The sequence below is a fragment of the Schistocerca gregaria genome, chromosome 4 (genome assembly GCF_023897955.1).
Source record: "Schistocerca gregaria isolate iqSchGreg1 chromosome 4, iqSchGreg1.2, whole genome shotgun sequence".
Classification (NCBI taxonomy): domain Eukaryota; kingdom Metazoa; phylum Arthropoda; class Insecta; order Orthoptera; family Acrididae; genus Schistocerca; species Schistocerca gregaria.
The window spans coordinates 15,037,409-15,109,497 of NC_064923.1; positions in this window are offsets into that span (position 1 = coordinate 15,037,409).

Consider the following 72,089-nt stretch of genomic DNA (forward strand, 5'->3'; position numbering starts at 1 on the left):
AGTAGTTGCCGAAGCACATCTGGAGTCTTCCTGTAATCTGTGGACCTTCAGAGTGTTGATGAAACACAGAAATTGCATCGGGATTGAATACAACAGGCACCATGCGGACTTTTCTCCTTGGGAGGAATGTCTCAAACTGTCTACGCTTTGATCGTTCCCTGGGACACCAGTAGTAGTTTAAGAAGCACATCTGGAGTCTTTCTGTAATCTGTGGACATTGAGTGTTGATGAAACACAGAAATTGCATCGGGATTGAATACAACAGGCCAAATGCCCATTTTTCTCTATGGGAGTAATATCTCAAACTGTCTACGATTTGATCGATCCCTGGGAGACCAGTAGTAGTTTCCGAAGCACATGTGGAGGCATTCTATAATCTGTGGACCTTTATAGTGTTAATGAAACACAGAAATTGCATCGGGATTGAAATCAACAGGCACCATGCGGAATTTCTCCATGGGAGTAAGGTCTCAAACTGTCTACGCATTGATCGTTCCCTGGGAGACCAGTAGTAGTTTCCGAAGCGCATCTGAAGGCTTCCTGCAATCTGTGGACGTTCAGAGTCTTGATGAAAGATAGAAATTATATCGGGATTGAATACAACATGCATAGTTCGGACTTTTCTACATGGGAGTAATGTCTCATACTGTCTACGCTTCGATCGATTCCCGTGAGACCAGTAGTAGTTTCCGAAGCACATTTGGAGGCTTCCTGTAATCTATGGACGTTCAGAGTGTTGATGAAACACAGAAATTGAATCAAGATTGAATACAACACGCACCATGCAGACTTTGCTCAATGGGAGTAGTGTTTCAAACTGCCTACGCTTTAATCGATTCCTGGGAGACCAGTAGTAGTTTCCGAAGAATATCTGGAGGCTTCCTGTAATCTGTGGACGTTCAGAGTCTTGAAATAAAACAGAAATTGCATTGGCATTGAATACAACAGGCACCATGAGGACTTTTCTCCATGGGTGTAATGTCTCAAACTGTATACGCTTTAATCGTGCCCTGGGAGACCAGTAGTAGTTTAAGAAGCACATCTGGAGTCTTTCCGTAATCTGTGGACGTTCAGAGTGTTGATGAAACACAGAAAATGCGTCGAGATTGAATACAACAGGCACCATGCGAACTTTTCTACATGGGAGTAATGTCTCAAACTGTCTACGTTTCGATCGATTCCTATAACAGCAGTAGTAGTTTCCGAAGCACATCTGGAAAATTCCTGTAATCTTTGGACGTTCAGAGTGTTAATGAAACTAAGAAATTGCATCGGGATTGAATACAGCAGACACCATGCGGACTTGGTTCAATGGGAGTAATGTCTAAAACTGTCTACGCTTTAATCGTGCCCTGGGAGACCAGTAGTAGTTTCCGAAGCACATTTGGGGGCTTCCTGTAATCTGAGGACGTTAAGCGTGTTGATGAAACACTGAAGTTGCATTTGGATTGAATACAACATGCACAGTTCGGACTTTTCTCCAAGGGAGTAATGTCTCATACTGTCTACGCTTTGATCGTTCCCTGGGACCCCAGTAGTAGTATCCGAAGCACGTCTGCAGGCTTCCTGTAATCTGTGGACGTTCAGAGTGTTGATGAAACATAGAAATTGCATCGGGACTTAATACAATAGGCACCATGCGGAATTTTCTCCATGGGAGTTATGTCTCAATTTGTCTACGCTTTGATCGATTCCTTTGAGACCAGTAGTAGTTTCCGAAGCACGTCTGCAGGCTTCCTGTAATCTGTGGACGATCAGAGTGTTGATGAAACACAGAAATTGCATCGAGATTGAATACAACAGTCACCATGCGGACTTTGCTCAATTGGAGTAATGTGTAAATCAGTCTTCGCTTTGATCGTTCCCTGGGAGACCAGTTGTAGTTTCCGAAGCACATGTGGAGGCATTCTGTAATTTGTGGACGTTCAGAGTGTTGATGAAACACAGATATTGCATCGGGATTGAATACAACATCACCATGCGAACGTTTCTCCATGGGAGTAATGTCTCGCACTCCCTACGCTTCTATTGTTCCCTAACAGACCAGTAGTAGTTTCCGAAGCACATCTGGAGATTTCCTACAATATGTCGACGTTCAGAGAGTTGATGAAACACATGAATTGCATCGGGATTGAATACAACATGCACAGTTCGGACTTTTCTCCATTGGAGTATTGTCTCATACTGTCTACGCTTTGATCGTTGCCAGGGACACCGGTAGTAGTTTCCGAAGCACATCTGGAGGCTTCCTGTATTCTGTGGACATTCAGAGTGTTGATGAAACACAGAGATTGCATCGGGATTAAGTACAACAGGCACCATGCATACTTTTCTCCATATGAGTAATGTCTCAAACCGTCTACGGTTTGATCGATTCCTGTGAGACCAGTAGTAGTTTCCGACGCCCATCTGGAGGCATTCTGGAATCAGAGGACCTTCAGAGTGTTGATGAAACACAGAAATTGAATCGTTATTGAATAGAACTGGCACCATGCTGACTTTACTACATGGGAGTAATGTCTCAAAGAGTCAACGCTTTGATCGATCCTGGGAGACCAGTACTAGTTTCCGAAGCACATCCGGAGGCATTCTATAAACTGTGGACCTTCAGAGTGTTGTTGAAACACAGATATTGCAACAGGATTGGATACAACAGGCACCATGCAGACTTTTCTCCATGTGAGTAATGTCTCAAACTGTCTTCGCTTTTATAGATTCCTTTGAGACCTGTAGTAGTTTCCGAAGCATATCTGGAGGCATTCTGTAATCAGAGGACCTTCAGAGTGTTGATGAAACAAAGAGATTGCATCGGGATTGAATACAACAGGCACCATGCGGACTTTACTCAATGGGAGTATTGTCTCAAAGAGTCTACGCTTTGATCGAACCTGGGAGACCAGTAGTGTTTTCCGAAGCACATTTGGAGGCATTCTGTATTCCGTGGACCTTCAGAGTGTTGATAAAACACAGAAATTGCATCAGTAATTAATACAAGAGGCACCATGCAAACTTTTCTCCATGGGAGTAATGTCTCAATCTGTCTACGCTTTGATCGATTCCTTGGAGACCAGTAGTAGTTTCTGATGCACATCTGCAAGCTTCCTGTAATCTGTGGACGTTCAGAGTGTTGATGAAACACAGAAATTATAGCGAGATTGAATACAACAGTCACCATGCGGACTTTGCTCAATGGGAGTAATGTCTCAAACTGTCTAGGCTTTGATCGATTCCTTGGAGACCAGTAGTAGTTTCCGAAGCACATCTGAAATCATTATGTAAACTGTGGACGTTCAAAGTGTTGATGAAACACTGATATTGCATCGGTATTGAATATAACAGGCACAATGCGGCCTTTTTTCCATGGGAGTAATGTCTCAAACAGTCTACGTTTAAATCGATTCCTGAGAGACCAATAGTAGTTTCCGTAGCACATCTGGAGGCATTCTGTAATATGTGGACAAGCTGACTGTTGATGAAACACAGAAATTGCATCGATATTGAGTACAACAGGCACCATGTGGACTTTTCTCCATGGGAGTAATGTCTCAAACTGTCTATGCATTGATCGATTCCTGGGAGAGCAGTAGTAGGTTCCGAAGCACATCTGTAAGCTTCCTGTAATCTTTGGACATTCAGAGTGTTAATGAAACACAGAAATTGCATCGAGATTGAATACAACAGGCACCATGCATCCTTTTTTCCATGGGAGTCATGTCTCAAACAGTCTACGTTTTAATCGATTCCTAGACCAGTAGTAGTTTCCGAAGCACATCTGGAGGCTTCCTGTAATCTGTGGACGTTCAGAATGTTGATGAAACACAGAAATTGCATCGGGACTGAATACAACAGGCACCATGCGGAATTTTCTCCATGGGAGTATGGTCCCAATCTGTCTACGCTTTGATCGATTCCTAGGAGACCAGTAGTAGTTTCGGAAGCACGTCTGCAAGCTTCCTGTAATCTGTGGACGATCAGAGTGCTGATGAAACCCAGATATTGCATAGAGATTGAATACAACAGGCACCATGCGGACTTTACTCAATGGGAGTAATGTCTCAAAGAGTCTACGCTTTGATCGATCCTGGGAGACCAGTAGCATTTTCCGAAGCACATTTGGAGGCATTCTGTAATCTGTGGACCTTTAGAGTGTTGATGAAATACAGAGATTGCATCGGGATTAAGTACAACAGGCATCATGCATACTTTTCTCCATGGGAGTAATGTCTCAAACAGTCTACGGTTTGATCGATTCCTGTGAGACCAGTAGTAATTTCCGATGCCCATCCAGAGGCTCCGTGTAATCTGTGAACGTTCAGAGTGTTGATGAAACACAGAAATTGCATCGACATTGAATAAACAGGCACCATGCGGACTTTTCTCTATGGGAGTAATGTCTCAAACCGTCTAGGCCTTAAACGTTTCCTGGGAGACCAGTAGTAGTTTCTGAAGCACATCTGGAATCATTCAATAATCTGTGGACCTTCTGAGTGTTGATGAAACACAGAAATTGCATTGATATTTAGTACAACAGGCACCATGTGGACTTTTCTCCATGGGAGTAATGTCTCAAACTGTCTGCGCATTGATCGATTCCTGGGAGAGCAGTAGTAGTTCCGAAGCACATCTATATGCTTCCTGTAATCTTTGGACATTCAGAGTGTTAATGAGACACAGAAATTGCATCGGGATTTAATACAACAGGCACCATGCATCCTTTTTTCCTTGGCAGTAATGTCTCAAACAGTCTACGTTTTAATCGATTCCTGGGAGACCAGTAGTAGTTTCCGAAGCACATCTGGAGGCTTCCTGTAATCTGTGGACGTTCAGAATGTTGATGAAACACAGAAATTGCATCGGGACTGAATACAAAAGGCACCATGCGGAATTTTCTCCATGGGAGTATTGTCCCAATCTGTCAACGCTTTGATCGATTCCTAGGAGACCAGTAGTAGTTTCCGAAGCACGCCTGCAAGCTTCCTGTAATCTGTGGACGATCAGAGTGTTGATGAAACACAGAAATTGCATGGGTATTGAATACAACAGGCACCATGCGGACATTGCTCAATGGGAGTAATGTGTAAAACAGTCTACGATTTTATTCGTTCCTTGGGAGACCAGTTGTAGTTTCCGAAGCACAGTTAGAGGCGTTCTGTAATCTGTGAATGTTCAGAGTGTTGATGAAACACCGAAATTGCATCGGGATGGAATAGAACAGGCACGATGCAGTCATTTGTCATTGGGTGTAATGTCCCAATCTGTCTACGCTATGATCGATTCCTGGGAGACCAGTAGTAGTTTCCGAAGCACATTTGGAAGCTTCGTGTAATCTGTGGACGTTCAGAGTCTTGATGAAACACAGAAATTGCATCGTGATTGAATACAACAAGCACCATGCGGACTATGCTGAATGGGATTAAGGTATAAAACTGTCTAATTTTGATCTATACCTGCGAGACCAGTAGTAGATTCCGAAGCACATCTGAAAGCATTAGTAACCTGTGGACGTTCAGAGTGTTGATGAAACTCAAAAATTCTATCACGATTGAATACAACAGGTACCATGAGGACTTTTCTCCATGGGAGTAATGTCTCATACTGTCTACGCTTTGATCGTTCCCTGGGACCCCAGTAGTAGTTTCCGAAGCACGACTGGAGGCTTCCTGTAATCTGTGGACGTTCAGAGTGTTGATGAAACATAGAAATTGCACTGGGACTTAATACAACATGCACCATGCGGAATTTTCTCCATGGGAGTTATGTCTCAAATTGTCTACGCTTTGATCGATTCCTTTGAGCCCAGTAGTAGTTTCCGAAGCACGTCTGAAGGCTTCCTGTAATCTGTGGACGACCAGTGTGTTGATAAAACACAGAAATTGCATCGAGATTGAATACAACAGTCACCATGCGGACTTTGCTCAATGGGAGTAATGTCTTAAACTGTCTACGCTTTAATCGATTCCTGGGAGACCAGTAGTAGTTTCCGAAGACCATCTGGAGGCTTCCTGTAATCTGTGGACGTTCAGAGTCTTGATATAACACAGAAATTGCATCGGCGTTGAATACAACAGGCACCATGAGGACTTTTGTCCATGGGTGTAATGTCTCAAACTGTATACGCATTAATCGTTCCCTGGGAGACCAGTAGTAGTTTAAGAAGCACATCTGGAGTCTTTCCGTAATCTGTGGACGTTCAGAGTGTTGATGAAACACAGAAAATGCGTCGAGATTGAATACAACAGGCACCATGCGGACTTTTCTACATGGGAGTAACGTCTCAAACTGTCTACGTTTCGATCGATTCCTATAACAGCAGTAGTAGTTTCCGAAGCACATCTGGAAAATTCCTGTAATCTTTGGTCGTTCAGAGTGTTAATGAATCAAAGAAATTGCATCGGGATTGAATACAGCAGGCACCATGCGGACTTGGTTCAATGGGAGTAATGTCTCAAACTGTCTACCCTTTCATCGTTCCCTGAAAGACCAGTAGTAGTTTCCGAAGCACATGTGGAGGCATTCTGTAATTTGTGGACGTTCAGAGTGTTGATGAAACACAGATATTGCATCGGGATTGAAAACAACATCACCATGCGAACGTTTCTCCATGGGAGTAATGTCTCGCACTCCCTACGCTTTGATTGTTCCCTAACAGACCAGTAGTAGTTTCCGAAGCACATCTGGAGATTTCCTACAATATGTCGACGTTCAGAGAGTTGATGAAACACATGAATTGCATCGGGATTGAATACAACATGCACAGTTCGGACTTTTCTCCATTGGAGTATTGTCTCATACTGTCTACGCTTTGATCGTTCCCAGGGACACCGTTAGTAGTTTCCGAAGCACATCTGGAGGCTTCCTGTATTCTGTGGACATTCAGAGTGTTGATGAAACACAGAGATTGCATCGGGATTAAGTACAACAGGCACCATGCATACTTTTCTCCATATGAGTAATGTCTCAAAACGTCTCCGGTTTGATCGATTCCTGTGAGACCAGTAGTAGTTTCCGACGCCCATCTGGAGGCATTCTGGAATCAGAGGACCTTCAGAGTGTTCATGAAACACAGAAATTGAATCGTTATTGAATAGAACTGGCACCATGCTGACTTTACTACATGGGAGTAATGTCGCAAAGAGTCAACGCCTTGATCGATCCTGGGAGACCAGTACTAGTTTCCGAAGCACATCCGGAGGCATTCTATAAACTGTGGACCTTCAGAGTGTTGTTGAAACACAGAAATTGCAACCAGATTGGATACAACAGACACCATGCAGACTTTTCTCCATGTGAGTAATGTCTCAAACTGTCTTCGCTTTTATAGATTCCTTTGAGACCTGTAGTAGTTTCCGAAGCATATCTGGAGGCATTCTGTAATCAGAGGACCTTCAGAGTGTTGATGAAACAAAGAGATTGCATCGGGATTGAATACAACAGGCACCATGCGGACTTTACTCAATGGGAGTATTGTCTCAAAGAGTCTACGCTTTGATCGATCCTGGGAGACCAGTAGTGTTTTCCGAAGCACATTTGGAGGCATTCTGTATTCCGTGGACCTTCAGAGTGTTGATAAAACACAGAAATTGCATCAGTATTTAATACAAGAGGCACCATGCAAACTTTTCTCCATGGGAGTAATGTCTCAATCTGTCTACGCTTTGATCGATTCCTTGGAGACCAGTAGTAGTTTCTGATGCACATCTGCATGCTTCCTGTAATCTGTGGACGTTCAGAGTGTTGATGAAACACAGAAATTATAGCGAGATTGAATACAACAGTCACCATGCGGACTTTGCTCAATGGGAGTAATGTCTCAAACTGTCTAGGCTTTGATCGATTCCTTGGAGACCAGTAGTAGTTTCCGAAGCACATCTGAAATCATTATGTAAACTGTGGACGTTCAAAGTGTTGATGAAACACTGATATTGCATCGGTATTGAATATAACAGGCACCATGCGGCCTTTTTTCCATGGGAGTAATGTCTCAAACAGTCTACGTTTAAATCGATTCCTGAGAGACCAATAGTAGTTTCCGTAGCACATCTGGAGGCATTCTGTAATATGTGGACAAGCTGACTGTTGATGAAACACAGAAATTGCATCGATATTGAGTACAACAGGCACCATGTGGACTTTTCTCCATGGGAGTAATGTCTCAAACTGTCTATGCATTGATCGATTCCTGGGAGAGCAGTAGTAGGTTCCGAAGCACATCTGTAAGCTTCCTGTAATCTTTGGACATTCAGAGTGTTAATGAAACACAGAAATTGCATCGGGATTGAATACAACAGGCACCATGCATCCTTTTTTCCATGGGAGTCATGTCTCAAACAGTCTACGTTTTAATCGATTCCTAGACCAGTAGTAGTTTCCGAAGCACATCTGGAGGCTTCCTGTAATCTGTGGACGTTCAGAATGTTGATGAAACACAGAAATTGCATCGGGACTGAATACAACAGGCACCATGCGGAATTTTCTCCATGGGAGTATTGTCCCAATCTGTCTACGCTTTGATCGATTCCTAGGAGACCTGTAGTAGTTTCGGAAGCACGTCTGCAAGCTTCCTGTAATCTGTGGACGATCAGAGTGTTGATGAAACCCAGATATTGCATAGAGATTGAATACAACAGGCACCATGCGGACTTTACTCAATGGGAGTAATGTCTCAAAGAGTCTACGCTTTGATCGATCCTGGGAGACCAGTAGTATTTTCCGAAGCACATTTGGAGGCATTCTGTAATCTGTGGACCTTCAGAGTGTTGATGAAATACAGAGATTGCATCGGGATTAAGTACAACAGGCATCATGCATACTTTGCTCCATGGGAGTAATGTCTCAAACAGTCTACGGTTTGATCGATTCCTGTGAGACCAGTAGTAGTTTCCGATGCCCATCCAGAGGCTCCGTGTAATCTGTGGACGTTCAGAGTGTTGATGAAACACAGAAATTGCATCGACATTGAATAAACAGGCACCATGCGGACTTTTCTCTATGGGAGTAATGTCTCAAACCGTCTAGGCCTTAAACGTTTCCTGGGAGACCAGTAGTAGTTTCTGAAGCACATCTGGAATCATTCTATAATCTGTGGAAGTTCAGAGTAATGATGAAACACAAAAATTCTATCGGGATTGAATACCACAGGCACCATGAGGACTTTTCTCCATGGGAGTAATGTCTCAAACTGTCTACGCAGTGATCGTTCCCTGGGAGACCAGTAGTAGTTTCCGAAGCGCATCTGAATGCTTCCTGCAATCTGTGGACGTTCAGAGTGTTGATAAAAAATAGAAATTGTATCGGGATTGAATACAACATGCACAGTTCGGACTTTTCTCCATTGGAGTAATGTCTCATACTGTCTACGCTTTCATCGTTCCCTGGAAGACAAATTGTAGTTTCCGAGGCACATCACGAAGCTTCCTGTAATCCGTGGACGTTAATAATGTTGATGAAACACAGAAATTGCATCATCATTGAATACAACACGCTCCATGCGGACTTTTCTCCATGGGAGTAATGTCTCAAACTGTCTAAGATTTGATCGATTCCTGGGAGACCAGTAGTAGTTTCCGAAGCACATCTGGAGGAATTCTATAATCTGTGGACGTTCGGAGTGTTTATAAAACACAGAAATTCCATCAGTATTTAATACAAGAAGCACCATGCGGACTTTTCTCCATGGGAGTAATGTCTTAATCTGTCTACGCTTTGATCGATTCCTTGGAAACCAGTAGTAGTTTCCGAAGCACATCTGAAATCATTATGTAATCTGTGGACGTTCAAAGTGTTGATGAAACACTGATATTGCATCGATATTGAGTACAACAGGCTCCATGTGGACTTTTCTCCATGGGAGTAATGTCTCAAACTGTCTACGCATTGATCGATTCCTGGGAGAGCAGTAGTAGTTTCCGAAGCACATCTGAAAGCTTCCTGTAATCTTTGGACATTCAGAGTGTTAATGCAACACAGAAATTGCATCGGGATTAAATACAAAAGGCACCATGCTGACTTTGTTCAAAGGAAATAATGTATTAAACTGTCTACCCTTTAATCGTACCCTGGGAGACCAGTAGTACTTTCCGAAGCGTATCTGTAGTCTTCCTGTAATCTGTGGACGTTTAGAGTGTAGATGAAACACTGAAATTGCTTAGGGATTGAATACAACATGCACAGTTCGGACTTTTCGCCATGGCAGTAGTGTCTTATACTGTCTACGCTCTGATCGTTCCCTGGGACTTCAGTAGTAGTTTCCGAAGCACATCTGGAGGCTTCCTGTAATCTGTGGACGTTCAGAAAGTTGATGAAACACAGAAAATGCATCAGGACTGAATACAACAGGCACCATGCGTAATTTTCTCCATGGGGTATTGTCTCAATCTGTCTACGCTTTGATCGATTCCTGCGATACCAGTAATAGTTTCCGATGCACGTCTGCAAGCTTCCTGTAATCTGTGGACGATCACAGTTTTGATGAATCACAGAAATTGCATCGGCATTGAATACAACAGGCACCATGCTGACTTTTCTAAATGGGAGTAATGTCTCAAATTGTAAACGCTTTGGTCGTTCCCTGGGAGACAGTAGTAGCTTCAGAAGCACATCAGGAGGCTTCCTGTAATCTATGGACGTTCAGAGTCTTGATGAAACACAGAAATTGCATCGGGATTTAATACAACATGCACATTGTGGACTTTTTTCATAGGGGGTAATGTCACAAACTGTCAACGCTTTGAACTATTCCTGGGAGATTAGTAATAGTTTCCGAAGCACATCTGGAGGCATTCTGTAATCTGTGGACCTTCCGAGTGTTGATGAATCACAGAAAGTGCATCGGGATTGAATACAACACGCACTATGCATACTTTTCTCCATGGGAGTAATGTCTCAAACAGTCTACGTTTTGATCGTTCCCTGGGAGACCAGTAGTAGTTTCCGAAGCACATCTGGAGTCTTCCTGTAATCTGTGGACCTTCAGAGTGTTGATGAAACACAGAAATTGCATCGGGATTGAATACAACATCCACCATGCGGACTTTTCTCCGTGGGAGTAATGCCTCGAACAGTCTACGCTTTGATCGTTCCCTGGGAGTCAAGTTGTAGATTCTGAAGCACATCTCTAGGCTACCTGCAATCTGTGGACGTTCAGAGTGTTGATGAAACATAGAAACTGCATCGAGATTGAATACAATAGGCACCACGCGCACTTTTCTCCATGGGAGTAATGTCTCAAACTGTCTACGCTTTGATCTATTAGTGAGAGACCAGTAGTAGTTTCCGAAGCACACTTGGAGGCATTCTGTAATCTGTTTAAGTTCAGAGTGTTGATGAATCACAGAAATTGCATCGAGATTGAATACAACAGGCACCGTGCGGAGGTTTCTCCATGGGGTAATGTGTAAAACTGTCTACGGTTTGATCGTTCCCTATGAGACAATTAGTAGTTTCTGAAGCGCATCTGGAGGCTTCCTGTAATCTGTGGACAATCAGAGTGTTGATGAAACATAGAAACTGCATCGGGATTGAATACAACAGGCACCATGCGGACTTTTCTCCATGGGAGTAATGTCTCAATTTGCCAACGCTTTGATCGTTCCCTGGGAGACCAGTAGTAGTTTCCGAAGCACATCTGGAGGCATTCTCTAATCTGTGGACCTTCAAAATGTTGATGAAACACAGAAATTGCTTCGGGATTGAATACAACAGACACCATGCGTACATTTCTCCATGGGAGGCTTCCTGAAATCTCTGGACATTCAGAGTGTTGATGAAACACAGAAATTGCATCGGGATTGAATACAACGCGCACCATACGGACTTTTCCCCATGGGATAGACGTCTCAAACTGTCTACGTTGTGAGCGTTCCCTGGGAGACCAGTAGTAGTTTCCGAAGCACATGTGGAGGCATTCTATAATCAGTGGACCTTCAGAGTGTTAATGAAACACAGAAATTGCATCGGGGTTGAATACAACAGGCACCATGTGGAAATTTCTGCATGGGAGTAATGTCACAAACTGTCTACGCTTTGATCGATTCCTGGGAGACCAGTAGTAGTTTCTGATGCTCTCCTGGAGGCTTGCTGTAATCTGTGGACGTTCAGAGTGTTGATGAAACACAGAAATTTCATCGGGATTGAATACAACAGGGCAAATACGGACTTTTCTCCACGGGAGTAATGTCTCAAACTGTCTACGCTTTGATCGTTCCCTGTGAGGCCAGTAGTAGTTTCCGAAGCACATCTGGAGGCATTCTCCAATCTGTAGACCTTCAAAATGTTGATGAAACACAGAAATTGCATCCGGATTGAATACAACAGGCACCATGCGTACATTTCTCCATGGGAGTAATGTCTCAAACAGTCTACGCTTTGATCGATATCTGTGAGACCAGTAGTAGTTTCCGAAGCACATCTGAAGGCTTCCTGTAATCTGTGGACGTTCAGAGTGTTCATGAAACACAGAAATTGCATCGGGATTGAATACAACAGGCACCATGCGGACTTTTCTCCACGGAAATAACGTCTCAAACTGTCTACGCTTTGAAACTTCCTGGCAGATTAAAACTGTGTGCCCGACCGAGACTCGAAATCGGGACCTTTGCCTTTCGCGGGCAAGTGCTCTAGCAACTGAGCTACCGAAGCACGATTCACGCCTGGTACCCACATCTTTACTTCTGCCAGTATCTCGTCTCCTACCTTTCAAACTTTACATAAGCTTTAATGCGAAACTTGCAGATCTAATACTCCTGAAAGAAAGGATATAGCGGAGACATGGCTTAGCCACAGCCTGAGGGATGTTTCAAGAATTATAATTTCTGTAAAGTTTCTAAGGTAGGAGAAGAGATACTGGCAAAAGGAAAGCTGTGAGTACCGGCCGTGAGTCGTGCTTCGGTAACTGTGATGGAAGAGCACTTGCTCACGAAAGGCAAAGGTCCCGAGTTCAAGTCTCGGTCGCGAACACAGTTTTAATCTGCCAAGAAGTTTCATATCAGCGCACACTCGGCTGCCGAGTAAAAATCTCATTCTGTCTACGCTTTGATCATTCCCTGGGAAACCAGTAGTGGTTTCAGAAGCTCATCTGAAGGCTTCCTGTAATCTGTGGACGTTCAGAGTGTTGATCAAACACAGAAATTGCATCGGCATTTAATACAACAGGCACCATGCAGACTTTTCTCCATGGGAGTATTATATCAAACTATCTACGTTTTATCGATTCCTGGGAGACCTGTAGAAGTTTCCGAAGCAAATCTGGAGACATCCTGCAATCTGTGGACTTGTGGAGTGTTAATGAAACACAGAAATTGCATCGGGATTGAATACAACATCCACCATGCGGACTTTTCTCCGTGGGAGTAATGCCTCGAACAGTCTACGCTTTGATCGTTCCCTGGGAGTCAAGTTGTAGATTCTGAAGCACATCTCTAGGCTACCTGCAATCTGTGGACGTTCAGAGTGTTGATGAAACATAGAAACTGCATCGAGATTGAATACAATAGGCACCACGCGCACTTTTCTCCATGGGAGTAATGTCTCAAACTGTCTACGCTTTGATCTATTAGTGAGAGACCAGTAGTAGTTTCCGAAGCACACTTGGAGGCATTCTGTAATCTGTTTAAGTTCAGAGTGTTGATGAATCACAGAAATTGCATCGAGATTGAATACAACAGGCACCGTGCGGAGGTTTCTCCATGGGGTAATGTGTAAAACTGTCTACGGTTTGATCGTTCCCTATGAGACAATTAGTAGTTTCTGAAGCGCATCTGGAGGCTTCCTGTAATCTGTGGACAATCAGAGTGTTGATGAAACATAGAAACTGCATCGGGATTGAATACAACAGGCACCATGCGGACTTTTCTCCATGGGAGTAATGTCTCAATTTGCCAACGCTTTGATCGTTCCCTGGGAGACCAGTAGTAGTTTCCGAAGCACATCTGGAGGCATTCTCTAATCTGTGGACCTTCAAAATGTTGATGAAACACAGAAATTGCTTCGGGATTGAATACAACAGACACCATGCGTACATTTCTCCATGGGAGGCTTCCTGAAATCTCTGGACATTCAGAGTGTTGATGAAACACAGAAATTGCATCGGGATTGAATACAACGCGCACCATACGGACTTTTCCCCATGGGATAGACGTCTCAAACTGTCTACGTTGTGAGCGTTCCCTGGGAGACCAGTAGTAGTTTCCGAAGCACATGTGGAGGCATTCTATAATCAGTGGACCTTCAGAGTGTTAATGAAACACAGAAATTGCATCGGGGTTGAATACAACAGGCACCATGTGGAAATTTCTGCATGGGAGTAATGTCACAAACTGTCTACGCTTTGATCGATTCCTGGGAGACCAGTAGTAGTTTCTGATGCTCTCCTGGAGGCTTGCTGTAATCTGTGGACGTTCAGAGTGTTGATGAAACACAGAAATTTCATCGGGATTGAATACAACAGGGCAAATACGGACTTTTCTCCACGGGAGTAATGTCTCAAACTGTCTACGCTTTGATCGTTCCCTGTGAGGCCAGTAGTAGTTTCCGAAGCACATCTGGAGGCATTCTCCAATCTGTAGACCTTCAAAATGTTGATGAAACACAGAAATTGCATCCGGATTGAATACAACAGGCACCATGCGTACATTTCTCCATGGGAGTAATGTCTCAAACAGTCTACGCTTTGATCGATATCTGTGAGACCAGTAGTAGTTTCCGAAGCACATCTGAAGGCTTCCTGTAATCTGTGGACGTTCAGAGTGTTCATGAAACACAGAAATTGCATCGGGATTGAATACAACAGGCACCATGCGGACTTTTCTCCACGGAAATAACGTCTCAAACTGTCTACGCTTTGAAACTTCCTGGCAGATTAAAACTGTGTGCCCGACCGAGACTCGAAATCGGGACCTTTGCCTTTCGCGGGCAAGTGCTCTAGCAACTGAGCTACCGAAGCACGATTCACGCCTGGTACCCACATCTTTACTTCTGCCAGTATCTCGTCTCCTACCTTTCAAACTTTACATAAGCTTTAATGCGAAACTTGCAGATCTAATACTCCTGAAAGAAAGGATATAGCGGAGACATGGCTTAGCCACAGCCTGAGGGATGTTTCAAGAATTATAATTTCTGTAAAGTTTCTAAGGTAGGAGAAGAGATACTGGCAAAAGGAAAGCTGTGAGTACCGGCCGTGAGTCGTGCTTCGGTAACTGTGATGGAAGAGCACTTGCTCACGAAAGGCAAAGGTCCCGAGTTCAAGTCTCGGTCGCGAACACAGTTTTAATCTGCCAAGAAGTTTCATATCAGCGCACACTCGGCTGCCGAGTAAAAATCTCATTCTGTCTACGCTTTGATCATTCCCTGGGAAACCAGTAGTGGTTTCAGAAGCTCATCTGAAGGCTTCCTGTAATCTGTGGACGTTCAGAGTGTTGATCAAACACAGAAATTGCATCGGCATTTAATACAACAGGCACCATGCAGACTTTTCTCCATGGGAGTATTATATCAAACTATCTACGTTTTATCGATTCCTGGGAGACCTGTAGAAGTTTCCGAAGCAAATCTGGAGACATCCTGCAATCTGTGGACTTGTGGAGTGTTAATGAAACACAGAAATTGCATCGGGATTGATACAACACGCACCATGCATACTTTTCTCAATGGAGTAATGTATCAAACTGTCTACGCTTTGACCGTTCCCTGGGAGACAAGTTGTAGGTTATGAAACGCATCTTGAGGCTTCCTGTAATCTGATTACGTTCAGAGTGTTGATGAAACATAGAAACTGCATCGAGATTGAATACAACAGGCCCCATGCGCACTTTTCTCCATGGGAGTAAGGTCTCAATCTGTCTACGCTTTGATTGTTCCCAGGGAGACCAGTAGTAGTTTACGAAGCACATCTGGAGAATTCCTGTAATCTGTGGACCTTCAGAGTGTTGATGAAACACAGAAATTGCATCGGGATTGAATACAACAAGCACCATGAGGACTTTTCTCCATGGGAGTAATGTCTCAAACAGTCTACGATTTGATCGATCTCTGGGAGACCAGTAGTAGTTTCCGAAGCACATATGGAGGCTTCCTTTAATCTGTGGACGTTCAGAGTGTTGATGAAACGCAGGAATTGCATCGCGATATAATAAAACACGAACCATACGGACTTTTCTCTATGGGATTGACGTCTCAAACTGTCTACGTTTTGATCGTTCCCTGGGAGACCAGTAGTAGTTTCCGAAGTACATCTGGAGTCTTCCTGTAATCTGTGGACCTTCAGAGTGTTGATGAAACACAGAAATTGCTTCGGGATTGAATACAACAGGCACCATGCGGACTTGTCTCCGTGGGAGTAATGTCTCGAACAGCCTATGCATTGATCGTTCCGTGGGAGTCAAGTTGTAGTTTCTGAAGCACATCTGGAGGCTTCCTGTAATCTATGGACCTTAAGAGTGTTGACGAAACACAGAAATTAAATCGGCATTTAATACAACAGGCACCATGCGGAGTTATCTCTATGGGAGTGATGTCACATTCCGTCTAATCTTTGATCGTTCCCCTGGAGACCAGTAGTAGTTTCCGAAGCACATCTGGAGGCATTCTCCAATCTGTGGACCTTCAAAATGTTGATGAAACACAGAAATTGCTTCGGGATTGATTACAACAGGCACAATGCGGACTTTTCTCTATGGAAGTAATGTCTCAAATTGTCTACGCTTTGATCGTTCCCTGGGAGACAAGTTGTAGTTTCAGAAGCACATCTGTAGGCTACCTATAATCTGTGGACGTTCAGAGTGTTCTTGAAACACAGAAATGCATCGGCATTGAATACAACATACACCGTGAGTACTTTTCTCCATGGGTGTAATGTCTCAAACTGTCTACGCTTTGATCGTTCACTGGGAGTCAAGTTGTAGTTTCTGAAGCACATCTGGAGGCTACCTGCAATCTGTGGACGTTCAGAGTGTTGATGAAACACAGAAATTGCATCGGCATTGAATACAACAGGCACCATGTGGAGTTTTCTCCATGGGGTAATGTGTAAAACTGTCTACGGTTTGATCGTTCCCTGGGATACCATTAGTAGTTTCCGAAGCGCATCTGGAGGCTTCCTGTAATCTGTGGACGATCAGAGTGTTGATGAAACATAGAAACTGCATCGGGATTGAATACAACAGGCACCATGCGGACTTTTCTCCATGGGAGTAATGTCTCAATTTGCCAACGCTTTGATCGTTCCTTCGGAGGCCAGTAGTAGTTTACGAAGCACATCTGGAGGTTTCCAGCAATCTGTGGACAGTCAGAGTGTTGATGAAACACAGAAATTGCATCGGGATTGAATACAACAGGCACCATACGGATTTTTGTCCGTGGGCTTGTCGTCTCAAAGTGTCAACGATTTGATCGTTTCCTGGGAGACAAGTTGTAGTTTCTAAAGCACATCTGGAGGCTACCTGTAATCTGATGACATTCAGACTGTTGATGAAACACTGAAATTGCATCGGCATTGAATACAACAGGCACCATGCGGACTTTTCTCCATGGGAGTAATGTCACAAACAGCCTACTGTTTGATCGTTCCCTGGATACCAGTAGTAGTTTCCGAAGCACATCTGGAGGCATTCTCTAATCTGTGGACCTTCAAAATGTTTTGTTGAAACACAGAAATTGCTTCGGGATTGAATACAACAGGCACCATGCGTACATTTTTCCATGGGAGGCTTCCTGTAATCTGTGGACATACAGAGTGTTGATGAAACACAGAAATTGCATCGGGATTGAGTACAACAGGCACCATACGGGTTTTTGTGCATGGCCTTGTCGTCTCAAAGTGTCTACGATTTGATCGTTCCCTGCGATACAAGTTGTAGTTTCTAAAGCACATCTGGAGGCTACTTGTAATCTGATGACGTTCAGACTGTTGATGAAACACAGAAATTGCATCGGGATTGAATACAACAGGCACCATACGGACTTTTCTCCATGGGCATGACCTCTTGCAGTGTCTACGTTTTGATCGTTCCCTGGGAGACCTGTGGTAGCTTCCGATGGACATGTGGAGGCTTCCTGTAATCTGTGGACACTCAGAGTGTTGATGAAACACAGAAATTGCATCGGGATTGAATACAACGCGCACCATACGGACTTTTCCCCATGGGATTGACGTCTCAAACAGTCTACGTTGTGATCGATCCCTGGGAGACCAGTAGTAGTTTCCAAAGCACATTTGTACGCTTCCTGTAAACTGTGGACGTTCAGAGTGTTGATGAAACACAGAAATTATATTGCCATTGTATACAACAGTTATCATGCTGACTTTTCTCCATGGGAGTAATGTCTCAAACTGTCTACGCTTTGATCTATTCCTGGTAGACCAGTAGTAGTTTCCGAAGCACATTTGGAGGCATTTTGTAAACTGCGGAAGTTCAGAGTGTTGATGAATCACAGAAATTGCATCGGGATAGAATACAACAGGCACTATGCGGAGTTTTCTCCATGGGGTAATGTGTAAAACTGTCTACGCTTTGATCATTCCCTGGGAGACCAGTTGTAGTTTCCGAAGCACATCTGGAGGCATTCTCTAATCTGTGGACCTTCAGAGTGTTGATGAAACACAGATATTGCATCGGGATTGAATACAACAGTCACCATGCACACTTTTCTCCATGGGAGTAATGTCTCAAACTGATTACGCTTCGATCGTTATCTGAGAGTAAAGTAGTAGTTTCCAAACCACATCTGGAGTCTTCCTGTAATCTGTGGACGTTCAGAGTGTTAATGAAACACAGAAATTGCATCGGGTTTGAAATCAACCGGCACCATGCGGACTTTTCTCGATGGGAGGAATGTCTCAAACTGTCTACGGTTTGATCGTTCCCTGGGACACGAGTAGTAGTTTAAGAAGCACATCTGGAGTCTTTCCGTAATCTGTGGACATTGAGTGTTGATGAAACACAGAAGTTGCATCGGGATTGAATGCAACAGCCACCATTAGGACTTTTCTCCATAGGAGTAATGTCTCAATCTGTCTACGTTTTGATCCATTCCTGGGAGACCTGTAGTAGTATCTGAAGCACATCTGGAAGCTTCCTGTAATCTGTGGACCCTCAGAGTGCTAATGATGCACAGAAATTGCATCGGGATTGAATGCAACAGGCCAAATGCGGACTTTTCTTCATGGGAGTAATGTCTTAATGTGTCTACGACTTGATCGTTCCATGGGAGACAATAGTAGTTTCTGAAGCACATCTGGAGGCTTACTGTATTCTGTGGACGTTCAGAGTGTTGATCAAACACAGATATTGCATCGGGATTGAATGCAACAGGCACCATGTGGACTTTTCTCCATTGTAGTAATGTCTCAAACTGCCTCCGCTTTGATCGATTCCTGGGAGAAAAGTAGTAGTTTCCGAAACACATCTGCAAGCATTCTGTAATCTGCGGACGTTCAGAGTGTTGATGAAACACAGAAATTGCATCGGGGTTGAATACAACAGGCACCATGCGGTCTTTTCCCCATGGGAGGAATGTCTCAAACTGTCTACGCTTTGATCGTTCCCTGGGACACCAGTAGAAGTTTAAGAAGCACATCTGGAGTCTTTCTATAATCTGTGGACATTGAGTGTTGATGAAACACAGAAATTGCATCGGGATTGAATACAACAGGCCAAATGCCCATTTTTCTCTATGGGAGTAATATCTCAAACTGTCTACGATTTGATCGATCACTGGGAGACCAGTAGTAGTTTCCGAAGCACATCCGGAGGCATCCTGTAATCTGTCGACGTTCAGAGCGTTGATGAAACCAAAAATTGCATCGGGATTGTATATAACAGGCACCATGCGGACTTTTCTTCATCTGAGTAAAATCTCAAACTGTCTACGCTTTGATTGTTCCCTGAGAGACCAGTAGTAGTTTCCGAAGCACATCTGGCGGCATCCTGTAATCTGTCGACGTTCAGAGTGTTGATGAAACACAAAAATTGCATCGGGATTGAATAGAACAGGCACCATGCGGAATTTTCTCCATGGGAGTAATGTCTCAAACTGTCTACGCTTTGATCGATTCCTGGGAGACCAGTAGTAGTTTCCGAAGCACATGTGGAGGCTTCCTGTAATCTGTGGACGTTCAGAGTGTTGATGAAACACAGAAATTTCATCGGGATTGAATACAACAGCACCTTGCGGACTTTTCTCCATTTGAGTAAAGTATCAAACTGTCTACGCTTTGATTGATTCCTGGGAGACCAGTAGTAGTTCCCGAAGCACATCCGGAGGCTTCCTGTAATCTGTGGACGTTCAGAGTGTTGATGAAACACAGATACTGCTTTGGGATTGAATGCAACAGGCACCATGCGGACTTTTCTCCATGGGAGTAATGTCTCAAACTGTCTACGCTTTGATCGATACCTGGGAGACAAGAAGTACTTTCCGAAGCACATCTGGACTCTTCCTGTAATCTGTGGACGTTCAGAGTGTTGATGAAACACAGAAATTACATCGGGATTGAATACAACAGGCACCATGCGGAATTTTCTCCATGGGAGTAATGTCTCAAACTGACTACTCTTTGATTGTTCCCAGGGAGACCAGTAGTAGATTCCGAAGCACATCCAGAGGCTTCCGGTAATTTGTGGACGTTTATATTATTGATGAAACACAGAAATTGCATCGGGATTGAATACAACCTTCACCATGTGGACTTTTCTCTATGGGAGTAATGTCTCAAAGTGTCTATGAGTTGATCGATTCCTGGGAGACCAGTAGTAGTTTCCGAAGCACATCCGGAGGCTTCCTGTAATCTGTGGACGTTCAGAGTGTTGATGAAACACAGATACTGCGTTGGGATTGAATGCAACAGGCACCATGCGGACTTTTCTCCATGGGAGTAATGTCTCTAACTGTCTACGCTTTGATCGATACCTGGGAGACAAGAAGTACTTTCCGAAGCACATCTGGACTCTTCCTGTAATCTGTGGACGTTCAGAGTGTTGATGAAACGCAGAAATTACATCGGGATTGAACACAACTGGAACCATACGGACTTTTATGTACGGGAGTAATGTCTCAAACAGTCTATGCTTTGATCGAATCCTGGGAGACCAGTAGTAGTTTCCGAAGCACATTTGGAAGCTTCATGTAATCTGTGGACGATCCGAGTGTTGATGAAACACAGAAATTGCATCGGGATTGAATACACAATGCACCATGCGGACTTTTCTCCATGGGAGTAATGTCTCAAACTGTCTACGCTTTGATTGTTCAATGAGTGACCAGTAGTAGTTTCAGAAGCACATGTGGAGGTATCCTGTAATCTGTCGACGTTCAGAGCGTTGATGAAACACAAAAATTTTATCTAGATTGTATATAACAGGCACAATGCGGACTTTTCTTCATGGGAGTAATATCTCAAACTGTCTACGCTTTGATTGTTCCCTGAGAGACCAGTAGTAGTTTCTGAAGCACATCTGGAGGCATCCTGTAATCTGTCGACGTTCACAGTGTTGATGAAACACAGAAATTGCATCGGGATTAAATACAACAGGCACCATGCGGAATTTTCACCTTGGGAGTAATGTCTCAAACTGTCTACGCTTTGATCGATTCCTGGGAGACCAGTAGTAGTTTAGGAAGCACATCCGGAGGTTTCCTGTAATCTGTGGACGTTCAAAGTGTTGATGAAACACAGATACTGCTTTGGGATTGAATGCAACAGGCACCATGTGGACTTTTCCCCATGGGAGTAATGTCTCAAACTGTCTACGCTTTGATCCATACCTGGGAGGCAAGAAGTAGTTTCCGATGCACATCTGGAGGCTTCCTGTAATCTGTGGACGTTTAGAGTGTTGACGAAACATTGAAATTACATCGGGATTGAATACAACAGGCGCCATGCTGACTTTTATCTATGGGAGTAATGTCTCAAACAGTCTACGCTTTAATCAAATCCTGGGAGACCAGTAGTAGTTTCCGAAACACATCTGGAAGCTTCATGTAATCTGTGGACGTTCCGAGTGTTGATGAAACACAGAAATTGCATCGGGATTAAATCAAAATGCACCATGCGGACTTTTCTCCATGGGAGTAATGTCTCAAACTGTCTACGCTTTGATTGTTCCCTGGGAGACCGGTAGTAGTTTCCGAAGCACATCTGGTGGCATCCTGTAATCTGTCGACGTTCAGAGCGTTGATGAAACCAAAAATTGCATCGGGATTGTATATAACAGGCACCATGCGGACTTTTCTTAATCTGAGTAAAATCTCAAACTGTCTACGCTTTGATTTTTCCCTGAGAGACCAGTAGTAGTCTCCGAAGCACATCTGGCGGCATCCTGTAGTCTGTCGACCTTCAGAGTGTTGATGAAACACAAACATTGCATCGGGATGGAATACAACAGGCACCATGCGGAATTTTCTCCATGGGAGTAATGTCTCAAACTGTCTACGCTTTGATCGATTCCTGGGAGACCAGTAGTATTTTCCGAAGCACATCTGGAGGCTTCCTGTAATCTGTGGACGTTCAGAGTGTTGATGAAACACAGATATTGCTTTGGGATTGAATGCAACAGGCACCATGCGGACTTTTCTCCATTGGAGTTATGTCTCAAACTGTCTACGCTTTCATCGATACGTGGGAGACCAGAAGTAGTTTCTGAAGCACATCTGGAGTCTTCCTGTAATCTGTGGACGTTCAGAGTGTTGATGAGACACAGAAATTACATCGGGATTGAATCCAACAGGCACAATGCGGACTTTTCTCAATGAGAGTTATGTCTCAAACTGTCTACAGTTTGGTCGATTCCTGTTAGTCCAGTAGTAGGTTCCGAAGCACAACTGGACTCATTCTGTAATCTGTGGACATTCAGAGTGTTGATGAAACACTGTAATTGCATCTATACTCTATACAACACGCCAAATGCGGACTTTTCTCCATGGGAGTAATGTCTCAAACTGTCACGATTTGATTGTTCCCTGGGAGACCACTAGTAGTTTCCGAAGAACATCTGGAGGCATTCTGTATTCTATGGACGCTCAGTGTGTTGATGAAATACAGAAAATGCATCGGGATTGAATACAAAAGGCACCATGCGGTCTTTTCTCAATGGGATTTATGTCTCAAACATTCTACACTTTGGTCGATTCCTGGGACACCATTAGTAGGTTCCGAAGCAGATCTGGAGGCTATCTGTAATCTGTGGACATTCAGAGTGTTGATGAAACACAGAAATTGCATCGGCATTGATTACAACAGGCACCATGCGGACTTTTCTCCATTGGAGTAATGTCTCAAACTATCTACGATTTGATCGTTCCCTGGGAGACCAGTAGTGGAATCTGAAGCACATCTGGAGGCTTTCTGTAATCTGTGGACGTGCAGAGTGTTAAAGAAACACTGAAATTGCATAGGCATTGAATACAACAGGCACCATGAAAACTTTTGTCATAGAGAATAATGTCTCAAACTCTCTACACTTTGATCGATTCCTGGGTGACCAGTAGTAGTTTCTACAGCACATCTGGAGGCATTCTGTAGTCTGTGGCCGTTCAGAGTGTTGATGAAACACAGATATTGCTTTGGGATTGCATGCAAAAGGCACCATGCGGACTTTTCTCCATGGGAGTAATGTCTCAAATTGTCTACGCTTTGATCGATACCTGAGAGACCAGAAGTAATGTTCGAAGCACATCTGGAGTCTTCCTGTAATCTGTGGACGTTCAGAGTGTTGATGAAACACAAAAATTGCATCGGGATTGAATAAAACAGGCACCATGCGGAATTTTCTCCATGGGAGTAATGTCTCTAACTGTCTACGTTTTGATTGTTCAGTGGGAGACCAGTAGTAGTTTCCGAAGCACATCTGGAGGCATCCTGTAATCTGTCGACGTTCAGAGCGTTGATGAAACACAAAAATTGCATCGGGATTGAATATAACAGGCACCATGCGGACTTTTATCCATTGGAGAAATGTCTCAAACTGCCTACGCTTTGATTGTTCCCTGAGAGACCAGTAGTAGTTTCCGAAGCACATCTGAAGGCTTACTGTAATTTGTGGACGTTTAGAATATTGATGAAACACAGAAATTGCATCGTGATTGAAAACAAAGGGCCAAATGCTGAATTTTCTCCATGGGAGTAATGTTTGAAAAACTGTCTACGCTTTGACGATTCCTAGGAGACCAGTAGTAGTTTCCGAAGCACATCCGGAGGCATCCTGTAATCTGTCTACGTTCAGAGTGTTGATGAAACACAAAAACTGCATCGGGATTGAATGAAACAGGCACCATGCGGAATTTTCTCCATGGGTGTTACGTCTCAAACTGTCTACGCATTGATCGATTCCTGGAAGACCAGTAGTCGTTTGCGAAGCACATCTGGAGGCTTCATGTAATCTGTGAACGTTCAGAGTGTTGATGAAACACAGAAATTGCATCGGGATTGAATACAACAGGCACCATGCGGAAATTTCTGCATGGGAATAATGTCCCAAACTGTATACGCTTTGATAGGTTCCTGGGAGACCAGTAGTAGTTTCCGAAGCACATCTGGAGGCTTCATGTAATCTATGGACGTTCAGAGTGTTAATGAAACACAGGAATTGCATCGGGATTGAACACAACAGGCACCATGAAAATTTTTGTCATAGAGAATAATGTCTCAAACTCTCTACACTTTGATCGATTCCTGGGAGACCAGTAGTGGTTTCTACAGCACATCTGGAGTCATTCTGTTATCTGTGGACGTTCAGAGTGTTGATGAAACACAGAAATTGCATCGGGATTGAATACAACAGGCACCAAGCGGACTTTTCTCTATGGGTGTAATGTCTCAAACTGTCTACGATTTGATCGTTCCCTGGGAGACCAGTAATAGTTCCGAAGCACATCTGAAGGGTTTCTGTAATCTGTGGACGTTCAGAGTGTTGATGAAACACAGAAATTGCATCAGGATTGAATATAACAGACACCATGCGGCCTTTTCTCCATGTGAGTAATGTCTCTAAGTTTCCACGCTTTGATCGTCCCTGGGAGACCAGTAGTAGTTTCCGAAGCACATCTGAAGGCTTCCTGTGATCTGTGGACGTTTAGAATATTGATGAAACACAGAAATTGCATCGGGATTGAAAACAACAGGCAGCATGCGGAATTTTCTCCATGGGAGTATTGTTTGAAAAACAGTCTACCCTTTGATCGATTCCTTGGAGACCAGTAGTCGTTTCCGAAGCACATCCGGAGGCATCCTGTAGTCTGTGGACGTTCAGAGTGTTGATGAAACACAGATATTGCTTTGGGATTGAATGCAAAAGGCACCATGCGGACTTTTCTCCATGGGAGTAATGTCTCAAATTGTCTACGCTTTGATCGATACCTGGGAGACCAGAAGTAGTGTTCGAAGCACATATGGAGTCTTCCTGTAATCTGTGGACGTTCAGGGTGTTGATGAAACGCAGTACTTACATCGGGATTGAATACAACCGGCAGCATGCGGACTTTTCTCTATGGGAATAATGTCTCAAACTGTCTATGCTTTGATCGAATCCTGGGACACCAGTAGTAGTTTCCGAAGCACATCTGGAGGCATCCTGTAATCAGTCGACGTTCAGAGCGTTGATGAAACACAAAAATTGCATCGGGATTGAATATAACAGGCACCATGCGGACTTTTCTCCATGGGAGAAATGTCTCAAACTGACTACGCTTTGATTGTTCCCTGGGAGACCAGTAGTAGTTTCCGAAGCACATTTGGAGGCATCCTGTAATCTGTCGACGTTCAGAGTGTTGATGAATCACAAAAATTGCATCGGGATTGAATAAAACAGGCACCATGCGGAATTTTCTCCATGGGTGTTACGTCTCAAACTGTCTACGCTTTGATAGATTCCTGGGAGACCAGTAGTATTTTCCGAAGCACATCTGGAGGCTTCATGTAATCTATGGACTTTCAGAGTGTTAATGAAACACAGAAATTGCATCGGGATTGAATACAACAGGCACCATACGGACTTCTCTACATGGGAGTAATGTCTCTAACTGTCTACGATTTGATCGATTCCTGGGAGACGGGTAGTAGTTTCCGCAGCACATCTGGAAGCTTCCTGTTACCCGTGGACGTTCTGAGTGTTGATGAAACTCAGAAATTTAATGGAGATTAATTACAACAGACACCAAGAAGACTTTTGTCATAGAGAGTAATGTCTCAAACTCTCTACCCTTTAATCGATTCCTGGGAGACCAGTAGTAGTTTCCGATGCACATCTGGAGGCATTCTGTAATCTATGGACGTTCCGTGTATTGATGAAACACAGAAATTGCATCGGGATTGAATACAACAGGCACCATGCGGACTTTTTTCAATGGGAGTTATGTCTCAAACTGTCTACACTTTGGTCGATTCTTGTTAGTCCAGTAGTAGGTTCCGAAGCACAACTGGAATTATTCTGTAATCTGTGGACATTTAGAGTGTTGATGAAACACTGAAATTACATCTGGATTCAATACAACAAGCCAAATGCGGACTTTTCTTCATGGGAGTAATGTCTTAAACTGTCTACGCTTTGATCGTTTACTGGGAGACCAGTAGTAGTTTCCGAAGCACTTCTGGACGCATTCTGTAATCTGTGAACCTTCAGGGTGTTGATGAAACACAGAAATTGCATTGGGTTTTAATACAACAGCATCATGCGGAGTTTGCTCAATTCGAGTAAGGTCTCAAACTGTCTACACTTTGATCGAATACTGGGAGACCAGTAGTAGTTTCCGAAGCACATCTTGGGGCATTCTGTAATCTGTATACGTTTAGAGTGTTGATGAAACACAGATATTGCATCGGGATTGAATACAACAGTCACCATGTGGACTTTTCTCTATGGGAGTAATGTCTCAAAGTGTCTATGAGTTGATCAATTCCTGGGAGACCAGTAGTAGTTTCCGAAGCACATCCGGAGGCTTCCTGTAATCTGTGGACGTTCAGAGTGTTGATGAAACACAGATACTGCTTTGGGATTGAATGTAACAAGGCACCATGCGGACTTTTCTCCATGGGAGTAATGTCTCAAACTGTCTACGCTTTGATCGATACCTGGGAGACAAGAAGTACTTTCCGAAGCACATCTGGACTCTTCCTGTAATCTGTGGACGTTCAGAGTGTTGATGAACACAGAAATTACATCGGGATTGAACACAACAGGAACCATGCGGACTTTTATGTATGGGAGTAATGTCTCAAACAGTCTATGCTTTGATCGAATCCTGGGAGACCAGTAGTAGTTTCCGAAGCACATTTGGAGGCTTCATGTAATCTGTGGACGTTCCGAGTGTTGATGAAACACAGAAATTGCATCGGGATTGAATACACAATGCACCATGCGGACTTTTCTCCATGGGAGTAATGTCTCAAACTTTCTACGCTTTGATTGTTCAATGGGAGACCAGTAGTAGTTTCCGAAGCACATGTGGAGGTATCCTGTAATCTGTCGACGTTCAGAGCGTTGATGAAACACAAAAATTTTATCGGGATTGTATATAACAGGCACCATGCGGACTTTTCTTCATGGGAGTAATATCTCAAACTGTCTACGCTTTGATTGTTCCCTGAGAGACTAGTAGTAGTTTCTGAAGCACATCTGGAGGCATCCTGTAATCTGTCGACGTTCACAGTGTTGAAGAAACACAGAAATTGCATCGGGACTGAATACAACAGGCACCATGCGGAATTTTCTCCTTGGGAGTAATGTCTCAAACTGTCTACGCTTTGATCGATTCCTGGCAGACCAGTAGCAGTTCCCGAAGCACATCTGGAGGCTTCCTGTAATCTGTGGACTTTCAGAGTGTTGATGAAACACAGAAATTTCGTCGGGATTGAATACACCAGCACCTTGCGGAATTTTCTCCATGCGAGTAATGTCTCAAACTGTCTACGCTTTGATCGATTCCTGGGAGTCCAGTAGTAGTTTAGGAAGCACATCCGGAGGCTTCCTGTAATCTGTGGACGTTCAGAGCGTTGATGAAACACAGATATTTCATCGGGATTGAATACAACAGGCACTATGCGGACTTCTCTCCATGGGAGTAACGTATCAAACAGTCTACGCTATAATCGATTCCTGGGGGACCAGTAGTAGTTTCCGAAGCACTCCTGGAGGCTTCCTGTAATCTGTGGACGTTCAGAGTGTTTATGAAACACTGATATTGCATCGGTATTGAATGCATTAGGTACCATGGGGACTTTTCTCCATGGGAGTAATGTCTCAAACTGTCTATGCTTGGATCGTTCCCCGGGAGACCAGTAGTAGTTTCCGAAGGACTTCTGGAGGCTTCATGTGATCTGTGGACGTTTAGAATATTGATGAAACACAGATATTGCTTTGGGATTGAATTCAACAGGCACCATGCGGACTTTTCTCCATTGGAGTAATGTCTCAAACTGTCCACGCTTTGATTGTTCCCTGGGAGGCCAGTAGTAGTTTCCGAAGCAAATCTGGAGGCATGCTGTAATCTGTCGACGTTCAGAGCGTTGATGAAACACACAAATTGCATCGGGATTGGCTATAATATTCACCATGCGGAATTTTCTCCATGGGAGTTATATCTCAAACTGTCTACGCATTGATTGAATCCTGGGAGACCAGTAGTAGTTTCCGAAGCACATCTGGAGGCTTCCTGAAATCTGTGGACGTTCAGAGCGTTGATGAAACACAGAAATTTCATCGGGATTGAATACAACAGGCACCTTGCGGACTTTTCTCCATGGGAGTAATCTATCAAACTGTCTACGCTTTGATCGATTCCTCGGAGACCAGTAGTAGTTTCCGAAGTATATCTGGAGGCTTCATGTAATCTGAGGACGTTCCGAGTGTTGATGAAACACAGAAATTGCATTGGGATTGAATACAACAGGCACCATGCGGAATTTTCTCCATGGGAGTAATGTCTCAAACTGTCTACGCTTTGATCGATTCCTAGGGGACCAGTAGTAGTTTCCGAAGCACATCCGGAGTCTTCCTGTAATCTGTTGACGTTTAGAATGTTGATGAAACACAGAAATTGCATCGGGATTGAAAACAAAGGGCCAAATGCTGAGTTTTCTCCATGTTAGTAATGTCTGAAAAACAGTCTACGCTTTGATTGATTCCTGGGAGACCAGTAGTAGTTTCCGAAGCACATCCGGAGGCTTTCTGTGATCTGTGGACGTTCAGAGTGTTGATGAAACACGCAAGGTACACCCCAGGTGTTACATGCTTCACCCACTGTCCCTGCTGTCGAGACATCCTCGCGGGTACCGGGCGCGGTGGGTCCACCCTCTCCCCAAGGGGAGTGGCGGGTTCAGCGGCGTTCGCGGCGCACGAGGCGGAGGGTCTATGTGGAGGCTGGCCGTGTGGCAACGCCCGCTCTGCCTGTGAGTGGACATGTGGCCGCTCCTTCAGCAAGGTCCGAGCAGGCACACGGGGGGAGGGGTTTATTAGTTATTGGGAGCTCCAACGTTAGGCGGTTGATGGAGCGCCTCAGGGAAATAGCGGAAAGGTCGGGGAAGAAGGCCAGTGTTCACTCTGTCTGCTTGCCGGGGGGTCTCATTCGAGATGTGGAAGAGGCCCTACCGGCGGCGATAGAGAGCACTTGGTGCACCCGACTGCAAATTGTTGCTCATGTCGGCACCAATGACTCCTGCCGTCTGGCTTCAGAGGTCATCCTCAGTTCGTACAGGCGGTTGGCGGAGTTGATGAAGGCGGAAAGCCTCGCTCGCGTGGTGGTATCAGAGCTAACTATTTGTAGTATCGTTCCCAGAACCGATCGCGGTCCTCTGGTTTGGAGCCGAGTGGAAGGCTTAAACCAGATGCTCAGACGATTCTGCGGAGAGCTGGGGTGCAAATTTCTCGACCTCCGCTATCGGGTGGAGAAATGTAGGGTCCCCCTGAGTAGGTCAGGCGTGCACTACACGCCGGAAGCGGCTACGAGGGTAGACGAGTACGTGTAGAGTGCACATGGGGTTTTTTTAGGTTAGAGAATTCCCTCCCTAGGCCCGGCAAGACTCCTCCTGAGAAGCGGCAAGGCAGGAGTAGGCAAAATGCAACAAGGAATAACAATATTAATGTGCTTATAGTAAACTGCAGGAGCGTCTATAGAAAGGTCCCAGAACTGCTCTCATTAATAAACGGTCACAACGCCCACATAGTACTAGGAACAGAAAGTTGGCTGAAACCAGACGTAAACAGTAATGAAATCCTAAACTCGGATTGGAATGTATACCGCAGAGATAGGCTGGACAGTGAAGGGGGAGGCGTGTTTATAGCGATAAGAAGAGCAATAGTATCGAAGGAAATTGACGGAGATTGGAATTGTGAAATGATTTGGGTGAAGGTCACGGTTAAAGCAGGCTCAGACATGGTAATTGGATGTCTCTATAGGCCCCCAGGCTCAGCAGCTGTTGTGGCTCAGCACCTGAAGAATAATTTGGAAAATATTTCGAGTAGATTTCCCCACCATGTTATAGTTCTGGGTGGAGATTTTAATTTGCCGGTTATAGACTGGGAGACTCAAACGTTCATAACGGGTGGCAGGGACAAAGAATCCAGTGAAATAGTTTTAAGTGCTTTATCTGAAAACTACCTTGAGCAGTTAAACAGAAAATCGACTCGTGGCGATAACATATTAGACCTTCTGGTGACAAACAGACCCGAACTATTTGAGTCAGTTAAGGCAGAACAGGGAATCAGCGATCATAAAGCGGTTACTGCATCAATGATTTCAGCCGTTAATAGAAATATTAAAAAAGGTAGGAAGATTTTTCTGTTTAGCAAAAGTGACAAAAATCAGATTTCGGAGTACTTGGTGGCTCAACACAAAAGTTTTGTCTCAAGTACAGACAGTGTTGAGGATCAGTGGACAAAGTTCAAAACCATGGTACAATATGCGTTAGATGAGTATGTGCCAAGCAAGATCGTAAGAGATGGGAAAGAGCCACCGTGGTACAACAACCGAGTTAGAAAACTGCTGCGGAAGCAAAGGGAACTTCACAGCAAACATAAACATAGCCAAAGCCTTGCAGACAAACAAAAATTACTTGAAGCGAAATGCAGTGTGAGGAGGGCTATGCGAGAGGCTTTCAATGAATTCGAAAGTAAAGTTCTATGTACTGACTTGGCAGAAAATCCTAAGAAATTTTCGTCCTATGTCAAAGCGGTAGGTGGATCAAAACAAAATGTCCAGACATTCTGTGACCAAAATGGTACAGAAACAGAGGATGACAGACTAAAGGCCGAATTACTAAATGTGTTCTTCCAAAGCTGTTTCACAGAGGAAGACTGCACTGTGCTTCCTTCTCTAGATTGTCGCACGGTTGACAAAATGGTAGATATCGAAGTAGACGACAGAGGGATAGAGAAACAATTAAAATCGCTCAAAAGAGGAAAGGCCGCTGGTCCTGATGGAATACCAGTTCGATTTTACACAGAGTACGCGAAGGAACTTGCCCCCCTTCTTGCAGCGGTGTACCGTAGGTCTCTAGAAGAGCGAAGCGTTCCAAAGGATTGGAAAAGGGCACAGGTCATCCCCGTTTTCAAGAAGGGACGTCGAACAGACGTGCAGAACTATAGACCTATATCTCTAACGTCGATCAGTTGTAGAATTTTGGAACACGTATTATGTTCGAATATAATGTCTTTTCTGGAGACTAGAAATCTACTCTGTAGGAAGCAGCATGGGTTTCGAAAAAGACGGTCGTGTGAAACCCAGCTCGCGCTATTCGTCCACGAGACTCAGAGGGCCTTAGACACGGGTTCACAGGTAGATGCCGTGTTTCTTGACTTCCGCAAGGCGTTTGACACAGTTCCCCACAGTCGTTTAATGAACAAAGTAAGAGCATACGGACTATCAGATCAATTGTGTGATTGGATTGAGGAGTTCCTAGATAACAGAACGCAGCATCTCATTCTCAATGGAGAGAAGTCTTCCGAAGTAAGAGTGATTTCAGGTGTACCGCAGGGGAGTGTCATAGGACCGTTGCTATTCACAATATACATAAATGACCTGGTGGATGACATCGGAAGTTCACTGAGGCTTTTTGAAGATGATGCTGTGGTGTATCGAGAGGTTGCAACAATGGAAAATTGTACTGAAATGCAGGAGGATCTGCAGCGAATTGACGCATGGTGCATGGAATGGCAATTGAATCTCAATGTAGACAAGTGTAATGTGATGCGAATACAGAGAAAGATAGGTCCCTTATCATTTAGCTACAAAATAGCAGGTCAGCAACTGGAAGAAATAATTCCATAAATTCTCTGGGAGTACTCATTAAGAGTGATTTAAAATGGAATGATCATATAAAGTTGATCGTCGGTAAAGCAGATGCCAGACTGAGATTCATTGGAAGAATCCTAAGGAAATGCAATCCGACAACAAAGGAAGTAGGTTACAGTACGCTTGTTCGCCCAATGCTTGAATACTGCTCAGCAGTGTGGGATCTGCACCAGGTAGGGTTGATAGAAGAGATAGAGAAGATCCAACGGAGAGCAGCGCGCTTCGCTACAGGATCATTTAGTAATTGCGAAAGCGTTACGGAGATGATAGATAAACTCCAGTGGAAGACTCTGCAGGAGAGACGCTCAGTAGCTCGGTACGGGCTTTTGTTAAGGTTTCGAGAACATACCTTCACCGAAGAGTCAAGCAGTATATTGCTCCCTCCTACGTATATCTCGCGAAGAGACCATGAGGAAAAAATCAGAGAGATTAGAGCCCACACAGAAGCATACCGACAATCCTTCTTTCCACGTACAATACGAGACTGGAATAGAAGGGAGAACCGATAGAGGTACTCAGGGTACCCTCCGCCACACACCGTCAGGTGGCTTGCGGAGTATGGATGTAGATGTAGATGTAGATGTAGAAATTGCATCGGGATTGAATACAAAAGGCACCATGCGGAAATTTCTGCACGGGAGTAATGTCCCAAACTGTCTACGCTTTGATAGATTCCTTGGAGACCTGTAGTAGTTTCCGAAGCACATCTGGAGGCTTCATGTAACCTATGGACGTTCAGAGTGTTAATGAAACACAGAAATTGCATCGGGATTGATTACAACAGGCACCATAAGGAATTCTCCACATGGGAGTATTGTCTTAAACTGTCTACGCTTTGATCGATTCCTGGGAGACCAGTAGTAGTTTCCGAAGCACATCTGAAGGCTTCCAGTAATCTGTGGACGTTCAGAGTGATGATGAAACACAGAAATTGCATCGGGATTGAATACAACAGGCACCATGCGTACTTTTCTCCATGGGAGTAATGTCTCTAGCTGTTTACGCTTTGACCGTCCCTGGAAGACCAGTAGTAGTTTCCGAAGCACATCTGAAGGCTTCCTGTAATCTTTGGACGTTCAGAGTGTTGATCAAACACAGAAATTGCATTGGGATTGAATACAACAGGCACCATGCAGACTTTTCTCCATGGGAGTAATGTGTCAAACTGTCTACCTTTTGATCGATACCTGGAAGTCTAGAAGTAGTTTCCGAAACACATCTGGAGGCTTCATGTAATCTGTGGACGTTCCGAGTGATGATGAAACACTGAAATTGCATCGGGATTGAATACACAACGCACCATGCGGACTTTTCTCCATGGGAGTAATGTCTCAAACTGTCTACGCTTTGATTGTTCCCTGGGAGACCAGTAGTAGTTTCCGAAGCAAATCTGGAGGCATCCTGTAATCTGTCAACGTTCGGAGCGTTGATGAAACACAAAAATTGCATCGGGATTGAATATAATAGGCACCATGCGGAATTTTCTCCATGGGAGTTATGTCTCAAACTGTCTACGCATTGATCGATTCCTGGGAGACCAGTAGTAGTTTCCGAAGCAGATCTGAAGTCTTCCTGTTATCTGTGGACGTTCAAAGTGTTGATCAAACACAGAAATTGTATCGGGACTGAATACAACAGGCAACATGCTTACTTTTATTCATTGGAGTAATGTCTCAAAGTGTCTACTTTTTGATCGATACCTGGGAGACGAGAAGTAGTTTCCGAAGCATATCTGGAGTCTTCCTGTAATCTGTGGACGTTCAGAGTGTTCATGAAACACAGAAATTACATCGGGATTGAATACAACAGGCACCATGCCGACTCTTCTCTATGGTAGTAATGTTTAAAACTGTCTACGCTTTGATTATTCCCTGGGAGACCAGTAGTAGTTTCCGAAGCAAATCTGGAGGCATCCTGTAATTTGTCGACGTTCAGAGCGTTGATGAAACACAAAAATTGCATCGGGATTGAATATAATAGGCACCATGCTTAATTTTCTGCATGTGAGTTATTTCTCAAACAGTATACACATTGATCGATTCCTGGGAGACGAGTAGTAGTTTCCGAAGCACATCTGGGGGCTTCATGTAATCTGTGAACGTTCAGAGTGTCAATGAAACACCGAAATTGCATCGGGATTGAATACAACAGGCACCATGCGGAAATTTCTGCATTGGGAGTAATGTCCCAAACTGTCTACGCTTTGATAGATTCCTGGGAGACCAGTAGCAGTTTCTGAAGCACATCGGGAGGCTTCATGTAATCTATGGACGTTCAGAGTGTTAATGAAACACAGAAATTGCAACGGGATTGAAATCAACAGGCACCATGAAGACTTCTCTACATCGTAGTAATGTCTCAAACTGTCTACGCTTTGATCGATTCTTCAGAGACCAGTAATAGTTTCCGCAGCACATCTGGAAGCTTTCTGTAATCTGTGGACGTTCTGAGTGTTGATGAAACACAGAAATTTAATCGGGATTGAATACAACAGACACCAAGAAAGCCTTTGTCATAGGGAGTAATGTCTCAAATTCTCTACCCTTTAATCGATTCCTGGGAGACCAGTAGTAGTTACCGAAGCACATCTGGAGGCATTCTGTAATCTGTGGACGTTTAGAGTTTTGATAAAACAGAGACATTGCATCGGCATTGATTACAACAGGCACCATGCAGACTTTTCTCCATGGGAGTAATATCTCAAACTGTCTACGCATTGATTCTTCCCTGGGAGACAAGTAGTGGAATCCGAAGCACATCTGGAGGCTTCCTGTAATCTGTGGACGTTCAGAGTGTTAATGAAACACTGAATTTGCATCGGGATTGAATACAACAGGCACCATGAAAACGTTTGTCATAAGGAGTAATGTCTCAAACTCTCTACGATTTGATCGATTCCTGGAAGACCAGTAGTACTTTCCACAGCACATCTGGAGGCATTCTGTAATCTGTGGACGTTCAGAGTGTTGATGAAACACAGAAACTGCACCGGGATTGAATATAATAGGCACCATGCGAATTTTTTTCCATGGGAGAAATGTCTCAAACTGTCTACGCTTTGATCGTCCTTTGGGAGACCAGTAGTAGTTTCCGAAGCACATCTGGAGGCATAATGTAATCTGTCAACGTTCAGTGCGTTGATGAAACACAGAAATTGCAACGGGATTGAATACAACAGGCAACATGCGGATGTTTTTGCATGGGAGTAATGTCCCAAACTGTCTACGCTTTGATCGGTTCCTGGGAGACCTGTAGTAGTTTCCGCAGCACATCTGGAAGCTTCCTGTAATCTGTGGACGTTCTGAGTGTTGATGAAACACAGAAATTTAATCGGGATTGAATACAACAGACACCAAGAAGACTCTTGTCATAGAGAGTAATGTCTCAAGCTCTCTACCTTTTAATCGATTCCTGGGTGAGCAGTAGTATTTTCCGAAGCACATCTGGAGACATTCTGTAATCTATGGAGGTTCAGTGTGTTGATGAAACACTGAAATTGCATCGGGATTGAATACAACAGGCACCATGAAAACTTTTGTCATCGGGAGTAATGTCTCAAACTCTCTACGCTGTGGTCGATTCCAGGGGGACCAGTAGTAGTTTCCACAGCACTTCTGGAGGCATTCTGTAATCTGTGGACGTTCAGAGTGTTGATGAAACACAGAAATTGAATCGAGTTTGAATACAACAGGCACCATGCGGACTTTTCTCATAAGGAGTTATGTCTCAACTGTCTAGAATTTGGTCGAATCCTGGGAGAGCAGTAGTAGGTTCCGAAGCAGAAATGGAATCATTTTGTAATCTGTGGACATTCAGAGTGTTGATGAAACCCTGAAATTGCATCGGGATTCTATACAACACGCCAAATGCGGACTTTACTCCATGAGAGGAATGTCTCAAACTGTCTACGCTTTGATAGTTTACCGGGAGACCACTAGTAGTTTCCGAAGGACATCTGGAGGCAATCTGTAATCTGTGGACCTTCAGAGTGTTGATGAAACACAGAAATTGCATTGGGATTGAAAACAACAGTACGATGCGGACTCTGGTCAATGGGAGTAATGTCTCAAACTGTCTACGCTTTGATCGATTCCTGGGATACAGTAGCAGTTTCCACAGCACATCTGGAGGCATCCTGTTATCTGTCGACTTTCAGAGTGTTCATGAAACACAAAAATTGCATCGGGATTGAATAGATCAGGCATCATGCGGAATTTTCTCCATGGGAGTAATGTCTCAAACTGTCTACGCTTTGATCGATTCCTGGGAGACCAGTAGAAGTTTTCTAAGCACATCTGGAGGCTTCATGTAATCTGAGGACGTTCCGAGTGTTGATGAAACACAGAAATTGCATCGGGATTGAATACAACAGGCACCATGCGGACTTTTCTCCATGGCAGTAATGTCTCAAACTGTCTATTCTTTGATCGTTCCCTGGGAGACCAGTAGTAGTTTCCGAAGGACTTTTGGAAACTGCATGTAATCTGTGTACGTTTAGAATATTTATGAAACCCGTTAAATTGCATCGGGATTGAAAACAAAAGGCCAAATGCTGACTTTTTTCCATGGGAGTAATGTCTGAAAAACAGTCTACGCTTTGAGCGATTCCTGGGAGACTAGTAGTGGTTTCCGAACCACATCCGGAGGCTTCCTGTAAGCTGTGGACATTCAGAGTGTTAATGAAACACTGAAATTGCATCGGGATTGAATATAACAGGCACCATGAAAACTTTCGTCATAGGAAGTAATGTCTCAAACTCTCTACTCTTTGATCGATTCCTGGGAAACCAGTAGTAGTTTCCACAGCACATCTGGAGTCATTCTGTAATCTGTGGACGTTCAGAGTGTTGATGAAACAAAGAAATTGCATCGGTATTGAATACAACAGGCACCATGCGGACTTTTCACTATGGGAGTAATGTCTCAACTGTCTACGATTTAATCGTTCCCAGGGAGACCAGTAGTAGTTTCCGAAGTAAATCTGAAGGCTCTCTGTAATCTGTGGACGTTCAGAGTGTTGATGAAACACGGAAATTGCATCGGGATTGAATACAACAGGCACCATGCGGACTTTTCTCCATGGGAGTAATGTCTCTAACTGTCTACGCTTTGATCGTTCCCTGGGAGACCAGTAGTAGTTTGCGAAGCACATCTGAAGGTTCCTGTAATCTGTGGACGTTCAGAGTATAGATCAAACACAGAAATTGCATCGGGATTGAATACAACAGGCACCATGCGGACTTTTCTCCATGGGGGTAATTTCTCAAACTGTCTACGCTTGGTCGATTCCTGGGAGACCAGTAGTAGTTTCCGAAGCACATCTGGAGGCTTCATGTAGTCTGTGGACGTTCCGAGTGTTGATGAAACACAGAAATTACATCGGGATTGAATACACAAGGAACCATGCGGACTTTTCTCCATGGGAGTAATGTCTCAAATTGTCTACGCTTTGATTGTTCCCTGGGAGACCAGTAATAGTTTCCGAAGCAAATCTGGGGGTATCCTGTAACCTGTCGACGTTCAGAGCGTTGATGAAACACAAAAATTGCATCGGGATTAAATATGATAGGCACCATGCCGACTTTTCTCCATGGGAGAAATGTCTCAAACTGTCTAGGGTTTGATCGATACCTGCTAGACCAGAGTAGTTTCCGAAGCACATCTGGAGTCTTCCTGTAATCTGTTGATGTTCAGTTTTGATGGAACACGGAAATTGCATCGGGATTAAATACACAAGGTACCATGCGGCCTTTTCTCCATGGGAGTACTGACTCAAAGTGACTACGTTTTGATTGTTCACTGGGAGACCAGTAGTAGTTTCCGTAGCACATCTGGAGGCTTCATGTAATCTGTGGACGTTCTGAGTGTTGATGAAACACAGAAATTTAATCGGGATTGAATACAACAGACACCAAGAAGACTCTTGTCATAGAGAGTAATGTCTCAAGCTCTCTACCTTTTAATCGATTCCTGGGAGAGCAGTAGTATTTTCCGAAGCACATCTGGAGGCATTCTGTAATCTATGGAGGTTCTGTGTGTTGATGAAACACAGAAATTGCATCGGGATTGAATACAACAGGCACCATTTGGACTTTTCTCCATGGGAGTAATGTCTCAAACTGTCTAAGTTTTGATTGTTCCCTGGGAGACCAGTAGTAGTTTCCGAAGCACATCTGGAGGCATCCTGTAATTTGTCGATGTTCAGAGTGTTGATGAAATACAAAAATTGCATCGAGATTGAATAGAATAGGCTCCATGCGGTATTTTCTCCATGGGAGTATTGTCTCAAACTGTCTACGCTTTGATCGTTTCATGGGAGACCAGTAGTAGTTTCCGAAGCACATCAGGATGCTTCATGTAATCTGTGGACGTTCAGAGTGTTGATGAAACACAGAAATTTAATCGGGATTGAATACAACAGACACCAAGAAGACCTTTGTCATAGGGAGTAATGTCTGAAACTCTCTACCCTTTAGTCGATTCCTGGGAGACCAGTAGTAGTTTCCGAACCACACCTGGAGGCATTCTGTAATCTATGGACGTTCAGTGTGTTGATGAAACACAGAAATTGCATCGGGATTGAATACAACAGGCACCATGCTGACTTTTCTCATAAGGAGATATGTCTCACTGTCTAGAATTTGGTCGAATCCTGGGTGAGCAGTAGTTGGTTCGGAAGCAGAAATGGAATCATTTTGTAATCTGTGGACATTCAGAGTGTTGATGAAACCCTGAAATTGCACCGGGATTCAATACAACCCGCCAAATGCGGACTTTACTCCATGAGAGGAATGTCTCAAACTGTCTACGTTTTGATCGTTTACTGGGAGACCACTAGTAGTTTCCGAAGCACATCTGGAGGCAATCTGTAATCTGTGGACTTTCAGAGTGTTGATGAAACACAGAAATTGCATTGGGATTGAATACAACAGTACCATGCGGACTCTGCTCAATGGGAGTAATGTCTCAAACTGTCTACTCTTTGATCGATTCCTGGGAGACCTGTAGTAGTTTCCGAAGCACATCTGGAGGCATCCTGTAATTTGTCGATGTTCAGAGTGTTGATGAAACACAAAAATTGCATCGAGATTGAATACAAAAAACACCATGCGGACTTATCTCCATGGGAGTAATGTCTCAAACTGTCTACGATTTGATCGTTCCCTCGGAGACCAGTAGTAGTTACCGAAGCACATCTGAAGGCTTTCTGTAATCTGTGGACGTTGAGAGTGTTGATGAAACACAGAAATTCCATCGGGATTGAATGCAACAGGCACCATGATGACTTTTCTCCATGGGAGTAATGTCTCTAACTGCCTATGCTTTGATCGTTCCCTGGTAGACCAGTAGTAGTTTCCGAAGCACATCTGAAGGCTTCCTGTAATCTGTGGACGTTCAGAGTGTTGATGAAACACTGAACATGCATCGGGTTTGAATACAACAGGCACCATGCGGACTTTTCTCTATGGGAGTAATGTCTCAAACTGTCTACGATTACATCGTTCCCTGGGAGACCAGTAGTAGTTTCCGATGCACATCTGAAGGCCTCCTGTAATCTGTGGACGTTCAGAGTGTTGATGAAACACAGAAATGACATCGGGAATGAATACATCAGGCACCATGCGGACTTTTCTCAATTGGGAGTAATGTCTCAAACTGTCTATGCTTTGATCGAGTTCTGGGAGACCGGTAGTAGTTTCCGAAGCACATCTGGAGGCATCATGTAATCCGTGGACGTTCAGAGTGTTAATGAAACACTGAAATTGCGTCGGGATTGAATACAACAGGCACCATTAAAACTTTTGTCATCGGGAGTAATGTCTCAAACTCTCTACGCTGTGATCGATTCCTGGGAGACCAGTAGTAGTTCCACAGCACTTCTGGAGGCATTCTGTAATCTGTGGACGTTCAGAGTGTTGATGAAACACAGAAATTGCATCGGGTTTGAATACAACAGGCAACATGCGGACTTTTCTCATAAGGAGTTATGTCTCAACTGTCTAGACTTTGGTCGAAACCTGGGAGAGCAGTAGTAGGTTCCGAAGCAGAAATGGAATCATTTTGTAATCTGTGGACATTCAGAGTGTTGATGAAACCCTTAAATTGCATCGGGATTCAATACAACACGCCCAATGCGGACTTTACTCCATGAGAGGAATGTCTCAAACTGTCTACGCTTTGATAGTTTACTGGGAGACCACTAGTAGTTTCCGAAGGACATCTGGAGGCAATCTGTAATCTGTGGACCTTCAGAGTGTTGATGAAACACAGAAATTGCATTGGGATTGAAAACAACAGTACCATGCGGACTCTGGTCAATGGGAGTAATGTCTCAAACTGTCTACGCTTTGATCGATTCCTGGGATACAGTAGCAGTTTCCACAGCACATCTGGAGGCATCCTGTTATCTGTCGACTTTCAGAGTGTTGATGAAACACAAAAATTGCATCGGGATTGAATAGATCAGGCATCATGCGGAATTTTCTCCATGGGAGTAATTTTCCAAACTGTCTACGCTTTGATCTATTCCTGGGAGACCAGTAAAAGTTTTCTAAGGACATCTGGAGGCTTCATGTAATCTGAGGACGTTCCGAGTGTTGATGAAACACAGAAATTGCATCGGGATTGAATACAACAGGCACCATGCGGACTTTTCTCCATGGGAGTAATGTCTCAAACTGTCTACGCTTTGATCGTTCCCTGGGAGACCAGTAGTTGTTTGCGAAGCACATCTGAAAGTTCCTGTAATCTGTGGACGTTCAGAGTGTAGATCAAACACAGAAATTGCATCGGGATTGAATACAACAGGCACTATGCGGACTTTTCTCCATGGGGGTAATTTCTCAAACTGTCTACGCTTGGTCGATTCCTGGGAGACCAGTAGTAGTTTCCGAAGGACTTCTGGAAACTGCATGTAATCTGTGGACGTTTAGAATATTTATGAAACCCGTTAAATTGCATCGGGATTGAAAACAAAAGGCCAAATGCTGACTTTTTTCCATGGGAGTAATGTCTGAAAAACAGTCTACGCTTTGAGCGATTCCTGGGAGACTAGTAGTGGTTTCCGAAGCACATCCGGAGTCTTCCTGTAATCTTGGACGTTCAGAGTGTTGATGAAACAAAGAAATTGTATCGGGATTGAATATAACAGGCACCATGAAAACTTTCGACATAGGGAGTAATGTCTCAAACTCTCTACGCTTTGATCGATTCCTGGGAAACCAGTAGTAGTTTCCACAGCACATCTGGAGTCATTCTGTAATCTGTGGACGTTCAGAGTGTTGATGAAACAAAGAAATTGCATCGGTATTGAATACAAAAAGCACCATGCAAACGTTTCACTATGGGAGTAATGTCTCAACTGTCTACGATTTAATCGTTCCCAGGGAGACCAGTAGTAGTTTCCGAAGTAAATCTGAAGGCTCTCTGTAATCTGTGGACGTTCAGAGTGTTGATAAAACACGGAAATTGCATCAGGATTGAATACAACAGGCACCATGCGGACTTTTCTCCATGGGGGTAATTTCTCAAACTGTCTACGCTTGGTCGATTCCTGGGAGACCAGTAGTAGTTTCCGAAGCACATCTGGAGGCTTCATGTAGTCTGTGGACGTTCCGAGTGTTGATGAAACACAGAAATGACATCGGGCTTGAATACACAAGGCACCATGCGGACTTTTCTCCATGGAAGTAATGTCTCAAATTGTCTACGCTTTGATTGTTCCCTGGGAGACCAGTAGTAGTTTCCGAAGCAAATCTGGGGGTATCCTGTAATCTGTCGACGTTCAGAGCGTTGATGAAACACAAAAATTGCATCGGGATTAAATATGATAGGCACCATGCCGACTTTTCTCCATGGGAGTAATGTCTCAAACTGTCTAGGCTTTGATCGATACCTGCTAGACCAGAGTAGTTTCCGTATCACATCTGGAGTCTTCCTGTAATCTGTTGATGTTCAGTTTTGATGAAACACGGAAATTGCATCGGGATTAAATACAGAAGGTACCATGCGGCCTTTTCTCCATGGGAGTACTGACTCAAAGTGACTACGTTTTGATTGTTCACTGGGAGACCAGTAGTAGTTTCCGTAGCACATCTGGAGGCTTCATGTAATCTGTGGACGTTCTGAGTGTTGATGAAACACAGAAATTTATTCGGGATTGATTACAACAGACACCAAGAAGACATATGTCATAGGGAGTAATGTCGCAAACTCTCTACCCTTTAATCGATTCCTGGGAGACCAGTAGTAGTTTCCCATGCACATCTGGAGGCTTTCTGTAATCTGTGGACGTTCAGAGTGTTGATGAAACACAGATATTGCTTTGAGATTGAATGCAACAGGCACCATGAAGACTTTTCGGCATGGGAGTAATGTCTCAAACTGTCTACCCTTTGATCGATACCTGGGAGACCAGTAGTAGTTTCCGAAGCACATCTGGCGGCTTCATGTAATCTGTTGACGTTCCGAGTGTTGATGAAACACAGAAATTGCATCGGGATTGAATACACAAGGCACCATGCGGACTTTTCTCCGTGGGAGTAATGTCTTAAACTGTCTACGCTTTCATCGATTCCTGGGAGACCAGTAGTAGTTTCCGAAGGACATATGGAGGCTTCATGTAATCTGTGGACGTTCAGCGTGTTGATGAAACACAGAAATTGCTTCGGGATTGAATACAACAGGCACCATGCGGAAATTTCTGCATGGCAGTAGTGTCTCAAACTGTCTACGCTTTGATAGATTTTTGGGAGACCAGTAGTAGTTTCCGAAGCACATCTGGAGGCATTCTGTAATCTATGGACGTTCAGTATGTTGATGAAACACAGAAATTGCATCGGGATTGAATACAACAGGCACCATACGGACTTTTCTCATAAGGAGTTATGTCTCAACTGTCTAGACTTTGGTCGAATCCTGGGAGAGCAGTAGTAGGTTCCGAAGCAGAAATGGAATCATTTTGTAATTTGTGGACATTCAGAGTGTTGATGAAACCCTGAAATTGCATCGGGATTCAATACAACACACCAAATGCGGACTTTACTCCATGAGAGGAGTGTCTCAAACTGTCTACGCTCTGATCGTTTACTGGGAGACCACTAGTAGTTTCCGAAGCACATCTGGAGGTAATCTGTAATCTGTGGGCCTTCAGAGTGTTGATGAAACACAGAAATTGCATTGGGATTGAATACAACAGTACCATGCGGACTCTGCTCAATGGGAGGAATGTCTCAAACTGTCTACTCTTTGAACGATTCCTGGGAGACCAGTAGAAGTTTTCTAAGCACATCTGGAGGCTTCATGTAATCTGAGGACGTTCCGAGTGTTGATGAAACACAGAAATTGCATCGGGATTGAATACAACAGGCACCATGCGGACTTTTCTCCATGGGGGTAATGTCTCAAACTGTCTACGCTTTGATCGATACCTGGTTGACCAGAGTAGTTTCCGAAGCACATCTGGAGTCTTCCTGTAAGCTGTGGACGTTCAGAGTGTTAATGAAACACTGAAATTGCTTCGGGATTCAATATAACAGGCACCATGAAAACTTTCGTCATATTGAGTAATGTCTCAAATTCTCTACGCTTTGATCGATTCCTGGGAAACCAGTAGTAGTTTCCACAGCATATCTGGAGGCATTCTGTAATCTGTGGACGTTCAGAGTGTTGATGAAACAAAGAAATTGCATCGGGATTGAATACAAAAGGCACCATGCATACGTTTCACTATGGGAGTAATGTCTCAAACTGTCTACGATTTAATCGTTCCCAGGGAGACCAGTAGTAGTTTCCGAAGTAAATCTGAAGGCTCTCTGTAATCTGTGGACGTTCAGAGTGTTGATGAAACACGGAAATTGCATCGGGATTGAATACAACAGGCACCATGCGGACTTTTCTCCATGGGAGTAATGTCTCTAACTGTCTACGCTTTGATCGTTCCCTGGGAGACCAGTAGTAGTTTGCGAAGCACATCTGAAAGTTCCTGTAATCTGTGGACGTTCAATGTAGATCAAACACAGAAATTGCATCGGGATTGAATACAACAGGCACCATGCGGACTTTTCTCCATGGGGGTAATGTCTCAAACTGTCTACGCTTGGTCGATTCCTGGGAGACCAGTAGCAGTTTCCGAAGCACATCTGGAGGCTTCATGTAGTCTGTGGACGTTCCGAGTGTTGATGAAACACAGAAATTACATCGGGATTGAATGCACAAGGCACCATGCGGACTTTTCTCCATGGTAGTAATGTCTCAAATTGTCTACGCTTTGATTGTTCCCTGGGAGACCAGTAGTGGTTTCCGAAGCAAATCTGGGGGTATCCTGTAATCTGTCGACGTTCAGAGCGTTGATGAAACACAAAAATTGCATCGGGATTAAATATGATAGGCACCATGCCGACTTTTCTCCATGGGAGTAATGCCTCAAACTGTCTAGGCTTTGATCGATACCTGCTAGACCAGAGTAGTTTCCGAAGCACATCTGGAGTCTTCCTGTAATCTGTTGATGTTCAGTTTTGATGAAACACGGAAATTGCATCGGGATTAAATACGCAAGGTACCATGCGGACTTTTCTCCAAGGGAGTACTGACTCAAACTGACTACGTTTTGATTGTTCCCTGGGAGACCAGTAGTAGTTTCCGTAGCACATCTGGAGGCTTCATGTAATCTGTGGACGTTCTGAGTGGTGATGAAACACAGAAATTTATTCGGGATTGAATACAACAGACACCAAGAAGTCTTTTGTCATAGGGAGTAATGTCTCAAACTCTCTACCCTTTAATCGATTCCTGGGAGACCAGTAGTAGTTTCCCATGCACATCTGGAGGCTTTCTGTAATCTGTGGACGTTCAGAGTGTTGATGAAACACAGATATTGCTTTGGGATTGAATGCAACAGGCACCATGAAGACTTTTCTCCGTGGGAGTAATGTCTCAAACTGTCTACCCTTTGATCGATACCTGGGAGACCAGTAATAGTTTCCGAAGCACATCTGGCGGCTTCATGTAATCTGTGGACGTTCCGAGTGTTGATGAAACACAGAAATTGCATCGGGATTGAATACACAAGGCACCATGCGGACTTTTCTCCGTGGGAGTAATGTCTTAAACTGTCTACGCTTTCATCGATTCCTGGGAGACCAGTAGTAGTTTCCGAAGGACATATGGAGGCTTCATGTAATCTGTGGACATTCAGCATGTTGATGAAACACAGAAATTGCTTCGAGATTGATACAACAGGCACCATGCGGAAATTTCTGCATGGCAGTAGTGTCTCAAACTGTCTACGCTTTGATAGATTTTTGGGAGACCAGTAGTAGTTTCCGAAGCACATCTGGAGGCATTCTGTAATCTATGGACGTTCAGTATGTTGATGAAACACAGAAATTGAATCGGGATTGAATACAATAGGCACCGTTCTGACTTTTCTCAATGGGAATTATGTCTCAAACTGTCTACACTTTAGTCTATTCCAGGGAGACCATTAGTAGTTTCCGAAGTACATCTGGAGGCTTTCTGTAATCTGTGGACATTCAGAGTGTTGATGAAACACAGAAATTGCATCGGCATGGGTTACAACAGGCACCATCCGGACTTTTCTCCATGAGAGTAATGTCTCAAACTATCTACGCTTTCATCGTTCCCTGGGAACCCGGTAGTGGAATCCGAAGCACATATGGAGGCTTCCTGTATTCTGTGGACGTTCAGAGTGTTAATGAAACACTGAAATTGCATCGGGATTGAATATAACAGGCACCATGAAATCTTTTGTCATAGGGAGTAATGTCTCAAACTCTCTACGCTTTGATCGATTCCTGGGAAACCAGTAGTAGTTTCCACAGCACATCTGAAGGCATTCTGTAATCTGTGGACGTTCAGAGTGTTGATGAAACACAGAAATTGCAAAGGGCACCATGCGAACTTTTCACTATGGGAGTTATGTCTGAAACTGTCTACGATTCGATCGTTCCCTGGGAGACCAGTAGTAGTTTTTGAAGTATATCTGAAGGCTTTCTGTAATCTGTGGACGTTCAGAGTTTTGATGAAACACAGAAATTGCATCGGGATTGAATACAACACTCACCATGCGGACTTTTCTCCATGGGAGTAATGTCTCTAACTGTCTACGCTTTGATCGTTCCCTGGGAGACCAGTAGTAGTTTGCGAAGCACATCTGAAGTTTCCTGTAACCTGTGGACGTTCAGAGTGTTGATCAAACACAGAAATTGCGTCGGGATTGAATACGCAAGGCACCATGCGGACTTTTCTCCGTGGGAATAATGTCTCAAACTGTCTACGCTTTGATCGATTCCTGGGAGACCAGTAGTAGTTTGCGAAGGACATCTGGAGGCTTGATGTAATCTGTGGACGTTCAGCGTGTTGATGAAACACAGAAATTGCTTCGGGATTGAATACAACAGGCACCATGCGGAAATTTCTGCATGGGAGTAGTGTCCCAAATTGTCTACGCTTTGATAGATTTCTGGGAGACCAGTAGTAGTTTCCGAAGCACATCTGGAGGCAATCTGTAAGCTATGGACGTTCAGTATGTTGATGAAAAACAGAAATTGCATCGGGATTGAATACAATAGGCACCATGCGGACTTTTCTCAATGGGAGTTATGTCTCAAACTGTCTACATTTTGGTCGATCCCTAGGAGACCATTAGTAGGTTCCGAAGCACATCTGGAGGCATTCTGTAATCTGTGGACATTCAGAGTGTTGATGAAACACAGAAATTGCATCGGGATTGAATACACAAGGCACCATGCGGACTTTTCTCCATGGGAGTAATGTCTCAAATTGTCTACGCTTTGATTGTTCCCTGGGAGACCAGTAGTAGTTTCCGAAGCAAATCTGGAGGCATCCTGTAATCTTTCAGAGCGTTGATGAAACACAAAAATTGCATCGGGATTGAATATAATAGGCACCATGCGGAATTTTTCCATGCTAGTTATGTCTCAAACTGTCAACGATTTGATCGTTCCCTGGTAGACCAGTGGTAGTTTCCGTAGCACTTCTGGAGGCAACATGTAATCCGTGGTCGTTCTGAGTGTAGATGAAACACAGAAATTTAATCGGGATTGAATACAACAGACACCATGAAGACTTTTGTCATAGGGAGTAATATCTCAAACTCTCTACCCTTTAATCGATTCCTGGGAGACCAGTAGTAGTTTCCGATGCACATCTGGAGGCTTTATGTAATCTGTGGACGTTCAGAGTATTGATGAAACACAGATATTTCTTTCTGATTGAATGCAACAAGCACCATTAAGACTTTTCTCCATGGGAGTAATGTCTCCAACTGTCTACGCTTTGATCGATACCTAGGAGACCAGAAGTAGTTTCCGAAGCACATCTGGAGTCTTCCTGTAATCTGTGGACGTTCAGAGTGTTGATGAAACACAGAAATTACATCGGGATTGAATACAACCGACACCATGCGGACTTTTCTCCATGGGAGTAATGTCTCAAATTGTTTACGCCTTGATTGTTCCCTGGGAGACCAATAGTAGTTTCCGAAGCAAATCTGGAGGCATCCTGTAATCTGTCGACGTTCAGGGCGTTGATGAAACACAAAAATTGCATCGGGATTGGATATAATAGGCACCATGCGGAATTTTCTCCGTGGTAGTTATGTCTCAAACTATCTACGATTTGATCGTTCCCTTGGCGATCAGTAGTAGTTTCCGTAGCACATCTGGAGGCTTCATGTAATCTGTGGAGGTTCCGAGTGTTGATGAAACACAAAAATTGCATCGGGATTGAATATAATAGGCACCGTGCGGAATTTTGTCCATGGAAGTTATGTCTCAAACTGTCTACGATTTGATCGTTCCCTGGGAGACCAGTAGTAGTTTCCGTAGCACATCTGGAGGCTTCATATTACCTGTGGACGTTCTGAGTGTTGATAAAACACAGAAATTTAATCGGGATTGAATACAAGAGACACCAAGAAGACTTCTGTCATAGGGAGTTATGCCTGAAACTCTCTACCCTTTAATCGATTACTGGGAGACAAGAAGTAGTATCCGAAGCACATCTGGAGTCTTCCTGTAATCTGTGGACGTTCAGAGTGTTGATGGAACATAGGAATTACATCGGGAATGAATACAACAGGCACCATGCGGACTTTTCTCCATGGGAGTAACGTATCAAATTGTCTACGCTTTGATCGTTCCCTCGTAGACCGGTAGTGGAATCCGAAGCACATCATAAGGCTTCCTGTAATCTGTGGAAGTTCAGAGTGTTAATGAAACACTGTAATTGCATCGGGATTGATTACAACAGGCACCATGAAAACTTTTGTCATAGGGAGTAGTGTCTCAAACTCCCTACGCTTTGATCATTTCCTGGGAGACCAGTAGTAGTTTCCGCAGCACATCTGGAGGCATTCTGTAATCTGTGGACATTCAGAGTGTTGATGAAACACAGAAATTGCATCGGGATTGAATACACAAGGCACCATGCGGACTTTTCTCCATGGGAGTAATGTATCAAATTGTCTACGCTTTGATCGTTCCCTCGGAGACCGGTAGTGGAATCCGAAGCACATCATAAGGCTTCCTGTAATCCGTGGAAGTTCAGAGTGTTAATGAAACACTGTAATTGCATCGGGATTGATTACAAGAGGCACCATGAAAACTTTTGTCATAGGGAGTAATGTCTCAAACTCTCTACGCTTTGATCATTTCCTGGGAGACCAGTAGTAGTTTCCGCAGCACATCTGGAGGCATTCTGTTATCTGTGGTCGATCAGAGTGTTGATGAAACACAGACATTGCATCGGGATTGAATACAACAGGCACCATGCGAACTATTCACTATGGGAGTAATGACTTAAACTGTCTACTATTTGATCGTTCCCCGGGAGATCAGTAGTAGTTTCCGAAGCACGTCTGAAGGCATTCTGTAATCTGTGGACGTTCAGAGTGTTGATGAAACACAGAAATTGCATCGGGATTGAATACAACAGGCACCATGCGGACTTTTCTCCATGGGAGTAATGTCTCAAACTGTCTACGCGTTGATCGATTAATGGGAGACCAGTAGCAGCTTCCCAAGCACATCTGGAGGCATCCTGTAATCTGTGGTCCTTCTCAGTGCTGATAAAAAACAGAAATTGCATCGGGATTGAATACAAGCACTATACAGACATTTAAAAATGGGAGTAATGTCTCAAACTGTCTACGCGTTGATCGATTCCTGGGAGACCAGTTGTAGTTTCCGAAGCACATCTTCAGGCTTCGTTTAGTCTGTGGACATTCCGAGTGTTGATGAAACACAGAAATTGCATCGGGATTGAATACATAAGTCACTATGCGGACTTTTCTCCATGGGAGTAATGTCTCAAACTGTCTACGCTTTGATAGTTCTCTGGGAGACCAGTAGTAGTTTCCGAAGCAAATCTGGAGGCATCCTGTAATCTGTCGACGAATAGAGCATTGATGAAATACAAAAATTGCATCGGGATTGAATATAATAGGCACCATGCGGAATTTTTCCATGGTAGTTATGTCTCAAACTGTCAACGATTTGATCGTTCCCTGGGAGACCAGTGGTAGTTTACGTAGCACATCTGGAGGCTACATGTAATCTGTGGCCGTTCTGAGTGTTTATGAAACACAGAAATTTAATCGGGATTGATTACAAGAGACACGAAGAAGACTTTTGTCATAGGGAGTAATGTCTCAAACTCTCTACCCTTTAATCGATACCTGGGAGACCAGTAGTAGTTTCCGATGCACATCTGGAGGCTTTCTGTAATCTGTTGACATTCAGAGTGTTGATGAAACACAGATATTTCTTTGGGATTTAATGCAATAGGCACCATGAAGACTATTCTCCATGGGAGTAGTGTCTCAAACTGTCTACGCTTTGATCGATACCTGGGAGACCAGAAGTAGTTTCCGAAGCACATCTGGAGTCTTCCTGTAATCTGTGGACGTTCCGAGTGTTGATGAAACACAGAAATTGAATCGGGATTGAATACACAACTACCATGCGGACTCTTCTCCGTGGGAGTAATGTCTCAAACTGTCTACGCTTTGATCGATACCTGGGAGACCAGTAGTAGTTTCCGAAGGAAATCTGGAGGCTTCATGTAATCTGTGGACGTTCAGCGTGTTGATGAAACACAGAAATTGCTTCGGGATTGAATACAACAGGCACCATGCGGAAATTTCTGCACTGGAGTAGTGTACCAAACTGTCTGCGCTTTGATAGACTTCTGGGAGACCAGTAGTAGTTTCCGAAGCAAATCTGGAGGCATCCTGTAATCTGTCGACGATCAGAGCATTGATGAAACACAAAAATTGCATCGGGATTGAATATAATAGGCACCATGCGGAATTTTTCCATGGTAGTTATGTCTCAAACTGTCAACGATTTGATCGTTCCCTGGGAGACCAGTGGTAGTTTCCGTAGCACATCTGGAGTCTTCCTGTAACCTGTGGACCTTCCGAGTGTTGATGAAACACCAAAATTGCATCGGGATTGAATATAATAGGCACCATGCGGAATTTTCACCATGGTAGTTATGTCTCAAACTCTCTACGATTTGATCGTTCCCTGGGAGACCAGTAGTAGTTTCCGTAGCACATTTGGAGGCTTCATGTAATCTGTGGACGTTCTGAGTGTTGATAAAACACAGAAATTTAATCGGGATTGAATACAAGAGACACCAAGAAGACTTCTGTCATAGGGAGTAATGTCTGAAACTCTCTACCCTTTAATCGATTACTGGGAGACAAGAAGTAGTATCCGAAGCACATCTAGAGTCTTTCTGTATTCTGTGGACGTTCAGAGTGTTGATGGAACATAGAAATTACATTGGGAATGAATACAATAGGCACCATGCGGACTTTTCTCCATGGGAGTAATGTATCATATTGTCTACGCTTTGATCGTTCCCTCGGAGACCGGTAGTGGAATCCGAAGCACATCATAAGGCTTCTTGTAATCTGTGGAAGTTCAGAGTGTTAATGAAACACTGAAATTGCATCGGGATTGATTACAACAGGCACCATGAAAACTTTTGTCATAGGGAGTAATGTCTCAAACTCTCTACGCTTTGATCATTTCCTGGGAGACCAGTAGTAGTTTCCGCAGCACATCTGGAGGCATTCTGTTATCTGTGGACGATCAGTGTGTTGATGAAAAACACAGACATTGCATCGGGATTGAATACAACAGGCACCATGCGAACTATTCACTATGGCAGTAATGACTTAAACTGTCTACGATTTGATCGTTCCCTGGGAGATCAGTAATAGTTTCCGAAGCACATCTGAAGGCTTTCTGTAATCTGTGGACGTTCCGAGTGTTGATGAAACACAGAAATTGCATCGGGATTGAATACAACAGGCTCTATGCGAACTTTTCTCCATGGGAGTAATGTCTCTAACTGTCTAAGTTTTGATCGCTTCCTGGGAGACCAGTAGTAGTTTCCGAAGCACATCTGAATGCTTCCTGTAATCTGTGGACATTCAGAGTGTTCATCAAACACAGAAATTGCATCGGGATTGAATACAACATTTACCATGAGGACTTTTCTCCATGGGAGTAATGTCTCAAATTGCCTACACTTTGATCGATACCTGGGAGACAAGAAGTAGTATCCGAAGCACATCTGGAGTCTTCCTATAATCTGTGGACGTTCATAGTGTTGATGGAACATAGAAATTACATGGAGAATGAATACGACAGGCACCATGCGGACATTTCTTCATGGGAGTAATGTCTCAAATTGTCTACGCTTTGATCGTTCCCTCGGAGACCGGTAGTGGAATCCGAAGCATATCATAAGGCTTCCTGTAATCTGTGGAAGTTCAGAGTGTTAATGAAACACTGAAATTGCATCGAGATTGATTACAACAGGCACCATGGAAACATTTGTCTTAGGGAGTAATGTCTCAAACTCTCTACGCTTTGATTGATACCTGGGAGACCAGTAGTAGTTTCCGCAGCACATCTGGAGGCATTCTGTTTTCTGTGGACGATCAGAGTGTTGATGAAACACAGACATTGCATCGGGATTGAATACAACAGGCACCATGCGAACTTTTCTCCATGGGAGTAATGTCTCAAACTCTCTACCCTTTAATCTATTCCTGGGAGACTAGTACTAGTTTCCGATGCACATATGGAGGCTCTCTGTAATCTGTTGACGTTCAGAGTGTTGATGAAACACAGATATTTCTTTGGGATTGAATGCAATAGGCACCATAAAGACTATTCTCCATGGGAGTAGGGTCTCAAACTGTCTACGCTTTGATCGATACCTGGGAGACCAGAAGTAGTTTCCCATGCACATCTTTAGTCTTCCTGTAACCTGTAAACGTTCAGAGTGTTGATGAAACACAGAAATTACATCGGTATTGAATACAACCGGCACCATGCGGACTTTTCTCTATGGGAGTAATGTCTCAAACTGTCTATGCTTTGATCGAATCCTGGGAGACCAGTAGTAGTTTCCGAAACACATCTGGAGGCTTCATGTAATCTGTGGACGTTCCGAGTGTTGATGAAACACAGAAATTGAATCGGGATTGAATACACAACGCACCATGCGGACTTTTCTCCGTGGGAGTAATGTCTCAAACTGTCTACGCTTTGATCGATACCTGAGAGACGAGTAGTAGTTTCCGAAGGAAATCTGGAGGCTTCATGTAATCTGTGGACGTTCAGCGTGTTGATGAAACACAGAAATTGCTTCGGGATTGAATACAACAGGCACCATGCGGAAATTTTTGCATGGGAGTAGTGTACCAAACTGTATGCGCTTTGATAGACTTCTGGGAGACCAGTAGTAGTTTCCGAAGCACATCTGGAGGCATTCTGTAATCTATGGACGTTCAGTATGTTGATGAAACACAGAAATTTCATCGGGATTGAATACAATAGGCACCATGCGGACATTTCTCCATGGGAGTAATGTCTCAAACTGTCAACGCTTTGATCTTTCCCTAGGAGAACGGTAGTGGAATCCGAAGCACATATGGAGGCTTCCTGTAATCTGTGGACGTTCAGAGTGTTAATAAAACACTGAAATTGCATCGGGATTGAATATAACAGGCACCATGAATACTTTAGTCATAGGTAGTAATGTCTCAAACTCTCTACGCTTTGATCGATTCCTGGGAGACCAGTAGTAGTTTCCGCAGCACATCTGGAGGCATTCTGTTATCTGTGGACGATCAGTGTGTTGATGAAACACAGACATTGCATCGGGATTGAATACAACAGGCACCATGCGAACTATTCACTATGGGAGTAATGACTTATACTGTCTACAATTTGATCGTTCCCTGGGAGATCAGTAGTAGTTTCCGAAGCACATCTGAAGGCTTTCTGTAATCTGTGGACGTTCAGAGTGTTGATGAAACACAGAAATTGCATCAGGATTGAATACAACAGGCACTATGCGAATTTTTCTCCATGGGAGTAATGTCTCTAACTGTCTAAGCTTTGATCGTTTCCTGGGAGACCAGTAGTAGTTTCCGAAGCACATCTGAATGCTTCCTGTAATCTGTGGACATTCAGAGTGTTGATCAAACACAGAAATAGCATCGGGATTGAATACAACGTTCACCATGAGGACTTTTCTCCATGGGAGTAATGTCTCAACTTGTCTACACTTTGATCGATAGCTGGGAGACAAGAAGTAGTATCCGAAGCACATCTGGAGTCTTCCTATAATCTGTGGACGTTCATAGTGTTGATGGAACATAGAAATTACATGGAGAATGAATACAACAGGCACCATGCGGACTTTTCTCCATGGGAGTAATGTCTCAAATTGTCTACGCTTTGATCGTTCCCTCGGAGACCGGTAGTAGAATCCGAAGCACATCATAAGGCTTCCTGTAATCTGTGGAAGTTCAGAGTGTTAATGAAACACTGAAATTGCATCGGGATTGATTACAACAGGCACCATGAAAACTTTTGTCATAGGGAGTAATGTCTCAAACTCTATACGCTTTGATTGATTCCTGGGAGACCAGTAGTAGTTTCCGCAGCACATCTGGAGGCATTCTGTTATCTGTGGACGATCAGAGTGTTGATGAAACACAGACATTGCATCGGGATTGAATACAACAGGCACCATGCGAACTTTTCTCCATGGGAGTAATGTCTCTAACTGTCTAAGTTTTGATCGTTTCCTGGGAGACCAGTAGTAGTTTCCGAAGCACATCTGAATGCTTCCTGTAATCTGTGGACATTCAGAGTGTTGATCAAACACAGAAATTGCATCGGGATTGAATAAGCCAGGCACCATGCGGACTTTTCTCCATGGGAGTAATGTGTAAAACTTTCTACGATTTGATCGACTCCTGGGATACCAGTAGTTGTTTCCGAAGCACAACTGGAGGCTTCATGTAATCTGTGGACGATCAGAGCGTTCATGAAGCACAGAAATTGAATCGGGATTGAATACAACAGGCACCATGCGGACTTTTCTCCATGGAAGTAATGTCTCTAACTATCTAAGCTTTGATCGTTTCCTGGGAGACCAGTAGTAGTTTCCGAAGCACATCTGAATGCTTTCCTGTAATCTGTGGACATTCAGAGTGTTGATCAAACACAGAAATTGCATCGGGATTGAATACAACATTCACCATGAGGACTTTTCTCCATGGGAGTAATGTCTCAAACTGTGTACGCTTTGATCGATTCCTGGGAGACCAGTGGTAGTTTCCGTAGCACATCTGGAGGCTACATGTAATCTGTGGCCGTTCTGAGTGTTTATGAAACACAGAAATTTAATCGGGATTGAATACAAGAGACACCAAGAAGACTTTTGTCATAGGGAGTAATGTCTCAAACTCTCTACCCTTTAATCGATTCCTGGGAGACCTGTAGTAGTTTCCGATGCACATCTGGAGGCTCTCTGTAATCTGTTGATTTGATCGACTCCTGGGATACCAGTAGTTGTTTCCGAAGCACAACTGGAAGCTTCATGTAATCTGTGGACGATCAGAGCGTTCATGAAGCACAGAAATTGAATCGGGATTGAGTACAACAGGCACCATGCGGACTTTTCTCCATGGGAGTAATGTCTCAACTTGTCTACACTTTGATCGGTAGCTGGGAGACAAGAAGTAGTATCCGAAGCACATCTGGAGTCTTCCTATAATCTGTGGACGTTCAGAGTGCTGATGGAACACAGAAATTACATGGGGAATGAATACAACAGGCACCATGCGGACTTTTCTCCATGGGAGTAATGTCTCTAACTGTCTAAGCTTTGATCGTTTCCTGGGAGACCAGTAGTAGTTTCCGAAGCACATCTGAATGCTTCCTGTAATCTGTGGACATTCAGAGTGTTGATCAAACACAGAAATTGCATCGGGATTGAATACAACATTCACCATGAGGACTTTTCTCCATGGGAGTAATGTCTCAATTTGTCTACACTTTGATCGATAGCTGGGAGACAAGAAGTAGTATCCGAAGCACATCTGAAATCTTCCTATAATCTGTGGACGTTCAGAGTGTTGATGGAACATAGAAATTACATGGGGGATGAATACAACAGGCACCATGCGGACTTTTCTCCATGGGAGTAATGTCTCAAATTGTCTACGCTTTGATCGTTCCCTCGGAGACCGGTAGTAGAATCCGAAGCACATCATAAGGCTTCCTGTAATCTGTGGAAGTTCAGAGTGTTAATGAAACACTGAAATTGCATCGGGATTGATTACAACAGGCACCATGAAAACTTTTGTCATAGGGAGTACTGTCTCAAACTCTATACGCTTTGATTGATTCCTGGGAGACCAGTAGTAGTTTCCGCAGCACATCTGGAGGCATTCTGTTATCTGTGGACGATCAGAGTGTTGATGAAACACAGACATTACATCGGGATTGAATACAACAGGCACCATGCGAACTTTTCACTATGGGAGTAATGTCTCAAAATGTCTACGATTTGATCGTTCCCAGGGAGACCAGTAGTAGTTTCCGAAGCACATCTGAAGGCTTTCTGTAATCTGTGGACGTTCAGAGTGTTGATGAAATACACAAATTGCATCTGGATTGAGTACAACAGGCACCATGCGAACTTTTCTCCATGGGAGTAATGTCTCTAACTGTCTAAGGTTTGTTCGTTTCCTGGGAGACCAGTAGCAGTTTCCCAAGCACATCTGGAGGCATCCTGTAATTTGTGGTCCTTCTCAGTGCTGATAAAAAACAGAAATTGCATCGGGATTGAATACAAGTACTATACGGACATTTAAAAATGGGAGTAATGTCTCAAACTGTCTACGCTTTGATCGATTCCTGGGAGACCAGTTGTAAATTCCGAAGCACATCTTCAGGCTTTGTTTAGTCTGTGGACGTTCCGAGTGTTTCTGAAACACAGAAATTGCATCGGGATTGAATACACAAATCACTATGCGTACTTTTCTCCATGGGAGTAATGTCTCAAACTGTCTACGCTTTGATCGATTCCTGGGAGACCAGTAGTAGTTTCCGAAGCAAATCTGGAGGCATCCTGTAATCTGTCGACGATCAGAGCATTGATGAAACACAAAAATTGCATCGGGATGGAATATAATAGGCACCATGCGGAATTTTTCCATGGTAGTTATGTCTCAAACTGTCAACGATTTGATCGTTCCCTGGGAGACCAGTGGTAGTTTCCGTAGCACATCTGGAGGCTACATGTAATCTGTGGCCGTTCTGAGTGTTTATGAAACACAGAAATTTTATCGGGATTGAATACTAGAGACAACAAGAAGACTTTTGTCATAGGGAGTAATGTCTCAAACTCTCTACCCTTTAATCGATTCCTGGGAGACCTGTAGTAGTTTCCGATGCACATCTGGAGGCTCTCTGTAATCTGTTGACGTTCAGAGTATTGAAGAAACACAGATATTTCTTTGGGATTGAATGCAATAGGCACCATAAAGACTATTCTCCATGGGAGTAATGTCTCAAACTGTCTACGCTTTGATCGATACCTGGGAGACCAGAAGTAGTTTCCGAAGCACATCTGGAGTCTTCCTGTAATCTGTGGACGTTCAGAGTGTTGATGAAACACAGAAATTACATCGAATTGAATACAATCGGCACCATGCGGACTTTCCTCTATGGGAGTAATGTCTCAAACTGTCTATGCTTTGATCGAATCCTGGGAGACCAGTAGTAGTTTCCGAAACACATCTGGAGGCTTCATGTAATCTGTGGACGTTCCGAGTGTTGATGAAACGCAGAAATTGAATCGGGATTGAATACAATACGCACTATGCGGACATTTCTTCGTGGGAGTAATGTCTCAAACTGTCTACGCTTTGATCGATAGCTGGGAGACCAGTAGTAGTTTCCGAAGGAAATCTGGAGGCTTCATGTAATCTGTGGACGTTCAGCGTGTTGATGAAACACAGAAATTGCTTCGGGATTGAATACAACAGGCACCATGCGGAAATTTCTGCATGGGAGTAGTGTACCAAACTGTCTGCGCTTTGACAGACTTCTGAGAGACCAGTAGTAGTCTCCGAAGCACATCTGGATTCATTCTGTAATCTATGGACGTTCAGTATGTTGATGAAACACAGAAATTTCATCGGGATTGAATACAATAGGCACCATGCGGACTTTTCTCCATGGGAGTAATGTCTCAAACTGTCTACGCTTTGATCTTTCCCTAGGAGAACGGTAGTGGAATCCGAAGCACATTTGGAGGCTTCCTGTAATCTGTGGACGTTCAGAGTGTTAATAAAACACTGAAATTGCATCGGGATTAAATATAACAGGCACCATGAATACTTTAGTCATAGGTAGTAATGTCTCAAACTCTCTACGCTTTGATCGATTCATGGGAGAGCAGTAGTAGTTTCCACAGCACATCTGGAGGCATTCTGTAATCTGTGGACGTTCAGAGTGTTGATGAAACACAGAAATTGCATCGGGATTGAATACAAAGGGCACCATGCGAACTTCTCACTATGGGAGAAATGTCTAAAACTGTTTACGCTTTGATTGTTCCCTGGGAGACCAGTAGTAGTTTCCGAAGCAAATCTGGAGGCATCCTGTAATCTGTCGACGATCAGAGCATTGATGAAACACAAAAATTGCATCGGGATTGAATATAATAGGTACCATGCGGAATTTTTCCATGGTAGTTATGTCTCAAAATGTCAACGATTTGATCGTTCCCTGGGAGACCAGTAGTAGTTTCCGTAGCACATCTGGAGGCTTCATGCAATCTGTGGACGTTCTGAGTGTTGATAAAACACAGAAATGTAATCGGGATTGAATACAAGAGACACCAAGAAGACTTCTGTCATGGGGAGTAATGTCTGAAACTCTCTACCCTTTAATCGATTACTGGGAGACCAGTACACACATCGGGACGCTTTCTGTAATCTGTAGACGTTCAGAGTGTTGATCAAACATAGAAATTGCATCGGGATTGAATACAACAGGCACCATGCGGAAATTTCTGCATGGGAGTAGTGTCCCAAATTGTCTATGCTTTGATCGTTCAGAGTGTTGATGAAACACAGGAAATGCATCGGGATTGAATACAACAGGCACCATGCGGACTTTTCTCCATGGGAGTAATGTCTCTAACTGTCTACGCTTTGATCGTTCTCTGGGAGACCAGTAGTAGTTTGCGAAGCACATCTGAAGGTTCCTGTAATCTGTGGACGTTCAGAGTGTAGATCAAACACAGATAATGCATCGGGATTGAATACAACAGGCACCATGAGGACTTTTCTCCATGGGAGTAATGTCTCAAACTGTCTACGCTTTGATCGATACCTGCTAGACAAGAAGTAGTATCCGAAGCACATCTGGAGTCTTCCTGTAATCTGTGGACGTTCAGAGTGTTGATGGAACATAGAAATTACATCGGGAATGAATACAATAGGCACCATGCGGACTTTTCTCCATGGGAGTAATGTCTCAAACTGTCTACGATTTGATCGACTCCTGGGATACCAGTAGTTGTTTCCGAAGCACAACTGGAGGCTTTATGTAATCTGTGGACGATCAGAGCGTTCATGAAGCAAAGAAATTGAATCGGGATTGAATACAACATTCACCATGAGATTTTTCTCCATGGGAGTAATGTCTCAAACTGTCTACGCGTTGATCGATTAATGGGAGACCAGTAGCAGCTTCCCAAGCACATCTGGAGGCTTCCTATAATCTGTGGTCCTTCTCAGTGCTGATAAAAAACAGAAATTGCATCGGGATTGAATACAAACACTATACGGACATTTATAAAAGGGAGTAATGTCTCAAACGGTCTACGCTTTGATCGATTCCTGGGGAGACCAGTAGTAGTTTCCGAAGCACATCTGGAAGCTTCCTGTAATCTGTGGGCGTTTAGAGTGTTGATGAAACACAGAAATTGCATCGGGGTTGAATACAAGCACTATGCGTACATTAATAAATAAGAGTAATGTCTCAAACTGTCTACTCTTTCATCGATTCCAGGGAGACCAGTAATAGATTTCGCAGCACGTCTGGCAGCTTCCTGTAATCTGTGGACCTTCAGAGTGTTGATGAAACACAGAAATTGCATCGGGATTGAATAGACGAGGATTCATGCGGAGTTTTGTCAATTCGAGTAATGTCTCAAACAGTCTACAATTTGATCGATTCCTGGGAGACCAGTAGCAGTTTCCCAAGCACATCTGGAGGCATTCTGTAATCAGTGGACGTTCACAGTGTTGATGAAACACATAAATTACATCGGGATTGAATAGAAGCACTATGCGGACATTTCTAAATGGGAGTAATGTCTCAGACTGTCTACGCTTTGATTGTACCCTGGTAGAACAGTTGTATTTTAAGAAACTCATCTGGAGGCTTGCTGTAATCTGCAGATGTTCAGAGTGTTGATGAAAAACACAGAGATTGCATCGGGATTGAATACAACTGCGCAAATGCGGACATTTCTCCATGTTAGTAATGTCTCAAACTGTCTACGTATTGATCGATTCCTGGGAGACCAGTAATAGTTTCCGAAGCACATCTGGGGGGAATTCTGTAATCGGTGGACTTTCAGAGTGTTGATGAAATACAGAAATTCCTTAGGGATTCAATATAACAGGCATCATGATTACTTTTCTCCATGGGAGTAATGTCTCAAACCGTCTACGATTTGAACGTTCCTTGGGAGATCAGTAGTAGTTTAAGAAGCACATCTGGAAGCTTCCTGTAATCTGTGGGCGTTTAGAGTGTTGATGAAACACAGAAATTGCATCGGGATTGAATACAACAGACACCATGCGGACTTTTCTCCATGGGAGTAATGTCTCAAACTGTCTACGCGTTGATCGATTAATGGGAGACCAGTAGCAGCTTCCCAAGCACATCTGGAGGCATCCTGTAATCTGTGGTCCTTCTCAGTGCTGATAAAAAACAGAAATTGCATCGGGATTGAATACAAGCACTATACGGACATTTAAAAATGGGAGTAATGTCTCAAACTGTCTACGCTTTGATCGATTCCTGGGAGACCAGTTGTAGTTTCCGAAGCACATCTTCAGGCTTCGTTTAGTCTGTGGACGTTCCGAGTGTTGATAAAACACAGAAATTGCATCGGGATTGAATACACAAGTCACTATGCGGACTTTTCTCCATGGGGGTAATGTCTTAAACTGTCTACGCTTTGATTGTTCCCTGGGAGACCAGTAGTAGTTTCCGAAGCAAATCTGGAGGCATCCTGTAATCTGTCGACGATCAGAGCATTGATGAAACACAAAAATTGCATCGGGATTGAATATAATAGGCACCATGCGGAATTTTACCATGGTAGTTATGTCTCAAACTGTCTACGATTTGATCGTTCCCTGGGAGACCAGTAGTAGTTTCCGTAGCACATCTGGAGGCTTCATGCAGTCTGTGGACGTTCTGAGTGTTGATAAAACACAGAAATTTAATCCGGATTGAATACAAGAGAGACCAAGAAGACTTCTGTCATGGGGAGTAATGTCTGAAACTCTCTACCCTTTAATCGATTACTGGGAGACCAGTACACACAACGGGACGCTTTCTGTAATCTGTGGACGTTCAGAGTGTTGATCAAACATAGAAATTGCATCGGGATTGAATACAACAGGCACCATGCGCAAATTTCTGCAAGGGAGTAGTGTCCCAAATTGTCTACGCTTTGATCGGTCAGAGTGTTGATGAAACACAGGAAATGCATCGGGATTGAATACAACAGGCACCATGCGGACTTTTCTCCATGGGAGTAATGTCTCTAACTGTCTACGCTTTGATCGTTCTCTGGGAGACCAGTAGTAGATTGCGAAGCACATCTGAAGGTTCCTGTAATCTGTGGACGTTCAGAGTGTAGATCAAACACAGAAATTGCATCGGGATTGAATACAACAGGCACCATGAGGACTTTTCTCCATGGGAGTAATGTCTCAAACTGTCTACGCTTTGATCGATACCTGCTAGACAAGAAGTAGTATCCGAAGCACATCTGGAGTCTTCCTGTAATCTGTGGACGTTCAGAGTGTTAATGAAACACTGAAATTGCATCGGGATTGATTACTACAGGCACCATGAAAACTTTTGTCATAGGGAGTAATGTCTCAAACTCTCTACGCTTTGATCATTTCCTTTGAGACCAGTAGTAGTTTCCACAGCACATCTGGAGGCATTCTGTTATCTGTGGACGATCAGAGTGTTGATGAAACACAGACATTGCATCGGGATTGAATACAACAGGCTCCATGAGAACTATTCACTATGGGAGTAATGACTTAAACTGTCTACGATTTGATCGTTCCCTGGGAGATCAGTAGTAGTTTCCGTAGCACATCTGAAGGCTTTCTGTAATCTGTGGACGTTCAGAGTGTTGTTGAAATACAGAAATTGCATCGGGATTGAATACAACGGGCACCATGCGAACTTTCCCTATGGGAGTAATGTCTCTAAATGTCTAAGTTTTGATCGTTTCCTGGGAGACCAGTAGTAGTTTCCGAAGCACATCTGAATGCTTCCTGTAATCTTTGGACATTCAGAGTGTTCATCAAACACAGAAATTGCATCGGGATTGAATACAACAGACACCATGCGGACTTTTCTCCATGGGAGTAATGTCTCAAACTGTCTACGATTTGATCGACTCCTGGGAATCCAGTAGTTGTTTCCGAAGCACAACTGGAGGCTTCATGTAATCTGTGGACGATCAGAGCGTTCATGAAGCACAGAAATAGAATCGGGACTGAATACAACAGGCACCATGCGGACTTTTCTCCATGGCAGTAATGTCTCAAACTGTCTATACGTTGATCGATTAATGGGAGACCCGTAGCAGATTCCCAAGCACATCTGGAGGAATCCCATAATCTTTGGTCCTTCTCAGTGCTGATAAAAAACAGAAATTGCATCGGGATTGAATACAAGCACTATACGGACGTTTATAAATGGGAGTAATGTCTCAAACGGTCTACGCTTTGATCGATTCCTGGGAGAACAGTAGTAGTTTCCGAAGCACATCTGGAAGCTTCCTGTAATCTGTGGGCGTTTAGAGTGTTGATGAAACACAGAAATTGCATCGGGATTGAATACAAGCACTATGCGTACATTACTAAATAAGAGTAATGTCTCAAACCGTATACGCTCTCATCGATTCCTGGGAGACCAGTAGTAGTTTCCGAAGCACATCTGGAGGCTTCATGTAATCTGTGGACGTTCCGACTGTTGATGAAACACAGAAATTGCATCGGGATTGAATACACAGGGCACCATGCGGACTTTTCTCCGTGGGAGTAATGTCTCAGACTGCCTACGCTTTGATCGATTCCTGGGAGACCAGTATTAGTTTCCGAAGGACATCTGGATTCTTGATGTAATCTGTGGACGTTCAGCGTGTTGATGAAACACAGAAATTGCTTCGGGATTGAATACAACAGGCACCATGCGGAAATTTCTGCATGGGAGTAGTGTCCCAAATTGTCTACGCTTTGATAGATTTCTGGGAGACCAGTAGTAGTTTCCGAAGCACATCTTTAGGCATTCTGTAATCTATGGACGTTCAGAGTGTTAATGAAACACAGGAAATGCATCGGGATTGAATACAACAGGTACCATGCGGACTTTTCTCTATGGGAGTAATGTCTCTAACTGTCTACGCTTTGATCGTTCTCAGGGAGACCAGTAGTAGTTTGCGAAGCACATCTGAAGGTTCCTCTAATCTGTGGACGTACAGAGTGTAGATCTAACACACAAATTGCATCGGGATTGTATACAACAGGCACCATGAGTACTTTTCTCCATGGGAGTAAGGTCTCAAACTGTCTACGCGTTGATCGATTAATGGGAGACCAGTAGCAGCTTACCAAGCACATATGGAGGGATCCTGTAATCTGTGGTCCTTCTCAGTGCTGATAAAAAACAGAAATTGCATCGGGATTGAATACAAGCACTATACGGACATTTAAAAATGGGAGTAATGTCTCAAACTGTCTACGCTTTAATCGATTTTGGGAGACCAGTAATAGTTTCCACAGCACATCTGGAGGCATTCTGTAATCTGTGGACGTTTAGAGTGTTGATAAAACACAGAAATTGCGTCGGGATTGAATACAAAGGGCACCATGCGAACTTTTCACTATGGGAGTAGTGTCTCAAACTGTCTACGCTTTGATCGATTCCTGGGAGACCAGTTGTAGTTTCCGAAGCACATCTTCAGGCTTCGTTTAGTCTGTGGCCGTTCCGAGTGTTGATGAAACACAGAAAGTGCTTCGGTATTGAATACACAAGGAACCATGCGTCTTTTCTCCATGGTAGTTATGTCTCAAACCGTCTACGATTTGATCGTTCCCTGGGAGACCAGTAGTAGTTTCCGATGCACATCTGAAGGTTCCTGTAATCTGTTGACGTTCAGAGTGTAGATCGAACACAGAAATTGCATCGGGATTGAATACAACAGGCACCATGAGGACTTTTCTCCATGAGAGTAATGTCTCAAACTGTCTACGCTTTGATCGATACCTGGGAGACAAGAAGTAGTATCCGAAGCACATCTGGAGTCTTCCTGTAATCTGTGGACGTTCAGAGTGTTGATGGAGCATAGAAATTACATCGGGAATGAATACAAAAGGCACCATGCGGACTTTTCTCCATGGGAGTAATGTATCAAGTTGTCTACGCTTTGATCGTTCCCTCGGAGACCGGTAGTGGAATCCGAAGCACATCGTAAGGCTTCCTGTAATCTGTGGAAGTTCAGAGTGTTAATTAAACACTGAAATTGCATCGGGATTGATTACAACAGGCACCATGAAAACTTTTGCCATAGGGAGTAATGTCTCAAACTCTCTACGCTTTGATCGATTCCTGTGAGACCAGTAATACACTCCTGGAAATTGAAATAAGAACACCGTGAATTCATTGTCCCAGGAAGGCGAAACTTTATTGACACATTCCTGGGGTCAGATACATCACATGATCACACTGACAGAACCACAGGCTCATTGACACAGGCAACAGAGCATGCACAATGTCGGCACTAGTACAGTGTATATCCACATTTCGCACCAATGCAGGCTGCTATTCTCCCATGGAGACGATCGTAGAGATGCTGGATGTAGTCCTGTGGAACGGCTTGCCATGCCATTTCCACCTGGTGCCTCAGTTGGACCAGCGTTCGTGCTCGACGTGCAGACCGCGTGAGACGACGCTTCATCCAGTCCCAAACATGCTCAATGGGGGACAGATCCGGAGATCTTGCTGGCCAGGGTAGTTGACTTACACCTCCTAGAGCACGTTGGGTGGCACGGGATGCATGCGGACGTGCATTGTCCTGTTGGAACAGCAAGTTCCCTTGCCGGTCTAGAAATGGTAGAACGATGGGTTCGATGACGGTTTGGATGTACCGTGCACTATTCAGTGTCCCCTCGACGATCACCAGAGGTGTACGGCCAGTGTAGGAGATTGCTCCATACACCATGATGCCGGGTGTTGGCCCTCTGTGCCTCGGTCGTATGCAGTCCTGATTGTGGCGCTCACCTGCACGGCGCCAAACATGCATACGACCATCATTGGCACCAAGGCAGAAGCGACTCTCATCGCTGAAGAGGACACGTCTCCATTCGTCCCTCCATTCACGCCTGTCGCGACACCACTGGAGGCGGGCTGCACGATGTTGGGGCGTGAGCGGAAGACGGCCTAACGGTGTGAGGGACCGTAGCCCAGCTTCATGGAGACGGTTGCGAATGGTCCTCGCCGATACCCCAGGAGCAACAGTGTCTCTAATTTGCTGGGAAGTGGCGGTGCGGTCCCCTACTGCACTGCGTAGGATCCTACGGTCTTGGCGTGCATCCGTGCGTCGCTGCGGTCCGGTCCCAGGTCGACGGGCACGTGCACCTTCCGCCGACCACTGGCGACAACATCGATGTACTGTGGAGACCTCACGCCCCACGTGTTGAGCAATTCGGCGGTACGTTCACCCGGCCTCCCGCTTGCCCACTATACGCCCTCGCTCAAAGTCCGTCAACTGCACATACGGTTCACGTCCACACAGTCGCGGCATGCTACCAGTGTTAAAGACTGCGATGGAGCTCCGTATGCCACGGCAAACTGGCTGACAGTGACGGCGGCGGTGCACAAATGCTGCGCAGCTAGCGCCATTTGACGGCCAACACCGCGGTTCCTGGTGTGTCCGCTGTGCCGTGCGTGTGATCATTGCTTGTACAGCCCTCTCGCAGTGTCCGGAGCAAGTATGGTGGGTCTGACAAACCGGTGTCAATGTGTTCTTTTTTCCATTTCCAGGAGTGTAGTTTCCGCAGCACATCTGGAGGCATTCTGTTATCTGTGGACGATCAGAGTGTTGATGAAACACAGACGTTGCATCGGGATTGAATACAACAGGCACCCTGCGAACTATTCACTATGGGAGTAATGACTCAAACTGTCTACGATTTTATCGTTCCCTGGGAGACCAGTAGTGGTTTCCGAAGCACATCTGAAGGCTTTCTGTAATCTGTGGACGTTCAGATTGTTGATGAATCACAGAAATTGCATCGGGATTGAATACAACAGGCACCATGCGAACTTTTCTCCATGGGAGTAATATCTCTAACTGTCTAAGATTTGATCGTTTCCTGGGAGACCAGTAGTAGTTTCCGAAGCACATCTGAACGCTTCCTGTAATCTGTGGACATTCAGAGTGTTGATCAAACACAGAAATTGCATCGGGATTGAATACAACAGGCACCATGCGGACTTTTCTCCATGGGAGTAATGTCTCAAACTGTCTACGATTTGATCGACTCCTGGGATACCAGTAGTTGTTTCCGAAGCACAACTGGAGGCTTTATGTAATCTGTGGACGATCAGAGCGTTCATGAAGCAAAGAAATTGAATCGGGATTGAATACAACAGGCACCATGATACTTTTCTCCATGGGAGTAATGTCTCAAACTGTCTACGCGTTGATCGATTAATGGGAGACCAGTAGCAGCTTCCCAAGCACATCTGGAGGCTTCCTATAATCTGTGGTCCTTCTCAGTGCTGATAAAAAACAGAAATTGCATCGGGATTGAATACAAGCACTATACGGACATTTATAAAAGGGAGTAATGTCTCAAACGGTCTACGCTTTGATCGATTCCTGGGGAGACCAGTAGTAGTTTCCGAAGCACATCTGGAAGCTTCCTGTAATCTGTGGGCGTTTAGAGTGTTGATGAAACACAGAAATTACATCGGGGTTGAATACAAGCACTATGCGTACATTACTAAATAAGAGTAATGTCTCAAACTGTCTACGCTTTCATCGATTCCTGGGAGACCAGTAATAGATTTCGCAGCACGTCTGGCAGCTTCCTGTAATCTGTGGACCTTCAGAGTGTTGATGAAACACAGAAATTGCATCGGGATTGAATAGACGAGGATTCATGCGGAGTTTTCTCAATTCGAGTAATGTCTCAAACAGTCTACAATTTGATCGATTCCTGGGAGACCAGTAGCAGTTTCCCAAGCACATCTGGAGGCATTCTGTAATCAGTGGACGTTCACAGTGTTGATGAAACACATAAATTACATCGGGATTGAATAGAAGCACTATGCGGACATTTCTAAATCTGAGTAATGTCTCAGACTGTCTACGCTTTGATCGTACCCTGGTAGAACAGTTGTATTTTAAGAAACTCATCTGAAGGCTTGCTGTAATCTGCAGATGTTCAGAGTGTTGATGAAAAACACAGAGATTGCATCGGGATTGAATACAACAGCGCATATGCGGACATTTCTCCATGTTAGTAATGTCTCAAACTGTCTACGTATTGATCGATTCCTGGGAGACCAGTAATAGTTACCGAAGCACATCTGGGGGGAATTCTGTAATCGGTGGACTTTCAGAGTGTTGATGAAATACAGAAATTCCTTAGGGATTGAATACAACAGGCATCATGATTACTTTTCTCCATGGGAGTAATGTCTCAAACCGTCTACCATTTGAACGTTCCTTGGGAGATCAGTAGTAGTTTAAGAAGCACATCTGGAGGCTTCATGTAATCTGTGGGCGTTCAGAGTATGGTTGAAACAATGAAAATTCATCGTAATTTAATAGAGCAGGGCAAATGCTGGCTTTTCACAAAGGGAGTAATTTCTCAAACTGTCAACCATTTGATCGATTCCTGTGAGACCAGTAGTAGTTTCCGAAGCACATCTGGAGGTTTCCTGTAATCTGTGGACATTCAAGGTGTTGATAAAACACAGATATTGCATCGGGATTGAATACAACAGGCACCATGCGGACTTTTCTCCATGGGAGTAAAGTCTCAAACTGTCTACGATTTGATCGACTCCTGGGATACCAGTAGTTGTCACCGAAGCACAACTGGAGGTTTCATGTAATCTGTGGATGATCAGATCGTTGATGAAGCACAGAAATTGAATCGGGATTGAATACAACAGGCACCATGCGGACATTTCTCCATGGGAATAATGTGTCTAACTGTTTACACTTTGATCGTTCCCTCGGAGACAAGTAGTAGTTTCCGAAGAACATCTGGAGGCATTCTGTATTCTATGAACGTTCTGTGTGTTGATAAACACAGAAATTGCATGGGGATTGAATACAACAGGCACTATGTTGACTTTTCTCAATGGGAGTTATGTCTCAAACTTTCTACATTTTGGTCGATACCTAGGAGACCATTAGTAGGTTACGAAGCACACCTGGTGGCATTCTCTAATCTGTGGACATTCAGAGTGTTGATGAAACACAGAAATTGCATCGGCATTGATTACAACAGGCACCATGCGGACTTTTCTCCATGGGAGTAATGTCTCAAACTGTCTACGCTTTGATCGTTCCCTGGGAGACCAGAAGTGGAATCCGAACCACATCTGGAGGCTTCCTGTAGTCTGTGGACATTCAGTTTGTTAATGAAACACTGAAATTGCATCGGTATTGAATACAACTGGCACCATGCGGTCTTTTCTCTATGGGAGTAATGTCTCTAACTGTCTATTCTTTGATCTTTCCCTCTAAGACCAGTAGTAGTTTCCGAAGCACATCTGAAGGCTTCCTGTAATCTGTGGACTTTCAGAGTGTTGATGAAACACAGAATTTGCATCGGGATTGAATACAACAGGCACCATGCGAACTTTTCTCCATGGCAATATTGTGTGTAACTGTTTACACTTTGATCGTTCCCTCGGAGACCAGTAGTATTTTCCAAAGCACATCTGAAGGCTTCCTGTAATCTGTGTACGTTCAGAGTGTTGATGAAACACAGAAATTGAATCGGGATTGAATACAACAGGCACCATGGGGCTTTTATCCGTGGGAGTAATGTCTCAAATTGTCTGTGCTTTGTTCGATTCCTGGGAGACCAGTAGTACGCTCCCAAGCACATCTGGAGGCATCCTGTAATCTGTGGTCCTTCTCAGTGTTGATAAAAAACAGGAATTACATCGTGAACGAATACAGGCACTATACGGACATTTATATATGGGAGTAATGCCTCAAACGGTCTATGCTTTGATCGATTCTTGGGAGACCAGTAGTAGTTTCCCAAGCACATCGGGAGGCATTCTGTAATCAGTGGACGTTCACGGTGTTGATGAAACACATAAATTGCATCGCGATTGAATAGAAGCACTATGCGGACATTTCTAAATGGGAGTAATGTCTCAAACTGTCTACGCTTTGATCGTACCCTGGGAGACCAGTAGCGTTTTAAGAAACACATCTGGAGGCTTGCTGTAATCTGTAGATGTTCAGAAAGTTGATGAAACACAGAAACTGTATCGAGATTGAATACAACAGTGCAAATGCGGACTTCTCTCCATGGGAGTAATGTCTCAAACTGTCTACGATTTGATCGATTCCTGTGAGATCAGTAGTAGGTTCCGAAGCACATCTGGAGGCATCCTGTAATCTGTGGACCTTCAGAGTGTTGATGAAACACAGAATGCATCGGGATTGAATACAACAGCCACTATGAGGACATTCCTCCATGGGAGTAATGTCTCAAACTGTCTAAGCTTTGATCGATTCCTGGGAGACCAGAAGTAGTTTCCGAAGCACATATGGAGGCATTCTGTAATCTTTGGATGTTCAGAGTGTAGATGAAACACAGAAATTGCATCGCGATTGAATACAACAGGCACCTAGGGGACTTTTCTCCATGGAATAAGGTCTCAAACTGTCTACGCTTTGATTGTTCTCTGGGAGACCAGTAGTAGTTTCCGAAGAACATCTGGAGGCATTCTGTATTCTATGAACGTTCAGTGTGTTGATAAACACAGAAATTGCATCGGGATTGAATACAACAGGCACTATGCGGACTTTTCTCAATGGGAGTTATGTCTCAAACTTTCTACACTTTGGTCGATTTCTGGGAGACCATTAGTAGGTTACGAAGCACACCTGGAGGCTTCCTGTAGTCTGTGGACGTTCAGAGTGTTAATGAAACACTGAAATTGCATCGGGATTGAATACAACAGGCACCATGCGAACCTTTCTCCATGGGAGTAATGCCTCTAACTGTCTATTCTTTGATCGTTCCCTGGAAGACCAGTAGTAGTTTCCGAAACACATCTGAAGGCTTCCTGTAATCTGTGGACGTTCAGAGTGTTGATAAAACACAGAAATTGCATCGGGATTGAATACAACAGGCACCATGCGGACATTTCTCCATGGGAGTAATGTCTCAAACTGTCTACGATTTGATCGACGTCTGGGATACCAGCAGTAGTTTCCGAAGCACAACTGGAGGCTTCATGTAATCTGTGGATGTTCAGAGCGTTGATGAAGCACAGAAATTGAATCGGGATTGAATACAACAGGCACCATGCTTACTTTTCACCATGGGAGTAATGTCTCCAACTGTCTACTTTGATCGTTCCCTGGGAGACCAGTAGTAGTTTCCGAAGCACATCTGAAGGCTTCCTGTAATCTAAGTACGGTCTGAGTGCTGATGAAACACATAAATTGAATCGGGATTCAATACAACAGGCACCTTGGGGACTTTTATCCGTGGGAGTAATGTGTCAAATTGTCTGTGCTTTGTTCGATTCCTGGGAGACCACTAGTAGTTTCTGCAGCACATTCGAAGCTTCCTGTAATCTGTGGACGTTCAGAGAGTTGATGAAACACAGAAATTGCATCGGGATTGAATACAACAGACACCATGTATACTCTTGTCAGATGGAGTAATGTCTAAAATTTTCTACGGTTTAATCGATTCCTGGGAGACCAGTAGTAGTTTCCTAAGCATATCTGGAATCATTCTGTAATATATGGACGTTCAGTGTGTTGATGAAGCATAGATATTGCATGGGGATTGAATGCAACGGGCACTATGGGGACTTTTCTCAATGGGAGTAATGTCTCAAACTGTCTACACTTTGGTCGATTCCTAGGAGACCAGTACTAGGTTCCGAAGCACATCAGGAGGCATTCTGTAATCTGTGGACATTCAGAGTGTTTATGAAACACACAGATTGCATCGGGACTCAATACAACACGCCAAATGCGGACTTTTCGAAATTAGACTAATGTCTCAAACTGTCTACGCTTTGATCGTTCAGTGGGATACCAGTAGTAGTTTCCGAAGCACATCTATAGGCTTCCTGTGATCTGAGGACGTTCAGTGTGTTGATGAAACACAGAAATTGCATCGGGATTGAATACAACAGGCCCAATGCGGACTTTTCTCAATGGGAGTTATGTCTCAAACTTTCTACACTTTGGTCGATTCCTGGGAGACCAGTAGTAGTTTCCGAAGCACAACTGGAGGCTTCATGTAATCTGTGTAGGATCACAATGTTGATGAAGCACAGAAATTGAATCGGGATTGAATACAACAGGCACCATGCGGACTTTTCTCCATGGGAGTAATGTCTCAAACTGACTACGCTTTGATCGTTCACTGGGAGACCAGTACTAGTTTCCGAAGCACATCTGGAGGCAATGTGTAATCTGTGGACCTTCAGAGTGTTGATGAAACACAGGAATTGCAACGGGTTTGAATTCAACAGTCACCATGCGGACTTTACTCCATGGGAGTAATGTCTCAAACTGTCTACGCTTTGATTGTTCCCTCTGAGACCAGTAGTAGTATCCGAAGAACATCTGGAGGCATTCTGTATTCTATGAACGTTCAGTGTGTTGATAAACACAGATATTGCATCGGGATTGAATACAACAGGCACTATGCGGACTTTTCTCAATGGGAGTTATGTCTCAAACTTTCTACACTTTGGTCGATTCCTGGAAGACCATTAGTAGGTTACGAAGCACACCTGGAGGCATCCTGTAATCTGTGGACGTTCAGAGTGTTGATCAAACACAGAAATTGCATCGGGATTGAATACAACAGGCACCAT